General features: G+C 36.3%; 1 protein-coding gene across 2 annotated transcripts; it reads right to left on the reverse strand.

The window, feature by feature from the left end:
* Nucleotides 1-7,264: 7,264 nt before the first annotated feature.
* Nucleotides 7,265-34,258, reverse strand: LOC116165415 (rho guanine nucleotide exchange factor 17). Of its 2 annotated transcripts, none has more exons than XM_031479844.1 (12): nucleotides 33,901-34,258; nucleotides 31,885-33,832; nucleotides 31,242-31,319; nucleotides 31,111-31,188; nucleotides 30,950-31,054; nucleotides 30,781-30,897; nucleotides 30,000-30,724; nucleotides 29,859-29,950; nucleotides 21,545-22,118; nucleotides 21,431-21,498; nucleotides 21,055-21,378; nucleotides 7,265-8,112 (listed from the first exon to the last, which is right to left on the reverse strand). In XM_031479844.1, exons 1-12 carry the CDS (start codon nucleotides 34,017-34,019, stop codon nucleotides 7,691-7,693), a joined length of 4,650 nt encoding a protein of 1,549 aa, XP_031335704.1. In that variant the 5' UTR covers nucleotides 34,020-34,258; the 3' UTR covers nucleotides 7,265-7,690. The 2 variants fall into 2 exon arrangements, with proteins under 2 accessions (XP_031335704.1, XP_031335705.1); XM_031479845.1 differs by having other exon boundaries at nucleotides 7,265-8,100; nucleotides 33,901-34,245.
* Between the last annotated feature and the right edge of the window lie 37,831 nt (nucleotides 34,259-72,089).

The following is a 72,089-nucleotide window of genomic DNA, read 5'->3' on the forward strand; positions in this document are numbered from 1 at the left end:
GTTCACATATCTAATCGTCAAGTTTACACCTTTGTATATTTGATCGGTCAATTCTGGGCGCAGTTTTTTATACGTTCTCGTTGGGCTGGGATTTGATCAGCTGCAATCCCTGAAAAGTAATATTTGAAGAAAATTTGCTCTTGCTTCGCAGATATCTACTGCAACTTTTGTGGTACTTATGTGATTGAAAAGAAAATCTTGAGGAGGTAGGTACCTAATGAAATTCCATCGGAAGTGGGTACCTAACCGGGGTCTGAAGCTACAATTTTCAACAAAAATTGGCAATTGGCATTGATATTAATTTAAGAGAGGGTTGTACCGTACCTTTAACCTTCCCATAATCAGTTTGAAAAATTTGACTGAGCATGTTTCGTGTGTGATTATCTAGAAAATTATTCTTTCGCTAAGCGCACTACATCTGACCCCTTATTCTTCGGGAGTTTGACAAGATTCTTTTATTTATAACTAACTTGGATGTCTCCAACCGTTCATTTGTAAGAATCACAGTTGGGCAGTTAATTATGTTAAGCGTTTCCTGACGTCCGTAAGTCTATTGTTATTTATGATTCTATAATTTTTCGTTTAAGATTTATCTTTAGTTCTTTTAAGAGAAACGACAGAGATTAGTTACATTTAAAATTATTCCCAAATTATTCCAATTACTTTTCATTCAATTCTTTTCTAATAGCTTGATGAAGACTTGACGACCAGAAAGCTCTGCTGTACGGTCCGCGACGACTACGATTTATGTAGGGACCGGGTAACCTCTACAGATCATTAAAACCGCCTCCAATGAATTGTATTTCTAGTCGATATGATCTTATAATAAGTAACAAAACTGCGATGTGGTGTATCCACCTACGCGACTTATACAGTTCATTTGTTCGAAAATGATGATTGTGTTCAGTTGTATTGTTCCATGATTAATTAATTGAAATCAATACTCTCACTCACGTGATACTTCGATTAAAATAGGGAGAAATTGGAAAGACAATTTGCAAATAAGTTTTGCTTGGAGAGCTGGGCAGAATACTTTCGAAAAGTATTTGAATACTAAATACTTTTACGTCCAGCACAAGCGAATACTAGATACAGATTTACATTGAAAAGTATTCAAATCTTTAAAAAATAAGTATTCGAATACTATAAAAAGTATTCGAATACTTTGAAAAGTATTTCATTAACTTACATTGAAAAGTATTCGAATACAGTAAAAAGTATTCAAATACTTGTCACTCAAATACATTAAAAATTTAAAATAGTATACTAGATAAAAGGCTTAATACTACTTAAAAAATCAAGTTATACTTTGTATGGGGTTACCTTTTTTTATATTTCTATTGTTATAGGTATACAAATTTAAGGGGAGTAAAAGCGTATTATTATTTTATATTATTATATAGGAGGCACCTACCAGGACCTTTCTTATACCAGTTATATCCTTAAGAATACGTGTACAAGTTTTCAAAGCGATCGTATACGTCGTGCACATGATACGTACGCCTTTCTGAAATTAATCCTAGCGATTTTGGAATATCCATTTTTGACCATCCGGTTGTCCGTGTGCATGATAACTTGTTTAGAAACGTGCGATCGCTTTGAAAATTGGTACACATGGTCTTAAGGATATAAGAAAGGTCCCTATTGTTTTTAAGTTACGTAGACTATCGAGTCAAAAAGTTTCACTCCAGGATCGTTCGGTATTTAGTTGTATCGGATTTTTATATTTGATTTTGTGACAATGGAAACTTTCCCTAAACATTTCTAAATTGTTCTCAAATATTTGAATAACTTAAAAGTACTGCCATTCTTTGAGGCCGGAAAGATAAATTGTCTGAGATCGACCGAGAAAACATGTTCTTATAGAATCTGGCCCGTAGAATCCATAATTTCAAACAGTTTGAAGATTGGGCCACTAGATCAAAAGTTACAGCCCTTTGAATTTTTTTCGAAATTGGTTTCTAGTCCATAACTTTTGATTGAGAAGTCTAATCGAAAAAGTACGAATTGTTTTGGATTCTACGCACCAAAATTAATAAGAAAAAGTGTTTTCCCGAGAAATTTTGGTGCAGTCGATTTTTGGTAAAAAAGGAAGGTTATACACTGCCTTTTTTTGAGGCCCGAAAAAAAAATTGTCTCAGATCGACCCGGAAAAAAATTTTCTTATAGAATGTGGCCTGTAGAATCCATAATTTCAAACAGTTCCAAGATTGGGCTACTAGTTCAAAAGTTACAGCCCTTTGAATTTTCTTTCGAAATTGGTTTCTAGTCTATAACTTTTGATTGAGAAGTCTGATCGAAAAAGTACGAATTGTTTTGGATTCTACGCACCAAAATTAATAAGAAAAAGTGTTTTCCCGAGAAATTTTGGTGCAGTCGATTTTTGGTAAAAAAGGAAGGTTATACACTGCCTTTTTTTGAGCCCCGAAAAAAAAATTGTCTCAGATCGACCCGGAAAAAAATTTTCTTATAGAATGTGGCCTGTAGAATCCATAATTTCAAACAGTTCCAAGATTGGGCTACTAGTTCAAAAGTTACAGCCCTTTGAATTTTTTTTCGAAATTGGTTTCTAGTCTATAACTTTTGATTGAGAAGTCTGATCGAAAAAGTACGAATTGTTTTGGATTCTACGCACCAAAATTAATAAGAAAAAGTGTTTTCCCGAGAAATTTTGGTGCAGTCGATTTTTGGTAAAAAAGGAAGGTTATACACTGCCTTTTTTTGAGCCCCGAAAAAAAAATTGTCTCAGATCGACCGGAAAAAAAATTTTCTTATAGAATGTGGCCTGTAGAATCCATAATTTCAAACAGTTCCAAGATTGGGCTACTAGTTCAAAAGTTACAGCCCTTTGAATTTTTTTCGAAATTGGTTTCTAGTCTATAACTTTTGATTGAGAAGTCTGATCGAAAAAGTACGAATTGTTTTGGATTCTACGCACCAAAATTAATAAGAAAAAGTGTTTTCCCGAGAAATTTTGGTGCAGTCGATTTTTGGTAAAAAAGGAAGGTTATACACTGCCTTTTTTTGAGCCCCGAAAAAAAATTGTCTCAGATCGACCCGGAAAAAAAAATTTTCTTATAGAATGTGGCCTGTAGAATCCATAATTTCAAACAGTTCCAAGATTGGGCTACTAGTTCAAAAGTTACAGCCCTTTGAATTTTCTTTCGAAATTGGTTTCTAGTCTATAACTTTTGATTGAGAAGTCTGATCGAAAAAGTACGAATTGTTTTGGATTCTACGCACCAAAATTAATAAGAAAAAGTGTTTTCCCGAGAAATTTTGGTGCAGTCGATTTTTGGTAAAAAAGGAAGGTTATACACTGCCTTTTTTTGAGGCCCGAAGAAAAAATTGTCTCAGATCGACCCGGAAAAAAAATTTTCTTATAGAATGTGGCCTGTAGAATCCATAATTTCAAACAGTTCCAAGATTGGGCTACTAGATCAAAAAGTACAGCCCCTTTAATTTTCTTTCGAAATTGGTTTCTAGTCCATAACTTTTCATAACTATTCAAATACCTTGCGAAGTATTCGAATACTTTACGAAGTATCCAAATACTTTGCGAAGTATTCGAATACTAAATATTTGTGAAAGTATTTGAGTTACAAATAGAAATACTGCTTCTATAAAAGTATTTAATTACAAAGTATTTGAATACTGGCTGGGGAATTTGATGCAAATTACACATACCTAGTATCAAGAGCAACTGCCAAAGTGCTTAATATTATGCCACGAAATTGATACCACGTGTAGATGATGAACTGATTTATAGCATGATATAGTTGCATTATGACTTTGATGAGTAATAAGCACGTAATAAATTGCCAAAATACTGCAATTTTTCAGGGAAGAAATGCTTTCTTGTGAGGTGATATATTGCTTGCATCAACTTCAAATTACCGTCATACAGTACATAAGGGTTGATATTAATGATTTGCCAACATATAGGCATATAAGGCTTCAAATAAGAGAGCTGTCCTTCACACTAGTTTACCCTATCATTGCTTATGAGAATAAAAATGTAAAGTGTGCTTAAGACGGAAATTCCCTGCCCTTTTAAAGGATGTGAATACTAAAAAGTATTTACAAAATCGAATACTGCCCAGCTCTGCTTGGAATAAAGTGGGATAAAAACATTTACTCCATGCTATTTAATATGACTTTACTATACTTATGTAGTTCCTTTCCAACCAGCTGCCATTATTAAAAGCTATTAATTTAAGACCACCTTAAAATATTTACCGAAGGTGGTACAATAAATTTAAAGGTGATTGTGTAGAAGTACTAGTATATTTATTAGTTGTGTATTTTTGTAACAGGATCTATAGTCGGTATCCTGTCAGAATTATTTATGAACAACGTTTGGGATAAGGGTTGCAAGGGCTAGTTAAGAGGTTTCTTTAGTTTACACCCTTTCTAACACGCCGCTCTGTAGGGGTAAGTCATAAAATTTAACTACCTAAACAAAGTCGCATGTATCTTCATTTGTATTCGTTTGACACGTGTAAATAAACAATCCATTTTTTTCGGCTTGATATTGTTTACGTACCCAAAAAAAACGGAACAAGCGGTTGCAATTTTGATAACATTGGGTTATCGTGCAAAATATAAGCCAGTTTCTTATCAGGGTCAGTGCACTTTCGGATTGTTCTATAAATTTACGTACGTACGTCACGGAAAAAGTATACAACCTGGTTGACGGTGCCTCATTAAAAAAAGTAAGAAGCGCACACCCACCATAAATCCCAATCCAATTTAGCTAAAAATATAAATAATCCGGCCCTGCTTTAACATGTTTGTATTCTAGTTATCTGTAATTTCGCTATTCTTCCCAGTAAATGCGTACAGATGTATTATCAAAGATGGTGTTGGGGTCTACATTATTCAAACGCCAGAATCAATAGCGTTGCCATGTGTAACTACATAAGAATATTTTGGTCCAGAAACGCAAAGAAACAGATTTTGCATTCTCATTTGAAGTAGGTAGGCGATGGTTACGTTTTTTTGTAACTGGCTGTAGACACTTTGTCAGAAAAACGCGTACGCCTTTCTGCTCTTTCTTTCTAATTCCTTTTCCATCAATCTGAGTAATACATATATACGCAGTCGATTGTTACCGACCCTGTTCTGAAACCCATTTGTGTTTCTTCCGACATCTTAATTTCCTTATAATTTCCCATAAAAACTTTGTTCCCTCTTTTGAAGATCGGCCCATAATTACCCCTTTCTACAACTCTTCGGGTAAACCGTTTCTCTCTGCCGCTTTCCCTTTCTGAGTTTCTTTAGTCTTTTTAATTGCAGCTCGATCTCCTCTCTTGTCATCTCAGCTCCTTCCCCCTCCACCCTTCCTACCTCATAAATAGCCTCCTCTTTCTCCTGCTTTCCTTGTAGTAACCATTCCTCTAATATTGTATTTCTCTCCCACTGTATAACTTTCCAAAAATCCTTTTCTGTTTTTATTTCTCGGATATGCTCTTCGGTTTCCGCATCTTCGTTTCTTTTGTACTTTTTGTGTTCTCTCATCTTTTTCTCCTCTATTTCTCCGTTTCTTTCTCTCTCCATCATTTCTTTATATCTATTTCTCTTTCCTGTAGCCTCATTTGTTCCACCACTCCTTTTTTCTCTCCTCTCTCCTTCAGTTATTTGTTTCCACGTTATGGCTTGTTTAATACTCTCCTTTATATTATTCCATTCCTTCTCTGTATTCCCTCCATTTTCTTTTCCTTGTTGCTTTAGTTTCGCTCTATACATCTTTACCGTGTCTCTGGGCCATAACCGTAACTCCTTTCGTCTTTGCGTCATTTCATCTCTTGATCTTCTTATCTTCCCTTTTAGGTTCAGTTCCATCGATTTGTGATCCGATTCTATCCTTGTTCCTATCTTAAATTCTATTTCTTCCAGTATTTTTTTATTTACTATTACGTAATCAATTACCGGCCTCCCTCTTCCCCCAATGTATATTAATTGCCCGTCCCTGTCCCCGTCCATATTTCCGTTTAAAATTCTCCTTTCTGATAATTTCAGTAACACTTCTCCCTCTTGTTGCACTCTTTATCCCTTGATTAAAATCCCTTCCTCTTCTCTTTCATCTACCATATTTTCTATTTTATAAGTAATTATAATCAAGTCCTTCATTCCTTCTCTGTTGTACATCGTTATCGCCATCATTTTCTTTCCTTCTATACCATCTACTCCCCCAGAATATCATTTTCATGTTGCCCTTCATTTTTATTTGGGTTTTCTGATTTTTTCTGTTGTTTGTGTTTGTAACCCGTTCCTCCTCCACTCTATATTCTCGTTTGCTATTAGTCTCTCTCTCCAAATCCAGCCTTTCCTCTCCCGTGCCGATGGCCACTTAATGTCTGAACCTGAATATCTTCCATTTGTGCATTGCGAATTTAGTTACAACTGATTACAGCATGTTTGTGTTCATTATGGGAAACATCCCCCCCTTCCCCCACAACTTCGATCGCAATGCAAAACTGAATTAATTAAAGCACAAAAATGAACAGCAGACCTACAACGGCAAGACATTCCATCCTTAAAATTGAACTCCATCGAAAAGACGCTAATTAGGTAATCTCAAAAAGGATCTTCAAATTAAAGGCTTTGGTATAATTTGCCCGCGTGTTGTGGTAAACCCCTTATGATATCTTCTTTTTTGTTAGCCAGGAGTAGATTTTTCCGTTCACTCATAACATCGAATAGTCTTGGAAATAAGAATTGTTGATGAGGAATGCTTATACAGTTGAATTGAAGCAAATTATTATTGACTAGAGAGGAACAAATTCCACATTTTATGAACCTTCACAGCTTTCTACAATGAGTAACAGTGAAGTAAAGAAGTAGCTAATTTCGAGTTGAGATCTACTAATTATTTGTAGCAAGGATATTTTAGGCAATAGAGATCTTTAATGCCGACGCAATTGGCAGACGCAGTTAGTTGGGTTTGGTAAAACAGGAAGCTTTATTAATAAAATTTTTTAAAGACATTTTGAAAAAGAACTTGAGCCTAAACCGATCTCAAAAATATCAATGTGTTAAGGGTTGATTAGTAGGTACATCTTTAAACTTTTCTGAGTATGCACTATTACTGTCATTTAATTTACCTGAAAATTATTCAAATAACATAAATAAACAGCATTGATCGAACAATTACTAGAAACCAATGTGAACAAAGGCGCAGAAATCGCATTCTTGTTTAAATAAATATATATTTCCATGACTGTTACGATAATTGCTCTGACAATACAATAAAATTTTTCAATTGAGCAAATTCAATAAATTTTAATGTAAACGGTAAATTCACATTCGTAAAAAGTTTCTGTTTATAAGAAATTAAAAAAATATTCACTATGAAACAAATAAAAATAACGCTTAAACTGCATAATAAAAATACAACTATAAAAAACTTAACTTATTTAGATTTTACTTGCGCTTTTATCATTATGCAATAATATAATTACAAATAGACAAAATTTACAATCGGGGTACCTTGAAAGGCAATACGTAACGAAATTCTCCCACTAGGAACATAAATTGGTACCATATTAGGCCGCTCCCGAACAAAATTATCACCACAGTAACTCAAACAAGCCTAACATTACTATCACACGTTTTACAAAAATGCAGGTATCACGCGCACATATAGGTAGGTGGTATTGTAAACGATTCATTACTAAAACGACGTCTTTCAAATATTCCATAAAAGTAAATGGTTTGTTGAATCTTCGCGGCCCGCAACTTCGGAAATGTTGGAACTGCGAAAGTCCTCATATCCGTCGCCTCCAGATATTACCAACAGTTTCGAATTTGTTCTTTGATCAGGTTTGCCTTTATAGGAATACCGTTGATGAGTATTTTCTGAATTTGCAGTTGGATACTCCACATTGGTCAAGAATCTTACGTGACCAGTGTGACCATAGGATACGCCTACCACGCTTGGGGTACTGTTCATCTTTGTAGTGGTTGGGGTAATGTGTGGTAGTGGCATTGTTAGTAGCACCCCTGCAGATGTTCCAATCCATAGCAGATCTTTACATGCTAAGAGAGAAGTAACTCGCAAGCATGCCGCTTTGTGTTGCCGAATGATGTCATCGCAGCCTAGAAAAAATTCTTATTTAACTATGACAATTTTCCTTTAAAGCATTAAGTAAGGGCAGGTCTTTCATGGTTAAACCTATCTGATGGAGAATGAAAATTAACTGTGTCAGATGGATTTAACGGCAAAATGAACGATCGGTCCTTAGTGTGATAAAAATTGTGCGAAGCTCCTAAAGGACTACCGCGGTATATTTTTTTTTATTATTTTTGGCATGGCAGATCAGTTTAGTAGCTAAATCGCAAAACGTGCTAAATTCAAAAATATATCATGCTCGCCTCTTTTTTCGCATTTTTTTCACGAAAACGTTCAACTCATGATTAGTATATTCCGAATCTATTTTTTGATTTTTCCTGTCGTCGATTTGCTCTTGCAGCACAAGATAAGAAGTTTACAAGCAAGAATCGAGACATGAGGTGAAGTAAAAGAAAGATTGTCAAGATTTTTGTATTGAAAAAATGGCGAACCAACGACATATAGCGCTATTTCGTATAAATGTGTATGGAGATAACTATTAAAGAAGGAATTTTAAAATGTTTATTGTTACTACCAATATGTCGAAAATATTTTTTTGGTACAATAGCACGTTTAAAATCATATTGAATTTTGTTATTGTTAAAAATGAGCAAATGTATTATTCAATGATTTTTTTAATGTTGCATAACGACTTAACAAAAACGATCTCTAAACCGAAGAAATTATACGCAAATTTCACACAAATTCGAAGAGGAAACAGAGATAGACATCGATTGTTAGATCGACATCATAAATAGCAGAAATAGCAAAACAATTAAAACGTCAAAGATAGAAAACAGGAATTCGTCAATTTTATATTGGTTTTGTTTTATTTATGGCCTTAAGTCCGGTGCGATATTGTAATTTTTAAGCCGCAGTAGTTGAGGATAGGTATTTTTACCTAAACCCCCTTTGCTACTAAATCTGCGCAATGATTTCCTAGCTATCAAGTACAAACGCCACTTATATTTTCCGGCTGAAAGGATGTTAAGATGTTTTAAAAGGACGATGCTAGTGTGGAATCACTATTCGAGTTAAGTCTTTGAATATAAAATTTTATATTCAAAGGTTAGGTGTAGATGCATTTCAACTGAAATACCCGTACCTAAGGTGGATTCAGCGAAAAAGTTAACATTTCTCATTAACGCTTAGGGGAGTTTCCAATGTTATTGCGATAAATGATATTATTGAATTTGAATCTTAAATGTAAGGGAAAAACCGCAGTCTTACGGTCGAAAGTTGTTCAATACAATCCTTACGGATTGTTTAAATGAATAGAACAATAGATACCAATCACACTATTCATTTAAACAATCCACTATATTACAACATTCTTCGCATTACAGGTTACAGTACCATTGCCATTGTAGTGCCAGTTTTGCGGATTACTAGGAGCACTGTTCAGAAACTAAAACCACGCATGTTCAATGTTGCTATTTAAAAAAACAGTTCGAAGCCTTTGCGGCGCTTCAAAATTTTTTTCAAAAATCTGGCCCAGTATTTTTCGTTTCCGTATGACTAATATACATATCCAAAATTTGAACAAAGCCGACGTACGTACATACATACAGACGGAAAAATTGTATTCTTTAAAAGTTGCTTCATTCAAATATCGACATTTGATGAAATTTTGACATGTCTAAAAAACGGTGGTCGTAATAGCCACCTAGCTCAAGAAGCTAAAAATTGCATTCTGGAAACTTAATCGTTTTGTGATTAATTACTAAATGAATTAATCAGACATAAAATAGTGAACGTGTTATCCAAAGTCGTCTTTTATGGTGTCAATGAGAAGCAATTCTTAAAAGCTTTCCAAAGATGTGCTGCAATTGCAACTTCCCAATTAAACCGAAGTTTAAAAATATTTACTTTAGGCGCTTCGTCGTCAAAATGTCTATCAATCAGCAACCACAATGTATCAAAGATGTGACTAACGCATTTGCCTAGAAATAACTACTTACGGATTCATAAATTCCATACTAATTTTTCTCGTTTCTGGTGATAAACATACACTTGCGTTTGGAACTTCTCCAATAAAGGAATTCACTCATAACAAAATTATTTTAAATATTATTTCTAAAAGAGTACCTAATAACATATACATTATAGGCGTGCCCAAAAGATTTCCCTTACGCTAATAATGTAAAAAAGTATAGGTGCGCATAGCTTGTTTGTGAAACTCAGCTGTAATCACAAGTAAAAAACCAAAAACGATGAATTTCTTACTAATTCTAGTAATATGAGAGCTGGAAATTGATCAACTATGAACGCAACAGGGTACTAAGCACCGACGACGCACACCCATTTTCAAAAACCGTACCAGTGCCCACTTGCACTTTTTTTCTCTATCCTACTTCGACCGAGGAAATTCTCAAATACTTTGAAGACTAGGGTGTCATCATATCTAAAAGATAATGATTTGCTAAACCCTAGTCAGTACGGCTTCAGGAAAAACCGCTCCACTACCAAGGCAGTGCTCAAATTGATGCAACAACTGGTGAACAATTTGGACGATGGAAAAATCTCTCAAATCACACTATTTGATTTATCGAAAGCCTTCGATTGTGTCCCGCATAGTGATGTGGATTGTAAAATAACGATTTGTAAGTTACATAAAAAACGGTTATATTACGCGTAACTTACAAGAGGTCGGTTTTTTAATGTAATTTATGTCTTTTATCAAATTTACGTAACTTACGTTTTTTATTTAAAAAAACCGTAATTTTTGTAAGTTACATCAATGTAATACCTATTTGATACATTTTGATCGGTACTACCACAGACCATCAACGGTACTACCAACGTAAACGATTCACCGTTGAATCTAGTATGGTTTAATGATGATGATACAGCATCTAATTCGCGATCTGGAACTTCTTCTTCCAAATGACGCGTGATGGCGAAATACCTACTGCTCGGGTATTTTATTTAATACACCAAAATATATAATTTAACAAGTGTTTTTGTTTTCAAACACTCACAAAATTCAAAAAGGTTTATGGAATATTAAAAAAAACATAAAAAACATAAATGACAGGTAATTTTACAAAAATATTTGTAAATTACGTAAAAAACATAAATTACTGGTAATTTTACTGTAAAATTACGGTTTTTTTTAAAAAATGGTAAGTTACATAAATTACATAAAATACATAAAAAACATAAACAATTGGTAATTTTACACGTAATATTACACACTTTAAAAAAAACGTGTAATTTAACATCACTAGTCCCGCATGATATCCTTGTAGCGAAATTGGAGTATTATGGATTAAGTGGCACTTCGCTAAAGCTCTTTAAGTCATATCTCGAATAGCGTGTGTATTAAAGGCGTCTATTCAAACTGCAGTACAATAAAGGCGGGGGTGCCGCAGGGCTCAGTGCTTGGGCCAATCTTGTTCATCACCTTCATTAATGACTACAATATATTACCTAATACTTGCGTTTTATTTGCCGATGGCACAACATTGCTATCATCAGCTCATAAAAACAGTGAACTATAACATAAAACCTACGAGTGTGAGAAATTGGCCGAAAACTGGTTGACCAATAATCGCCTCATATTAAATAGTAATAAGACTCAACAGTTAATTGTAACCTCCAACACTTTATTACTGAAGGGTGACAATGTTACGCTACTTGGAATTAAAATTGACTAGTCGCTAAATTGGTCAGCACGTGTCGAATCTCTTACCAAGAAGCTACAAAAAAGGGTGATTCGCATTATAGCTCGCAAACCTTGAATAACGCACTGCCGTCCATTGTTTATTTCATTACCAGTGTACTACGAACATTCACGACTACAACACGAGAGCCAGAGGGACGTTGCGAGTTGCGACTACCCCGACATCGCATCAAGATGTCTGATATGAATGGAGTGAACTTGAAACTTTACCTGATAATGTCAAAGCACTCGACAATAGACAATTTAAAATCAAAGTAACCAGTAAAGCATATATTCAGTCAATGAATTTTTAAGCATACAAATATCACCGACAGACATATTATAAACTCATAGATGGTACCTACAATAGACTTATTTTGTACGTCTACTTATGCGACGTTTATATGTATGTACCTACCTAAAATATTATTTATGTAGGTACGTATATGTTAAATGTAAAATCATTGTATCGTATAATGTATATTTATGTCGTATATGTTACTTTGTATGTTACGTTTTATATGTTATGCTTGACGTGTCACAAACACATTTACCAGATATGCAACGTGGTAAATAATAAATGAAATGAAAATGAAAAGTGATTTCTCAAAACCCTTCGGTAGTGTTGTTCCCAAGTTAAAAGGAGTGTAGACAGCAAATTACGTGCCCATTGTAGTTGTCCGGCAAAGAATTGCAGTTTGGATTCTTTAATTTTTTGAAAAATTCACACAGACGAAATTTTGTTGAGATTAGAATTTATATTCGAGGGGTATCTCACGGGGCGGTTTTTCGTACAGACGAAAGGAGGTACATGGGCGATCCAGGGAGGTGCAGGGTGATCTGGGGTGATCCAAGGCAGTCCGGGGTTATCCGGGGCGACCTCGCGGCGATCCCAAAGCGATATCGGGGAGATCTGGGGCGATCCGGGATAATTCAATAATAAATCAAATTAGATCTCCTAATGTTTGTTCAGAGCCCCAGTGTCATGTAATTGGAATTATTATTCTGTATGGTTTCTGGTTAAACAAATAAATAAATAAATAAAGAAATAAATACCGAGTTCAGTTCGTGATAATTCGAGTAAGTTCGTCACTGTTAGCTACTAGCGACTAGCGAGCATATTATACTCTGGAAAATTCTCGAGAAAATTGCGCAGCCATCTAACGTTGACGAGGTCGGTTGTTTTACGTACCTACTTACTGGTGATTACTTAATTTCGAGCTTAATTTTGCTCAAATTGTGTGAATCGAGGTATGAATCGATCTGATTGATGCGAGGATTGATGTGAACGAGGATATAAACCCGTAAGTGTGTATTCATTTTGCGTGATTATAATTAGAATACAGTAGAAGAAACTTTTCTATTCGTAATTAATAAATATTACGCTGTGTATTACGACACATGTTTGTACATTAGATGTGTGCTCTACCCTAGAAAATCCAGAAATGGTCAAGCTGTCGAATTCAAGATGAAATTTTTGAAGGAAAGGAGGGGGGGACTATTCCTGGTCGAAGGTTGACGACGTGGATAATGTGGATCCTATTCACATTTTTTAATGACTCAATTAAAATGGTAGGACCAGACTCGGGATCAGAAGCAATGAAGCTTTCTAGGGCTGATCTAGTCAGAATCACAAAAAAATACAAAGACTTAAAAAAGAGCCAATGCAAATAGTACATCAACCCAACTTAAAACTAGACCGAAGGCGATCCGACATTTCTTCATCACTTCTTTTATGATAAATATGTAATAACTTTTGATGTTTGCTCGGGTATTTGTTCCTTGGCATAAGTATTTATTTCTTGTTATCTATGTTTTTGAATAAACCTAAGTTGATGTGAAATTTATACGCATTTTTTAATAAAACGCCTTAGTAAAAACAGATGATATTGAGGAGGTCCGGAATCTGCGATCTGGGGCGATCTTGGGCGATCTCGGGAAATTTGAGGCGGTATGTGGGCGATCCGAGGCGGTCATGGGAAGATTTGGGGCGGTATGGGGAGATACCGAGGAACTACGGGCGATCTTGACGAAAAAGGCGATCTTTCGTACAAAAATTCTTTGGTGAGATACCCCTCGTTTATATTTGCCCTCTCATTTAGAGATTTATTTTATTTTATTTTATCCCTCTCTTGTTTTGGGCCCTCAACAGGCATGCGCCCAATTACAGAGTGACCCGCATAATGCTATTTAGAGGTGCCTCTGCAGAAGGTCTTAAGTTGGTCTATACTACTCCGGCATTTACCTTACGAATGAGGAAAACCTAATTCGGAGTAGCCGGTAGAATGCTCGGAACTGGTCTAAGGTAATTTCCATCTCCGCCACAGATGAAAAATTCACCTCAACCCAGGTTCGAACACCCGACCTTCAGATTTATAACCCAATGCTCTACCACTGAGCCATAAATCCGATCGATGCCCATCTAAAGAAAGAATTTTGAGATAATCGTAAAAAATGTACTCTAAAACCTAGGGAAAAAAATATTTTGGTTGAGGCGAGGGCAAGTATTCACATTTAGAACTCAAGCAGTCCGTATTATTAATGAGTATTTAAAAAATCATGAGTTGTCCAAGCCTCTAAGCCGATTCTGAAGTTGATTACTTGCTACGCGCCCCCACAGACAAAACTTTAGGTTTTTGGACTACTTGACTATTTATTTTAAGTTAACACTGCCCCGCATGTCAATTACACAGTTTTTCGTGTCACCACAAAGAAATAATGAATCAAAAACTTTTTACAAAAAAATCCAATTGTAATTCTTGCCCCCCTCAATGATCTCTATTTCACATTTTTGCTGTTTAAACTATGGACAAAATCATCGAACAGTGGAGGTATATGTTGTAGTCTTTTAGTGAAATCTGTCAATTCACGAAAAGCCTAGTCCGAGGTCTACTCATTTAGTGAAACGCGGAAAATTTGTACGTGTGGGGTAGTTTCCCTTCCCCTTCTAGATCGATAAGGGATACCATTTATCGATCTCGAATGGGAAGGGAATGACTAGGAGTTTCATTAAATTTCATTAAAAGACTACGGCATATATACAATTTTTTGAGAATTCAAGTATTGTATTTTATGAATAGGTCAGGAGGTCAGGAGTTTTTATGTTAGACTTAGAGAATAGAAGCAATTTTACAGATCGGAAAGAGCTTACCCTGAAACCTAAGTAAATACGTTTGTTTCTATGCATTATGGTTAGATACTGAAAATAAAGAATCGTAAATTTTGGCACTTTGTTTTTTTTTGACACACTTCTAGCTGTTTAACTAACAGCGGATATATAGTAGAAACGCATGTTTCGCAAGATTTTACAGTATAAGGAATACCAGTAATATGGAATTATTGAAGCTAAATTTAAGCATTGTTACCCGATAGGTATAACAAAATTCAAGAGAAGAAGTGGAAGAAAATGTACGAAATAAAGATGACAAGGACAACACTGATGTATAAGCGTACCTATGAAGCTACACAGATTTAATATTTACGACCTTTACAGTTATGGCCAAATAACCTTTCAAGATGGAAAGTAGAAGATTAATGTTATAAAATGCTATACATTTTAACGTGTGGCTCCAAAGCTTATACATGCTAATAATTTTTTTCTCGGTACGATGATTTTAAAATATGTTTCAATAATTGCATCTACAATTTATTTAAATTCAGTTTATTGTGACAAAAGAGGATTCACTATTTGTGAATACTTTAACCTCTTATTAAATTGATATTGCTTCAAATTTAATTTAATGATTTATTTGCCCAAGAGATACAAACGCATCCAATTACAGGACAAAATGTCTAATCAACGCACAACATTCGGATTTCCTATATAATGATATAATAATTAGTAAAGGCACTAAGAAATTCATTATAATAAGCGACTTAAAAACTTCACTTTGTGTAACTCATTTATTTTTATTTATTTATTTATTTATTTATTGTGGCTCTTGTTCTAGACCCTCAACAGGCCTACGCCCAATTACAGAGTGAACCACATAATGCTTTTTATAGGTACCCCTGCAGAAGGTCTTAAGTTGTTCTATATACTACTCCGGTATTTACCTTACGAATTAGGAAAACTGCAGGAAAACCTAATTCGGAGTAGCCGGCAGAATGCTCGAAACTGATCATGAGTGAATCCCATGAAAGAAATAAAATATCGTAAGTTTGGGTCCGAGTAGTTAGCAGAACTTTGGCGGCACAAATCTCGGAAGTGGATTGGTTAGTGCTACGTTTCTGCCGCAAAAAGTTTGTCGGAAAAATATATCGTTTACAAATTATTTGGATTTTTAGATGTTCTGCTAACTTCGAACACTTTTGCCGGCACAAATTTCGGGACTATAGGTAGATTGGTGCTACGTTTGTGACCGTTTGTGCCGTAAAAAGTAGTCCCCTTGCCGATTATCGCAATTGTTAGGTGCTCTGGAAACCTTGTACACTGTGTTGAAACTAACGTGCATTGTCAGTCAGTATCGCGCATGGGTTAATGCTACCTCTGTGCCGGCATGTATAGTAAAAAGTTTGCCCCAAAAAGGAACTGTCTGAAAACTATTGCATTTCGAATTATTCGATGTCACTATCTTGAGTACTATCCTACTATCATGACTTTGTCTTCCATTTGTAGGTACCATTGTCATTCGATACTCTTAGCACGATTTTAATGTTATAGCGATTAGATTTCACACAAGTGTAAAATGCGGTATTGTATGTTGTACCTAATGCAAGTTAAAATTAACATCTCTTTCTAGGTTCGCCATGCATTTGGACTAATGAGCTAAAACATTACCTTATTTGCTTCCAATGATTTAAAGTGTAAATGCGACTGTAGTACGTGATCTTTTGTTTCAGTTTCCATCGTCAGAAATAGATAAAAATCCCTACCTCTGAAGATAGGCTTCAAAGTTAATTAACAGTTTTATTTTGTTTCAAAGTTTCTATCATTTTTTAATTTTTACTTTCTTGTGCCAACTATCCCTTCTACTCTTGGTCTGTTAAAATATATTGTGTAATGTTCTTCCAGCTACAATGTCACCATAGTGTCGTTTCTCAGAGATTAGCTTTTGCTTCATAGCCTACGGTGGTAGTGGTAGTGTGGAGTAATAAATAAAAGTCAATAAATCGCATAGAGAACCAATATCATCTATTTTTTTGGATTAAAATATACGGGGTGTTCCTGTACCATTACAAAAATTAAGTTAGGTTCGTTAACTTTTTTACCCGATCGGGAGCCCACATACTTATTCGGCATTTTATTTAACAATCCCTATAAAGACATTAAACTTTTGTATAAAACATTTTTCTACATCTTTTGTAACTAAGAAAATGTAAGGTCTTAAGCGAGCGACTAACTACAACTTTTGATTTTACCGAAATGAATGGAACGTTCACGTTTTGCGAATCGTCATTCATTCATTTTCTATAAACATTCTCATATGTGATATTACCATTTTAAGTTTCACTCAAAAAGAGCACATTACTCCTGTACTTTTTTATATAACCAACAATTATGGAGATACTCTATACTTAAAAGTGTACAACAGTCACAGTAGATAAAGGCGCAAATAACAACTATTAAACTTATGACCGTGGCTGACAACTGGATGATTCACCGGTCAACAAAAAAATATTTTTTTTTTTCGCATGGGTTTACATAATATATTCTGACTATAATAAGCAAAAATAAATACAAAATTGCAATTAGACATCGAAAATATTTGCTTTTACAAAAGTTATACGATTTGATTGAAAGCTTTCAGGGGCGAAAATTAAAGCTGGAATCTATGTTTTCCCTCAAATAAAAAGAAAAATGGAGGGTGATATTTTCCCGCGGTTACTTAGCAAAGAGGGAAAAAAATCCTGGAACAGTTTTAAGGCAATAGTCCATGGTTTCCCGTTCAGTGTTTCCTGGGAAACCATAGAGCTGAAAATTATGACGAGCTGACAGGTTTTGGTTTTGCATCATCGGGTATAAAATGTCTTTAAAGATGCACAGGTTACAGTCTCATTTAGACTAATTTAAGGATAACATGGGAACCTCTTCGGAATAACAAGGACAACCCTTTCATCAAGACATAATGGAATTTAGGCACGTTACCAAGGCCAGTAACCTGGAAGCATGATGGAAGATCATATTTGGAGGGTTGATGAGAAAAACTTCAGTTGAACATGACAAAAACAGCAAAACTGTTCCATTTTTAAACATTTAGACTCTAAGACAAACAAATTATAAATGTAGGAACGTTGCCTTATAATAAATCATGCCAATGTAAGTAAGATTTTATAGGTATTTTTACTTTTTGGTTTTTTTCATTTTTTTCGCACAAAAACAAATACATAACCTTTTTTTGTTCTAATTCTTATTTGTGGCTATACAAGCAATACAAATAAGGTATATATGTCCCATGCGCAAACATGCTGTAGACCGGTGATTAAAGTAGGTACCTACAGCGACGCGGTATAGCTAATAAGGGGATTTTTTATTGCGGGCAAAATTTTCAATGATTTAGGGACATGTTTAATTTTGCGATTAAAAATGCCTCGTATCAATGACAATTGCTTTATATTTTGGAAAAGATCATAATTAAATCACAGTAATGCTTACAATTTCATAAAAATCCGGAAAAATATAGTCTTTGTGATGCAAAGGTTGCAGAAGAATCTAAACAAGTATAAATTGTGCAGATAAAGCGCATTTTTTTAACCGAAATAGGGAGGGGGAACTTTATACATAAACATTTAAAGGCTGCCAGGCATAGGTACATTCAAAATCTAAGCTGTATAATACAAGAAAAATCAGATTATTCATTTCCCCTTTGTGAGTACTCTCCTCCGAAAATCTGCTCTTGAGATGTAATGAATTATAACCGATAAGGGATCGAGGAGGAGGGCTCTGGTTGGTAGAAATTAATTCCTTTCATTGAGACCTTTCATTAGAGTACCATGAAGGATAAAATGTGTCACCCCAACCCCCAATTTTGATAAGGGGGCAAGAAAGAAGGGCTTGATAAAAAGTTATTGCGTTACAAACCAGCACAAAATAACGAGTAATCGAGATATGAGCCGAAAAAGTGTGCGAACTGAGTAAACATCTAAAAACGGGATTAATAATTTCTAAACTGTATCTTTTGCTAGCAAACTTTTTACAGCATAAGGCCCGGTACAGATGATCGGAAAAGTAATCGGGACGCCGATCAAGATGGTCAGAAATACGTTGGGAATAATGTGGCAGGGTAACCGATATAGGTATCGGCGTCCCATCACTCCCATGTCCATTGCGCAGTTAGTCAACGCATTTCTGATTATCTTGATAGGGGTCCTGATTACTTTGCAGCTCATATCCGGGCCTAAACCAACACAAACGCGACAATAATCAACGCACCAGTCCTGAGACTTGTGTCGACAAACCTGTGCGAAGAGCAGGACATCTAAAAATCGGGATAAGTTCCACGTTTTGCTCAAAAAAGTTTTACGGCACAATCCGGCCTGGTCGCGGTATTGATTACCGACAAAAATGTGCGCAGTTGCTGCTCGATAGAGCATCTAAAAATGGAAGTTTTCACACAGTTCTGCTGTTCTGCTAACTTCACGGACCCTGTAACTCTCGGGATGTAAATGACAATTACTGCAAATGATGTAGAGCCGGCTACTTTTTTTAATAAGTTGGTTTTAGGCAACGATAAACAAAATGTATTTTCATCTCTGCATAGCCTCACGTGGTATCGAATAAGCCGCAATAAATCAGGAGAGAACATGTATTTAAATGAAAGGCTAGATTTTATGCGACGATGTTGAAGGGAGATCATAGTTCTTATTGATGATTTACAATTTCGCACTATATAGCCAAATAATTTGAAGACACTTGCGACAAGTTTATCAATGTGTATCTAATCTCATCAATAAATATAAAAAATAATAGAGGTCCCCTTGGGCCTTGGGAACTCCAGAAGAGGCATTTCAGAGCTGAAATTTTTGTAACTCGCAAATGGTATCAATGCATCATCAACACCATTTATATACGTAAGAATACATTATGATTAAATGCGGTGAAATGTTTTAGCCATGTCAGTATAAATGGCATCCACCTGTCTTTGTACATCAAGATATCTTGCAATGTAATGCAATTGTAAATTAGAGAACGTGGACCGGTTTTCCATGAATCCGCGCCGTGCATCAGAAGAAATGTATCTTTTAACATTTGGATAAATTTTAGAACATAAAAATGCAAAATTATAGAACTAGGCTCGCCACTTTTTAGCACAGGACAAACGAGAGCAGCAAAATATTAATTAGAGGTTTTTTGTTATATAACTCAAGCAAATATCAGTTTTACGTCAATGAAAATTTGGCATAATTGGAACAAAAGTAAGAGGGAACTTGACATTGTATTCACGAGGAGAGGAACTGAAATAGATACACGTAGGAAGGAAATGTCATTGTGTCAGTATCAAATCAAGTGTGCTCTAAACAAGATATTACCTACTTGAAGTATGAATAGCAATTATTTCGGTAGCGAAATTGTATTTCGTTTCTTTGCTTTTATTAGAAGAGCCTAATGTCAAGATTTCAGTAAAATCATAAGGTAGGTAATTGGTCTGCGTATGCAAACTCTCGACTTGATATGTGCGTTATATTTTAAATACTTACTGTCAAAATTTATGAAATTATTACGGCGCTATATTGGACAATTAAGTAAGATTAGTATATAAGAGAAAATGTAATCTGCATTCTCAGCTCGTCTTTTTGCATGAAAATTATTTATTCTTTACAGATCATTCTTGAATTCTCGTTAAAAACCCTGGATTGGCTAGTAATGAGCGATCTTCGATAGAACTTACTGCAAAATCAACCCAAATGATATTGTTTTCACTAGTGTAAATGTACTTTGACGTAAGACCCTAGTCCAGAAGGGTGGATTAGCCGAGTATTAGACCCTAGGTTATGATGATTTGTGTGCCGCTTCCTACACCACTACCACGTGTGCATTTCTTAATACCTCTGATATTTTATTATTATATTAACACAACGCATCATTGAGAAACAACAAATTATCTTCATGTTCCTCGAAACTCTCAATTTTCTGTACATAATTAATCAAAGCGACTGTTCTTCTAAACTTTCATGACAGCCACTTATCCTTGAAGTAAACTAACATTATGATTCTCCTCCCCCCCTCCCCCTCCTTTGGACCCTGGCTGCGCCAGTGCAAAAAATCTACTGATCCGAGTGAACGGATGGTCGTAATAAAAAAAAGACGAGCATAGTGATACAAAATACCAAAACTTACTAGTAAGCATCTTCGTGACTGCTGGGGCGATATTCACTTCGCATAATAATTCAAAAGAGATCGTATGGAAACATTTTATAATCGCCGATGTTTGTAGGGAAAGCCAAAGGCCGTTACCGGATAACATAATGCAAGTGATGGGCTTATTTGCGTCATTATTAACGGTCATACTATTCTCAGTGGCCAATGTTTCCGTGTTGAAGACTTTCACCGTATTGCCACAACCACACCATATCTTTCCAACACCCGGAAGCATTTTAGACACTGGCATTGTGGTCGATCCTACTGAGACGGTAGTTGGAGAACTGGTATTCCAACATCCAGCTACAAAGATTACCGTTACATGAGGTATTATCCACATTTAGAAACTACTTACAGCTCTCTCTGTCGTAAATAATGATATCACCGTTTCCTAAAGCTATATATACTTTATTATCCATGTATCTGTAATGGGGACTAGTTAAGCGATGTCTATTACTTAGCTACTTACATTATAGATAAAACTGCTGACCCGTGTTGCAGTTTAATTTTATTTTTCTTAATGCGAATATTGTCACTTGAATTATATACATGTATGCATCCATCTTCCGTACCTAACCACATGGTGGATTGTTGATTATCGGTTTCATCCGAGTCCGTACTTGACACTTCAACCAGTTTAATTGGCGCGGACGCTCTGTTAATATCACCACTTTCTTCACCGTCACTTCTATCCTCATCTTCGCTTGAAGAGCTGCTGTCAAATTGAATCGTCGAATGTTCGTCATTGAGTTCGGTGCCATTATTCTGTCTACTTTGAGGAATTCCGCTATTAACACCAGGTATCGACGCGATGCATAAAATTCTGGCGTTACACACGCCATTACAGGAAGTAACGTTGGGCTCTGGTTGTAAACTTAAAACACACACTTGTCCAACATAGCCATCGCTATTACAAACCCATACATCTTTTCGATTTTCCCCAATAATTGGAGCCGCGCATGTAAATTGCAAGCCCGCCCTTGTTTTTCGGATGGGAACGGCGGCAATTAACTCAGGACTCGGTCTCCTATCTCCAGTCGTTGCTAAAATTTACAAACACGTTACGCTAGTAAATCAAAGAGGATTATTTCGGTTATTCAGCAAATCTCGAATATATCTTGTAAAACATTAAGTACGTTGTAAACGACAACATTTGGGATCATAACATATAATTTGGCCAAAAGAATTCGTAGGAATGTCAAGAATTTAGAGCATTTCAGTAATCGTCTCCTCAGAAACTAGCCATTCGCTAACACTTTTCTCATTGATGCTGAGTATTGCATGAATTTGAAATTGATTTTTCCAAAATATTTACAATAAAAATGCAGTAATCTGCTCTATAATTACTCTTGAAAACTTGGAATGTATGTAGCTTAATTATTCCTTAATCTTACTTCAGATCATTATAATTTATATCAAAATGCTTCACATTAAAAATTTTAACATATACATACCGACCGTAAATTTGTTTAAGCCTGAAGGCACACGCATCTACCTACCAGTTTGTCTTAAGTGCAACCCCATATCAAAGGGTACTCCTACGAGTAAAGTGATTTATTTTATCTTAAGGTGTCAAGTAGAAGGTCCATAATATTTAACGATTTGCTTAAACTTTACCAACGAGTGGGGTGAGTTTTGAAGACTGTGGCCAATGTACAAATTGAATCTTTTGAATGAATCAAATTGCATCTTATCGATGATTACAATTTCTTTCTTAGTGATATCTTCGTTGTAATTGTCTAATAAAATGTTTATAGTGCATGTTCTTCCTTCATACGACATATATCGTTATCTAAAGCAATTACGGAGACTTGCTTATATTGTAAAAAGGGAGCGCATTATAACATCAGGTGTGGATAACAAAATTTCCCATTTTCGTAATAATTGTGATATTATTAACCTTCACAATGAAATGATTCTCGATCAAATTTACAAAAGCAATAAAGGAAAATATTTGGAAAATATTGAGAACATATGCGAAGACTATTTATATCGAAACGAAAATTCGTGAATCGTTAAAAATGATAATTTATATAAATTTGGATTTATGCATAGCATAAATGTTTACATATGCGTGGCTTTCTACGACTTGTTTGGAGTAATAAATTATGTTTATGCAACACATGGAATGAAATCGGAAAACGTGGTGGAAACCTATACAATGAAAATGTTGAGTGGTATGTATGTACTTTATTGTTTTGTGGCAAGAATTGGTGCACCCCATTTATCCAACAAAAAATCTGTCACTAAGGAACGCGAAAAAACGTAATAATTTTTCCGGTTATAACTACTTAACTAAACTATGCATAATGCATTTCCTTCAATATTTACTGTTCAAATATTAAATTTCCAAAACGGTAAAACGATTGATTTTAATGTATATAAAAAACTGTCTATGAGAAATACCGTATTAAAAATACCTTATTTGATAAAAAATGAGGTTTCCAGCCCATTTTTATTTCTATATGAAGGCTGTTATAATTTAATTGGCGTTAGCGCTGCTGCTTGTTAATATTTTTATGATAAATGCATAGAGAGGGTTCAAACCTAACATTAAAAATTGCTTTGGAAAAATTATTAAAACTAAGTTGTTTTTAAATAGAAACCCCTCTATTTACCGAAACTTATTTAGCTCAAAAAAGTTACTTTGTATAAAGTAGTATATTCCATAAATTTTAAATTTTCGAAATATTGATTGTTTAATATTTTTAAAAGATGTCAAAAAAGGCTAAATTTGAGTATGGGATATTACGCATGAAATATATGTAGAACTTTACGTAGATATAAGGGCGTTTCATTTAAAATAACCAAGATGCCATCAATTTCCGATATAACATATTATGCATGACATTAGTATATTGTCAAATTTTCAAAATATTCCGAGGTCTCCTTTTTGAGTTATAGATAGCAACACCAACAAGAAAAACTTCATCTTGTCCAAATGAAACAGACTATTCAAAATGCAAACTTGACAAAGCTTTTATAGTCAAAGCATTATACGCGATAGAAAAAAAAATGACTTCGCAGTCTCGATGTATTTTTTTTTTTTTTAGATAAATTCGATGTTGAAAACCAAACTGACCTGCCGTCCTTTATTATGAAACAATCATTACAAAGAAATTTTGCAATAAACGCATTTAGCTCTTTCTTTTGTCTAAGAATATGTGTACCAAATTTGGTTCCAATCGGTTCAGCCGTTTAGCGGGAAATCAGAGTACAGACATCGTAGAAATTTTATTCGATTCGGTTTCCTGGTGGTTCCGTTGCGTGTATTTCCGTCAAAAAGTTAGCGGTCATTTTTTACCCCAATGCAATAGGTATACCAATAGATATACCAACGTGCGGGTGGCAAAAAGAAATGCAACTTTTGCCCATAACTCAAAAAAAAGACTGTAGGCCAGTTTGGTTTTCAACATCGAGTTTGAAAATGTTTTCAAAATTTTTATATGATCAAAATGAAGCTTTTTATTGAAAAAATGCGAGCTATATCAGCTATATGCAACAGTTGCAGTGTTTGGTTGTTCGAATACTGTTAATGAAAGGAAGAAAAATGAATAGGTACCTATAGCACGTGGTATTTGCGTGGGACACGGCAAATTATTATTTCGCCCGCCCGCTCTGTAGATTTATTGGCCCGCTCTTAGTAATCAATCTGGCTACGGCCCTGAATGCGGCCCCAAAAGCATTAATATTCTGTCATGTAAAACATCAGAAATCAGCTTTGTAAGAAATGCCTGCGGAAATGGTCAAAATCTTCAAGAGAATGTGCATAACGAAAAATATATGATAATGAAGGTAACAAATTCTTTATTAATCGGATCACATTTTTTGAGTAAATTGGTAAAATTAAGACAGAAACATGTGTTCACTTCAAAAAGTGAAGGGAATTTGATGCTATCAAACGCGAGGAGGGTACGTGTACCTACCGGGACCATGTAATTAGGGACGGAGCTACATGATGTGGGGTCGGCGACATCTGACCGCCATCACCGAGCATAGGTTTACTAACGTGGTGAGTTTTTCCCTATCTTCTTCTACAGTTTTGCTCCGATTCTTTTCAAATTGGTGTCGTCGGACAGATCATGTAAATGCGCACTGCCTGACGGATTTTTTTCCTAGGGGCGAAATTAACCATCGAGGGGTATTTCACTGGGCAAAATCGATGTCCTCCCCCTGTTCTGTCAGTAATTCTGTGTACCTACTGCCCGGCCCTGCATGTGTACTGCCAGGTACTACCAGCTCCACGAAACAAAAACCCATCGACATTTTTTTTATGAATGCCATTTTGCAATGAACAATAAGTTATTTACTTAACTTAAAAGGTACTATATAATTAACGGAACATCTAATCGCCTTGTAGGTAGGTATTTGTTAATAAATGTATGTTATATATATACCAGGTGATTCATTTATTTTGAGAAGATCATATTTTTTGGATTCATACAAAAGTTCTATAATTCTAAGGGGGCTAATCGGTGGTCACCTTGAGGATGACCTTGATCTCGAGCTTTAAGGCTACTCCAATTTCCAAATTTTGAATGAGACCCGCCTACGAGGGTAGGGATAATCAGATATGCCCCTATATACATGCTTTAGACCCCTCAAACATGTCACACGTAAAATTTCCAACCCCTACGACCACGTACCTATAAGGGTAGTGAGAGTGGGGGGTTACAAATTGTTGTTTCATTTTGTACAATTGTGTGCAAATTAATGTAAAAAATTATGAAGTCGCCCTCTTTTGTAAATGTATATACGTAGTCATAGGAGGTTGACATGTTTGGGGGGGGTATAAAGCGTGAATATACATTTTGGGATATATCTGATCATCCCTACCATCGTAGATACAAGATCACCTGGTATGTTATACAGTGTGTCCGAGATAATAGGGACACCTTAATATCTCTTTTATTTAGTGAGATTTAAAAAATTGTCAAATATAATTTTGTATACATCACGATCTATCCGATGGCATATTCAAATTTCCGGTATCAGTTCCGGTTAAACCGAAAATCAATTTGGTTTTTTTCAGATCTTTGAAAAGAGCAATCAATTTATTGTACAACATCGTGTATGCATATAGTTGATATACAAAAAATGGAGAAATTCGTGATATTACCTACACGGGGAGATCGTATGGCGAAAAAGTAAATATGCAAAACGGAACATTGAACAAGTTGATGTAGGTCTTTTCTGTGTAACAGCATGCTAGATTTTCTAAATGTTGAGTTACAATTTTTTCCATTTTTGTTGTATATTAACCATATGCATATTTTGTCTTGTCGTACAGTAAATTGATTGCTCTTTTCAAAGATCTTAAAAAACATACGCGTTGCATTTGAAAAACAAAAGTTGCCTCCGATTCCAGTAAAACCGAAAGTGATAGCGGAAGTTTCAATATGCGCTAGGATAGATCGTAATGTCACATATAAAATTATATTTGACAAATTTTTCGTATCTCGCCAAATAAAAGAGGTATTGAGGTGACCCGCTTATCTCGAACACAGTGTATATGAAGATATAACTGAGCACTAAACACAATCACACCATAAAACTGTTTTTGTACCTACTACACAGGATCTTTACATTTTACAACTGTCATACTAAACACGAATACAACCTAGTCCTAGCAGTGTACTTCTAGGTCTTCCCAATGTGATTTATGGTACTGCCAGTGTACTACAAGCTCCTGTAAATGTACTACATGGTACTGTCCGTGCTGCCAGTGTACGACCCGGTCCTGCGTGTCTACTGCCTAAAATTCCTACACGTACTGCCAGCAGTGAAATACCCCTCATTAACCACATTTTGCACGGCGCGCGCCTTCGAGGGGTAGTCGACTCGAGCGCCTATAAGTTTCTTAAAGCTCGAATCGCGGTCTCTCTTTCTCGCGTCTCGAGCTGTGAGAAGTGCCTCAAAAATTGAGTATTATTTTGCGGAGGGTTTTTAGCTCGATTTTTAGCGAAGTCTACCAAAATGCCAATTGCGGGTGAAAGGCACGTCGGAAGTGGGTACCGACAAAGGGAATGTAGTAGTCCCCCACAAAATCTTATTGATGGTCCCTTCCATCGCACACGAGACCTTTTATAATGTTTTCTTATAAGTTAACACAAGGTTTTGTAAGTACGCAAAAGTTCAGTGATCTACAATAACAATTTCAAAATTATACCGAATAGAACACGAAATTACATTAAAAAACCAAATATTAATCATTATTGACATATATATTTATATACAGTGTGTAAAGCGATTTATTCTTCATGATATTTTTTGCTTGCTTTGAAAGTACCAATAACATTTCGATTGTTTGTGGTTTGATAACAATACGCTATCTTGATTATAATGTAGAATGATAACTTTCAATAAAAAAAATTAATTTTATTATTTTTCCAGATTTCTATAAATAAATTTTAGATTATCGAAACGTTATTGGTACTTTCAAAGCACAAGCAAAAAATATCATGAAGAATAATTTTTTTCATAAATCAATATTTTAAAAAAATTCCCTCTTGTATACCCCAACGCTTTACACACTGTATATCATATGGATTGGATGGTGTGTCCCCGGATTGAGTAAATTATGCGTGTGATTGATCAAAAATTTTTGAATCTCGTGTGTGAGTATGAGCCACGGATTCTTATTTACTTAAAAACGCATTTACCTTTTCGTAATTTACGAGGGGACAAGCTATCCGAAACGCTTATATTGCCATTTTTTGTTTTATGGTTAAATCCATAAAAATTGTTGAAAAATTCTAGGGATCACGATCGACCTCGAGAAATTTTGTAATGCGCGCGTGTATATGGGGAACGTATGAAGGAAGCGAGACGTTTTTTGATCCGAAATATAGTGCCAGTATATGACTCTTCAATTTAAAAAAAAAGGTTTTTGAAAATTCTACATAATATTTTTAAACAAATGAGTAAGTAGAAAATTCGTGACTGATAGACGTGGACAACAAATATCAGTGGATTATTTCGCAGGCAAACTTAATTAATTAGCAACATCCAAATTTTGTGTCTTCGGCAAAATAAACAACAACCACAATAACCATCGTATTAAAAGGCGTGTTATAAGAATAACATTAAATTAATTAAATTCTGTTCACTTCCCAAAAAGCTCGTTTAGAATAAAATCAGTCGCATAATCTCTTTGTGCCATTTCTAAAATTTGTCTTGAATTTTTTTCACATTTTTGAGAGCAATTTTGTTACTTTCTGCGACGAAAGAAGTTTTAAATTGAAGGAAAACGTGTGCATTTTTGTGATCGCGCCGTTTTGCCCTCGGTTTTACCTTTTCTCTCCCTAGCATTTAATGGCTCTTGTGACCTATAATTACACAATTTTGAGTTTTATCTAACTCGCACTGCTTTAACGTTGCGAATCGTCAAAGTTTTGTACGGTGGAACTACCAAATTTTTAAAAGATTATTACAAGGTTTTTCACATACCAAAAAAACAGATTTCTACCCCGCAACCTTACTGTGCTGCCTTAACAACACAATTTCATTAAATTACCTTATGTGGTATTTATTGGGGGTAGTTCATTTTGATGAAGATCTCGAGGATCGTTCGGTATTCATTTGTATCGGATTTTTTCAAGAGAATTTTTGCCTGATCAAGTGATATGCATAAAACCTATTGTATTAAATGGTTACGTGATTTCACCGCATAAATTAAAATTATTGATTTTCGGTTACATTATATTAATCCGATGTCTTTTTAACCATTTTCTGTCTTTCAGAAAAACGCATTTTTATTGTTGTGTGCTGTATTTGAGCGTACTTCTCAAACGCCGATTATTTGGTTTGCTGTATTTCGCGTAACGAAGAACTGTGACTCTTGGAAGGTACCGCTGTTTTATTTTGAAGATATCCATATTTTAAAAGTCATACTATTTTGTTCAAAAAACGGCCATTTACGAAAAGTTGATAGTTCCCGAGAAAAATTAAGGCTGCCACAATGTGCATTTTACCGAAATTTCATTATCAAAACCCCGCAAATTACACAATAAAGGAAATCAAAACTACCCCACTTTCACTGGATTATTTAGTTGTAAGAAAACGTTAAGGATTTTTTCGCCGAAACGTGGTTATGGCAAAATGAACAGCAATAGTTGTATTAAAGGGGTGCGTCGTAACACTATATTGGTTTTCAGTTATATTGCATATGGCATTCGTACTGTAAAGCGGTATGTTCTAGGGTATGTTTATACTAATTTTATTATCACATTTTAAACATTTGTGAGGAATTGCAGTTAAGTTAAAGCAGTGCAAAAGTACTCTTTCATCGTGATCAAAAATGAAAATATACCTAAGTTATCACCATTTATAGTAATATACCGGATATGCTAAAAAGTATTAAATTTGTCTGAATCTGTGAAAGGTTACCAAGTTTTGTTCATTTTGGGATCATAAGTTTATGACCCAAAGTTCCCACAACAAACTCGTTTTGAATAAATTTGATCTCGATTTTTATCACCACAAATCATTATGCAATATATTTTTTACAGCGCAATTTAGAAACATTGGTAGAAACTCCTATACGAGATGGTCATGTTGAGAATCCGCAAATTGTGGTTATTTGTCGTGAGTTCTCAAAGTAAACAAAAAGTTTTTTCATTATAATAGGCACTAAAACTAGTATTTTGAAAGGCAGCCCTTTGATCTACCTAGATTCAAAATACGATGATAAAGTGAACGAGTTTTAATTATTGGGAAAACGTGTTAGTTCGAAAATGGCTACAGACAATAGATATTTTCATTTGTTACAATCAAACGCTCACCTAATTTATGCTTAGCTTCATTAAAGGATTCTTCCCACGACGCTCTTTTTTCTGGTTTGGAAAATACAATTGACATGGTCTCCAATCCATTTCTGTAAGTAAGAAAATTGTACTAATGTCATAAACTAGTTGGACACTTACGAAGTGCTTAATGTTAAATCTAAACAAGACAATTGCGAATCCGAGTTTTGTTGTTCAACAAGTTGCTTATTCAATTTTTCAAACATATCCTTAATTACTTCATCCAAAGCATTATGGGTACAATGCAAAGTCCAAGTTAATTCATTAATTTGGTTCAATACTGATACGTCCTCCGTTAAATTTTCAATTTCGACCATCATTTGCTTCAGACTCTCATCTTTCGCCTTAACGATGTCTAAATCATCCAACGATATTTTCATCAATAACTTATATTTATTGGCATCTAAACTACTGGTAACGCTGCCTTGACCCGGACTAGCCTTTCGAATTGTGCCGCTTTTTCGTTTCATACTGGTAACCAATAACAAATCGGAAAATAAAAATAAAGCTCTCTCCTTACGTGTTCCGCCACCAGCTGCCATACTAACTAAGTCGTGCCTTAGGTATTGACGATCTGTCACCACTAATTCTATTAGACCATCTATCAACGCTTCTATTTCCCTGAGTTGTTCCAATTCTAGAGCTTCCCTTTCAGTACAGTTAATCCGAAGCAATTGATCATGAACTTCGCGTTGCGCTGATAATAATAGGCTGTGATCTGGATGAGCCACATCAGTATGTTTAATTAATCGTTGTAGTAGCAACTCATACTTGGGAAACTTTTGAATGGGTTTGATTAATAGGGAATCTAAAGCCAGTTTGCCTTTATGTTCTCTGGCAGTGTTCTAAAACGTGCAATAATTTATTTTAAATGAACACAATCCAATGTTAAATCTCGTACCTCTAAAAACTTCGCGAAGGCCGGTTTTGATTGTTGGGCATTTTTAATTATATCCCTCGCCCTTTTCCAATTATTTACATAATTTGTATAGCTCTCTATTACAGCCGGCTTAGAGAACTAAAAACGAAATAAAAATATCGTTTTATACGCCAAAGACAAATTGCCTTACTGTTTCTAAAAAGACGTCCCCAACTTTTTGCTTTATATCCCAGTGATCCAGACGTTTCTTTAGTTCTTCTAAAAACACTTCGTGGTGGCTTAGCAAAGATGGAATCTACAACAACCTTCAATAAATAATTTCAGCAGTTACACAGGTTTTATAAGTTATACCTGAAAAAAAATTTCATCGACAAGGTTTGCGTCTAGCAAGCTTGCGTTTTCCGTACTTTTGAGAGGTTCCAAATATTTCTAAAACGTTCCTTGGATACATTTACAACTATCGGCATGCAGATGATTCTTACCGAAATTAAAATTTGAAGTGATTCCACATATGATCGTTCTGTATCGTAAAGCTCTACAACCACGTGCGTACGCGTATCCTGAAATATAACCATTCAATTGTAAATAAGTAGAAAAAAGGAAAACATGGAAATGGAAGGTTGTTTACCGAGAACGAAAGGGAATTCGCAAAAATTATGGAAGACACCTGATGTTCATCCTCACTATCCTCCCCAGCCGAACATCGATCTAAACGTAATCGCAATTCGCATCTTGAACTAGGACCGCTCATTTTTAGAAGCAACGCATCTTGGCTATGCCACACCTTACGATCATTTCGTTTGTACTGGATAAAAACCGCGTACGCGCCGACGCGAGACGTCGCGACGCTACCGACACATCTCCGAGAGACGCGTGCAAAATGAAATAGTCAACGAACTATACCTACAACACGCAACGGAATCTATTTTGCATTTACTACATAAAAAAGTAAATCTGACCGAAAGCCCTTCCATCCCAAGCTATTTTCATTTCGGCTCACCTAAAATTGCGCCTTCTGACAAGCATAAACAAAAATAAACATCGGACTATTATGACATAAAATAGAAATAATCTGTAGCCTCCGTGTCTAACTCGCCCTTATAATAATAATATGCAATAACTTACGTTGCTCCTTTGTAGATTTTCGGTTGTGGCAACTTGCTCCGAACTACCCTTCAATAGGTGTTCCAGAAGCTTGGCGGAAGGCTCCGTCGAGATCGTCCCTTCGAGTTTCGAAGGGCTCGACGTCGTTCTTTGATGACTTATCACCAATGTTGGCTCGGAATCGTTTCGATTAGTTTGAGGGACAACGGAATCAATACTAATTTTTCGTTTGGTTAAGGGCTGCAAAGGTCCAACGGAACTTAAGCAATTTTTCAATTGACTGTCGTCTAGGGAATGATTCGACGATCCTCTTATTCTGTTTACATATTTAGGTTTCGGATCACCAGAACCAACCGAACTACTACACGACAATGAAACTGCACTAGGTCCCGTAATGTCTTCTAGAAATTGTAATTCGTTAGTGTAATAGTGTTTACGTCCCGCTTCCGGCTTTTTCATTTCCGCTTCGAGCATTTGACCGTAGGGCCCTCTTAGGGGACGTTTCGAATATCGTCGTGGGACGTGGTGATTTAAAATGTGTTCATTGTTGTTTGTAGGTCGGACTTCGCAATCAGAAAGGTCGGATGCGATGATACTTTGTTGATCGCACCTGCTGTGGTCAGTTTCACCTTCCGATAGCGAATCTGCGCGCAGAAGACTACCTTTTTTAATTCCGGAATCCTTTTCCTCGGAGGTTTGGGTTGATAGTGGAGGTCTGGCTCGATTTATTTGGGCCGTTAGCCATTCCGTTTCGGAACCGTCTTCCGGACTTTGGGGCTTATCTTCGGAGTTCGTGGACGATTCATTGCTCGTTTCGCAGCACACCTTCAATCTGGGCAACGCCGTCGAAAAGTTTTCCTCTGTAAATTCCCTGTCTTGCGACAGTTGCGGTAAGATGTCTTCATTATCCTTGTAGGAATTGGGCCACTGGGAGATGTATATTCCTTTTCTTCGTCGAGATTTATCGCGCTTCTTTTCTGTCCTATTATTATCCACTTCACTGTTTCTCACTATAATGTCATTAGCAACTATCTGTTTATTGTCGGGCTCGTGCCCAACGGCATCCACCGATGTAATTTTGTTTAGGGAGTCTACGATATTTTCTTCTCTGCATCCCTCATATATCATTTCACATAATTCGGTTACATTTTTATCGTTTTCTTCGGGAGAAGTTGTTATTGTTGTGGTTGGATTGGGGTAAACTACAGGTCGGTGGTTAGAGTTCTTTGAACGCGGTAAGGTGATTACACCTCGTCCACGCGAGCCTTCCCCAAGGTGTGATTCTTCTAAAGGACAACGTCTTCGAACGTATTTTTTGCTGTCGGCAGAGTAATCAACTTGAGAAAACGATGCACTTCTTAATGGCACATTGCGCGTACAACTGTCTTCGTTGTCATTTGAGGGCGATGGGGGCGGCGAATTGACAATTTTGTGTGGCACGTGTCGCGTGCGAGGTGGTGGTATTGGTCTTCTTTTTAATCTGTCTGTCAACTCCCGCAATCGCACTTCACTTGTTCTTTTGTCACGATCTCTTTCCTTGCCGGTGCTGCTATTGCGGTTACCGCCGAAGCGGAATCTTGGGAGACGATCCAGGGTGTTAAAGATGTCAGCCCCGTCCCCGTCCCCGCGCTCACACAGACGTGCATATACTTGCGGTTTAACTAATGTACGTCGACTCAGCTGGTTCTTTAACAGCGACTTGGTGCAGTGCAGTACTTGATTGCGTACTTTTACTTGCTCGGGCAGCGCTGACGTAGCATCTTCCTCCATCCTCATTCTATTTACGCAGCTAAATATATCGTGATTATTAATAGCCGGAGTAGCGAGCAACGGGATCTGGGAGACGAGACCGGGGCTAGAGTTGGAAGGCCAGCAACACTGAGAGCGGTAACGCGGTCCAGCTCCTGGTGGTGGCGGAGATACGGCACCCAGACGCACACCATATCGTACCGAGCCAACAGTAAGAAATCTGTCAATAAACGTCCGGCTTATTATTAATATAAAACGTGAGCTATAAGCGTTTAAATGTTAAGTTACCTTTTGGGAAGTACGTTACTGGTTTCTTCGTTGATATTGTTCAAGCGCAAACAAGAAGCACAATCGCCGCAGCGGCCGAAACATTCTTCGTGCCACCTGGAATATTCGTAGCCCGTCATTATTGCACGTTATCCCGCTACCACCTGTCATCCTTTAATCTTAAGTGCACCAGTTGCACCTCATCAAGACGCAACTTCCGCATTCAACAAGTTGTATTGTGGGAATTCATGGTTCACTTGTACTAAACAGCCGTAACAAGAACAGGTAAACGAATTTGCCAACAGGATTGTATAACGGCGCTTAACTGGACTAAGTGGACTAGTCACCACGTCTAACGAATCGCGATCCGCGGTACGACACTATTTACGCCGGTGGGGGACGCCACACTTATTAGATATTTAAGAATAATACAACAAAATAAAATAAAGTTGAAATGCTCTTCTTACAAACCGGACGTAGGTAGGTAGGTAGGTACATCGAGAACCTACTCTTTGTGTGCCATCTCTTGATTTCTAACTACCTGTTTGCACCTCCACAGGTATGCATACCAGCAACTTCGGTGACTCAGCTGTGGTAGGGGTTGTACAAAACTGCACTTTTTCCATCATATTCATAAGACATCATCGCACGTACCGCCGTAACCAAATTTTGCACACGAACTAATTAGTACAATTGTCTATCCTTCGCGAAAAATAAAAAAGTTGACCTCCACCATATTTATTAATGCGGCCCTCTTATTAATACCGTTTTTATTTATAGCAACATATTTTGAAGTCATGCACCTATAACAATCATACGTAAAACAGCTGGCACGTATTATAAGCTGTTTATTATGCCGCGCAAGAATTAAAAAAGTGTTACTCACGAATGCGTTTTCTAAAAAGCTACAATCCAGTATATTGTTTAGAACTAACAATCCAATAAACTAAGTGATATTTATAGAGATGTTTAATTTAGTGTAAGTGGCTACGACAAACATCAACATTTATTGTTTTATTGTTTATCGTGCCATTCAATTAGTGCATTAAAAAGGTGTATCAAATAGTTAAATGTGTATTTCAGCAAATTTTTTAATACTATGAATTGCGATTAAAAAAACTGCAAGTTGCATATGTAATTACGCCGAATAAACGGAACAATTACTCTATCGCAGGAAACTCCTTCCAATTTTTCTGGAATGGATTTTATCTAACGTACCTACAAGCGGAGACCGGCTTCTTTCTGATCATTAATTTCCATTCATTTTGACTGTTCCTTCCTACCCCATGGCGCCCGTGAAACTGGTCCTTATACACGACAACCCCTAAGAAGGCAAAATTGTCTATGTATAGTATTCATCCCGTGATGTAGGCATCAGTAGACAGCACCCACCAATCAGGTCATAGCAAATTGAATGCTCTCTTTTTCCTAAATAAATAGGAAGTCGTACATAACATATCCTTGGGAGTAGATCATAATATGTAATCGTTTTACTTTAGACCTGCCCCGCAGTATCTGTTGCAGGAGCTGGCGGATCGACTCCTCCAGCCCCTAAATAAGAAATCTGAAGCTCCTACAATCTATTACACAAACACAACAAAAAGCCGTGTTTTGTGTTTCCTTAGTAACTCTTTTACTTTGTTTGCCGGAGTATTTATTGAAATGGCGCTGGATTCTCTTATTTGTAAATGACATTGACAAAGCTAACGCTCTGGTTTGAAGCGGTGACATGTCATAGCACACATTAACACCAAACGTAAAGAAATTGAGAGACGCAGTGCATGACAGTTGACTCAGGAAGTCGCGATTCCTAATTTTATAAGAAACGATTTCAAATAGATGGCTTCCATTGTTGAATTGTCCCAAAGAACATACGGCAGAACTTATGTCGGGTCTGGTGCAAGTTGACAAGTAAGTTAAACTATACCTACCAGTTCTTGTATCAGGCTTACAGCCCTTTGAATTTTTTTTCGAAATTGGTTTCTAGTCTATAACTTTTGATTGAGAAGTCTAATCGAAAAAGTACGAATTGTTTTGGATTCTAGGCACCAAAATTAGTAAGAAAAAGTGTTTTCCCGAGAAATTTTGGTGCAGTCGATTTTTGGTAAAAAAGGAAGGTTATACACTGCCTTGTTTTGAGCCACGAAAAAAAAATTGTCTCTTTTTGGTAAAAAAGGAAGGTTATACGCTGTCTTTTTTTGAGCCACGAAAAAAAATTGTCTCAGATCGACCCGGAAAAAAAATGTTCTTATAGAATGTGGCCTGTACAATCCATAATTTCAAACAGTTCCAAGATTGGGCTACTAGTTCAAAAGTTACAGCCCTTTGAATTTTCTTTCGAAATTGGTTTCTAGTCTATAACTTTTGATTGAGAAGTCTGATCGAAAAAGTACGAATTGATTTGGATTCTACGCGCCCAAATTAATAAGAAAAAGTGTTCTCGTATGGTATCCACTATACAACGTATATAAAAACGACATTAAAAATATTCAACGAAGATTTTTAAAATACATTGCTTTTAAAAGTGATGGCGATCATCCGCAACGTGGTTTTCCTCAGGACACGCTGTTGGTACGTTTTGACGTTCATTCAATGGAACGAAAGACGAGTAGCTAATAGCATTAAGTTTTTTGTACAAACTTATTAACAGTACTTTAGATTGTCCTTATTTACTTGATACGACACAATGATAGGAACGGTTCAATAGAGAAAATCTGACACGGGACATCCAACGTATGCAATTCTTGAGTGGTATCCTGGCATCTCACTGGTTTTATTCTGACTTGAAGTACAGCTTCCGAATTCAGGTTATTTTCTACGAAACAAGTAGTCAGGATCGATTCCGTCGAAACCTAATTGCTGGACTAGGTTGACTATTGCTAGTGGAAGTTTTTGATTATTTACATAATGGATTACGTACATGTCTATATGTAGATGCAATGAATCATACTCGTAACATCTTCCCGGAAAACAATAACTTTGGTCTGTATGGATAAGTTTGCTTGTTACAAAGGGAAGACGCATAGAGAGTGCCCTCGTTAAAATTTTATAATATCTTTAATTAAAAGATTTACAATGCGTTTTCTCATTGGCCTAACCATTCGTCCATCCCTTAGACCAGTACGTGTAACTTTATTGCATAAAGGTCCGATTTTGTTTCAAAACGCTTCTTCTATTTAGAGACGAAGGCTTTTTGTAATCCATGATATTAAATGGAGTCTCTAATAAGTTTTTAAATAATGTGGAGTCTTTGTTTACTTTTTGATTTCGCCCCATTTATTTCATTTCAATATCTTTTTTACTATGGAGCACGTCCTCGTGTATCTCACGCACCCCTTGTGGTCTTCAGTGACAACGGTACGTTTATCATAATGGCGTGTGGAAAATAGGTTTTAAAATGGTAAATAGCATTTTAATTGACCACATACAGGAAAAGTGAATGATTTCCGACAGATTTGCGCTTTAAACCGATTTCCCCTATTACTAGCTGAATGTGTGTTTTAAAGTTCCGCTAACCACTTGTTTTTAAAAGCGTCTTTTCGCGACCTCATGCAATAGTGAAATACCGTCCAAAACAAATAAACACAAAAATATCCATTAATACCTCGTGTCAATCACAATATATTTAGAGCCACCAAAAGCACGTCTTTACTCACTCGAAAAAGTTGAAAAAACTTTAATTACATATACAACTCTACTCACTTTTTCATTATAAAAAAAACTCTAACAATAGAAAATCTTTAACTTTTCCTTTAAAGGTGCATTTTTAAAATTGTTGAAGGCGAGTTATCGTATAGTTCACTCTACTTCGTATCATTAGCGCACATGAACAGTTTACTAATCACAGCATTTCTTAATTTACTCGTAGGCAGTGTTTTTAAATTCGAGGGTACTTTGTTATAAAACTTTATGCAATATTATTTGTTACAATTTTTACTAGTAGTAAGGCGTATCCGTTTTAAAGCAATATCACCTCGCAGTCTGGTAGAGTATTGATGGATATCACGTCCTGTCTGGTATATATAGTAATCCTCGATTGCGGGGGTTGTAATTTTTGTAGTACAGTAAATATTTGTATTCTGTCAATCGATTATGTATAAATGATCCATAAGCAATCCTTCAATTGCTCCTTAAAGTTATAGTTCCTGTTATTCTTAAAATTATGAATTTTATTAGAAAATTCAGACTCATATGCATATGCAGATTTCGGGGGTTGTAATTTTTGTAGTACATCAATCATTTATATTTCGTTAATCGATTATGTATAAATGATCCATAAACAACCCTTCAATTGCTCTTTAAAGTCAAAGTTCCTTTTGGTTGTGTAATTAAGAATTTTATTAGAAAATTCAGACTTATATGAATAGTAATCCTCGATTGCGGGGGTTGTAATTTTTGTAGTACACCAAATATTTGTATTCCGTTATTTGATTGTGTATAAATGATCCATATGCAACCCTTCAATTGCTCTTTAAAGTTATAGATCCTTTTATTCTTAAAATTATGAATTTTATTAGAAAATTCAGACTCATATGCATAGTAATCCTTGATTTCGGGGGTTGTAATTTTTGTAGTACATCAAACATTTGTATTTCGTTAATCGATTATGTATAAATGATCCATAAGCAACCCTTCAATTGCTCTTTAAAGTTAAAGTTCCTTTTGGTTTTATAATTACGAATTTTATTAGAATTCGGACTCTTACGTGTAGTAATCCTCGATTGCGGGGGTTGGAATTTTTGTAGTACACCAAATATTTGTATTTCGTTATTCGGTTATATATAAATGATTCTTAAGCAACCCTTCAATTGCTTTTTAAGTTCAAAGTTCCATTTGGTTTTAAAATTATGAATTTTATTAGAATTCGGACTCTTACGTGTAGTAATCCTCGATTACGGGGTTGTAATGTCTGTGTTACACCAAATATTTGTATTTCGTTATTCGGTTATGTATAAATAATCCATAAGCAACCCTTCAATTGCTCTTTAAAGTTATAGTTCCTTTTTGTTTTAAAATTACGTATTTTATTAGGAAATTCAGACTCATATGTACAGTATCCCTCAATTTCGGGGGTTGTAATTTTTGTAGTACATCAATCATTTATATTTCGTTAATCGATTATGTATAAATGATCCATAAGCAACCCTTCAATTGCTCTTTAAAGTCAAAGTTTCTTTTGGTTTTCTAATTAAGAATTTTATTATAAAATTCAGACTTATATGAATAGTAATCCACGATTGCGGGGGTTGTAATTTTTGTAGTACACCAAATATTTGTATTTTGTTGTTCGGTTATGTATAAATGATCCATTAGCAACCCTTCAATTGCTCTTTAAAGTCAAAGTTCCTTTTGGTTTTATAATAACGAATTTTATTAGAATTCGGACTCTTATACGTGTAGTAATCCTCGATTGCGGGGGTTGTAATTTTTGTAGTACACCAAATATTTGTATTTTGTTGTTCGGATTATGTATAAATGATCCATAAGCAACCCTTCAATTGCTCTCTAAGGTTAAAGTGCCTTTTGGTTTTAAAATTATGAATTTTATTAGAAAATTGGACTCATAGTATAGTAGGTAATTCTCGGTTGCGAGGGTTGTAATTTTTGTAGTACACCAAATATTTATAATTCGTTAATCGATTATGTATAAATGATCCATAAGCAACCCTTCAATTGCTCTTTAAAGTCAAAGTTCTTTTGGTTTTAAAATTACGAATTTTATTAAGAAATTCAGACTTATATGCACAGTAATCCTCAATTGCGGGGGTTGTAATTTTTGTAGTACGTCAAATATTTAAATGTCGTTATTCGATTATGTTTAAATGATCCATAAGCAACCCTTCAATTGCTCTTTAAAATCAAAGTTCCTTTTGGTTCTAAAATTACGAATTTTATTAAGAAATTCAGACTCATATGCACAGTAATCCTCGATTGCGGGGGTTGTAATTTTTGTAGTACGTCAAATATTTAAATGTCGTTATTCGATTATGTTTAAATGATCCATAAGCAACCCTTCAATTGCTCTTTAAAGTCAAAGTTCCTTTTGGTTTTAAAATTACGAATTTTATTAGGAAATTCAGACTTATATGCACAGTAATCCTCAATTGCGGGGGTTGTAATTTTTGTAGTACGTCAAATATTTAAATGTCGTTATTCGATTATGTTTAAATGATCCATAAGCAACCCTTCAATTGCTCTTTAAAGTCAAAGTTCCTTTTGGTTTTAAAATTACGAATTTTATTAAGAAATTCAGACTTATATGCACAGTAATCCTCGATTGCGGGGGTTGTAATTTTTGTAGTACGTCAAATATTTAAATGTCGTTATTCGATTATGTTTAAATGATCCATAAGCAACCCTTCAATTGCTCTTTAAAGTCAAAGTTCCTTTTGGTTTTAAAATTACGAATTTTATTAAGAAATTCAGACTCATATGCACAGTAATCCTCGATTGCGGGGGTTGTAATTTTTGTAGTACGTCAAATATTTAAATGTCGTTATTCGATTATGTTTAAATGATCCATAAGCAACCCTTCAATTGCTCTTTAAAGTCAAAGTTCCTTTTGGTTTTAAAATTACGAATTTTATTAAGAAATTCAGACTCATATGCACAGTAATCCTCGATTGCGGGGGTTGTAATTTTTGTAGTACGTCAAATATTTAAATTCGTTATTCGATTATGTTTAAATGATCCATAAGCAACCCTTCAATTGCTCTCTAAGGTTAAAGTGCCTTTTGGTTTTAAAATTACGAATTTTATTAGAAAATTGGACTCATAGTATAGTAGGTAATTCTCGGTTGCGAGGGTTGTAATTTTTGTAGTACACCAAATATTTATAATTCGTTAATCGATTATGTATAAATGATCCATAAGCAACCCTTCAATTGCTCTCTAAGGTTAAAGTGCCTTTTGGTTTTAAAATTACGAATTTTATTAGAAAATTGGACTCATAGTATAGTAGGTAATTCTCGGTTGCGAGGGTTGTAATTTTTGTAGTACACCAAATATTTATAATTCGTTAATCGATTATGTATAAATGACCCATAAGCAACCCTTCAATTGCTCTTTAAAGTCAAAGTTCTTTTGGTTTTAAAATTACGAATTTTATAATTTATTCATAGTGCGACAAACTTATAATGCTGTCTAATACAGTACATACTTATAAATTCCTTGATTGTTGATTACCGCCAGACACTCGTGGGTGGTGTCATGCAATCTTCTTATGGCGTCTGCCTATTCTTGTTCAATTTTGCGAAAATGTAGAAGTTTATCAATTGGTTTTCCCACTATTAGCCTTTCGTTATTGTAACGCCTTTTGAGGATTCTCCACTCTATACCGTAGTTTCTTTCTACTATTTGGAGATGGTGGATCAACTTTGCTGCTTCTCCCGTGACTTGACCATTCAGATATTGCATCTTTTCCGTTACTGATAGTGCCTTGTTGGTGTTTATTACCTTTAAAAATATATCTGGGAATGTCATCCAATGCTCGTACCCACCATTGGTTATTTCATCTCAGGTAATTGTATGCTGCACGTTTTGGTCTCTTGATTCATCTAATTTATTGCCGAGTCCGAGCTTTGATTTTCGTACTCAGTTCAGTTCCAATTTCAACGCCAAAGTAGTAGTAGTAGTAGCATATATGTGAGTAATAAATAATACTTGAACTGTTATAAATCAATTCTTTTCATGAGTTATAAAATTATTGTTAATTGGTTGTACTTAAATAAAGCCCGTAATTAAATTTACGTTACACACTGGTGTCAAGTGTCGGGATATTTTTAAGTGAAAAATTACAGTTTATGCCAGTTGTAATCAGACTATATCTGATCACAACGTAAAAATGGAGCAACTTCTGCAACTAATGCAAGAAATGAAAGCTGGTCCAGTTAAAATCGAAGCCGGGTCAACAAACCATGAAAGCTCAAATGGGAGCAGGCCAGAAAGAAATAAGAGATATAGTCAAGATGAGATACAGAGTGTCGAAGATAAAAATACGTACGCCAGAAAATAAAATGAACACTGAAACTACAAAAAACGATTTATGTTATTGATTGAGGAACGCGAAAAAAGTGATGTGTCGTCCACAAGATCTACTGACTGTTCCCGCAAAGAAGCCCCCGAAACGTGTGAAAATATTGATACGTCCAAAATTCGAGTTAAGTCACCGACATTCGATGGAAAAATCGCCGTGGTCCACCTACTTGAGACAGTTTGAGGCCGCTGCTGGTACAAATAAGTGGACTGTGGAATAGAAGGTAACTTTTCTGATTGTTGCGTTAGGTGGAGATGCGTTGGATGTGTGGCATGCGATTCCAGAACACCAGCAAAATTATTTTGGACAAATTGTATCATGGTTGGAGGCTCAATATGGAGATAGACATTTACAGAAGTGTATTAGGCCCAATTAAAGAACCAAACGCAAAGATAGCCCGAAACTTTGCAAGAACTCGAAGCCGATAGATTGACTCCAGAAAATCTAGAAGAAATAGTAAAAAGGAGCAGCTTGGGACAAAAAGACGAGGGCTGCGATGAGAGGGGCCGTGGTGAAAACCGGGACAGAATAAGAAATTGTCCCGACTGTACAGTGATCAATAGCCAGGGAAAACTAGGGCGAGATGATGGTTGGACACCGAAAGAACTTGCTCAAGAAGCTGACCGTCATTTACGTTCAGTGATAAACTGGAAAATGCAAGAGAAAATGGAAGAGAAAAGGCCAAGCTGGGAATGGGTAGTACTTTCGTAGATTCCAATGAAAGTGGGGCTCGTGGTTAGGTTTTATATACTACTTACATTCTTTTAACCCTTGTTTTTTGAACTTTGTGGATCAATTTATTATATAAATACAGTAACAATAAAAAAATCCGCGGGGGCGGGAGCACACCACTTTTACGGGATCAATGTATGTTCGTCTCTCCGACCTTCTGAAGGTTTCTAACAACTTTGGCCTTCTGTCCTGCCGTTATATAAACATAACAGCTTGTACAATAAATAAATAAATCATCCAAATACGTTTTCAATTAAAAAAAGTTCTGGCAGTGAAACTCTTACAGTTAATAGAGTTATATAAATTATAAGGCAAAAGCTAATAAATTATAAACTTCAACGGTGAAATTGTGCAACAAGAAGAGTTTCCCATAAAAATTTATAATCTCACAGTCTATAGGAAACTGACAGGTTTAAAATAGAGCAGCACCACGTAAAACGCGCCAAAAAAAATCTGAAAGACTAAACAACCACAATTCATTAAACTGGTTTAACACACTCATAAAATAATTAACTTTTTCACGCGTTTCTCGACAATACTATTACCGAATGCGAAACGATCAATTATATCCTACACCCACAATTTTTATCTATACCTACCTACTGCGTAATATTTAAATTAGGGAGCGTCTCCCTCCATATCCATACCTTTACAGAACGGGAAATGTTCTTTAAATTTCCTACCAAAACAGTCTGCAGCAAGTCGAGCGACTCTTAACTACAGGTAATAAAAGGTGAGCGGCGATAAAATACGTGCTGTGCATTGTGAATTAATATAAACAAATAATACGGGCGATACTTTTCGAATTATGCAATAGATTTTTTTAAATTCATTAAATACTTGTAGTGAATTCTTTTAAATGGATACCTATATAATGTAGGTAAGAATTTTGTTATTGCATGATCCCTTTACAATAGATACAGGAGTTCTCGAGCACAAGGGTCGTGGCAAAGGTTTACACGATCATTTATTTTATGGAATCAAACAATATTTTAATTATGAATTGAATGGTATATCTAAAAGGGAATATTGTACGTTTTTAAAAAATTTGTACACACGGGAAAATTTGTTTGATATTGGATTGCACCCCGTTCAAAATTTGATGTTTTTCGAATTTTTCGATACCTGCTTCAAAAGTTTTTGACATCTTACTGAAATCCAATAAATTGAAATGGGAGAAGTGCAGCTTATTGACAATGACAAAAAAATAAAATGAAGCAAATATTTGTCATTTGTCTTTTTATCATGATTGATTCTGAATTAGATGAAGAAGGACGCTCTTATCGTTTGTTATTTTTAGTTTGATTTCTTGTGTAATAATAAAAGAAAATCAGGAGTAAGAAGCTTACTTGCATTACAATTGATTATAATATACAATTTCCTTAGATATTACTGTTTGATACGAGCTCCAAAGTTTCTTAAACCAACAGAAGAAGAAGTATTTTTGATCGTTTTTTCGATATTGAGATATTTATAATCTTTTGGATTTAATTAAAGTTTTGTGCTTTTTTTAAAAATAGCCGTCTAACAGAACTAAAAATATTCGATGTTAAAAAAATTGCAAGGAACCTATCCGAAATTTTTTTAGCAATTTCACGAATTCCAAGAAAAATTACGAAATAAGCACTATATAGGCATTACGGCTTTGAAATGTATCTAATTTGTACCTCAAATTATACACAGCGCACCCAAATTCTTTCTTTCTTTTGTGTCGTTTTGCAATAGCGAAATTTTAGTAATTGTGTCCTCGCATTAAGTGTCCGCTTTGGTTTACTTGCGTTACATGTATTTTTTATTCTTTATGTTCATGAAAAATGCCTTGCTTGGTAGAATACTCGTACAACCATCCGTTTACTTCAAATCATAAATGAAACGACTCCACCTTAGACCTTACAAAACCTTGTGGGGAGATTTTTACAAATCATCTGAAATAACGGAAATGTTTTTCGTGTTTTAAGTAATGTAACAAGAAAGTGGCTTGTATGCTGTAGTTTTGGAGGAGCACCTTATGAAGCAATGTCACCTATTATCCAATTCAAAGTATCATCATAATTTAAGGACGCGTTTGCAGATTTTATTTGAAACTGCTTCTTTGGAGCGCTAACATTTTCAACTCGATTTTTTTGCAAAAGATTTTATTTGGCGGAATTAACAATTTTACATTTTTAAGAAAGAATTCAACAGATAAGTCGAAATCTTTCTATAAACGATTTTGCAAGGATTTTAAAGAGAGTTTAAATTATACAGAATAATAACGCATGCAATTCCATGTTTTCCCAATTAAAACAATTATTTAAGAATTTTTGTAGGGAATTTCAAGAAAGATTTATGTATATTGTGATACTGTTTGATATGCTCCTTCCAATTGCAAAAAGCCATACCTACGTAAGTGAGAAAGTTCTTTTTCGCAACGACTTTCCAAAAAGGTAACAAATAGTTTTCTGTAATGAAATAATTAACACCTCGGCTAGCTCAGTAATGAATAAATTATCGATGATTTCTTACCTTTATCTTTATCCCCACTCCAATAAATACGGTGTGGTAATCTAACGCAAAAACAAAATTAAACGGTCCGGATGATACGATATTACTTCACTATACTAATGCCAAATAAATATAAATACCTTACGGTTGCAAAAGCAAATTTACGACAAAGCTCAAACTTTTGGTACTTACAAAACGTAGCGGCGAAGATGCAAAAGCAAAAAGATCCAATTTCATAGTACGTTCTTTTATTTATCGAAACGTCATAACTGGAATTCCGATTTCGTACGCGTATACCTTCGATGCGTCCAACTAAATTAAACTGTTTCTAATTAATGTTCCCCGATATCGGAAAAATATGGGACCTATGTGAAACTTCAAATTTTTTAAGAGCGCGTCTTTTGAGATAAGGCCCAGGTCAATTGGACGGGTTCTTCTGTAACTCATTTAAATGTCAATGCTGTTGGAATGAAATTTCCAAATTCGGTATCCCAATTACCACCCATTGTTAATTAGAATTCGCAGCTCAAACGACTAAATCATCGATACCACCTGGCATTTACGAAAGCTTCACGACGTTGCCGTTCCAATGCTCGCTTTAAATTTACCATAGAAAACAAACCCGGCTAATAATGGCTTATCATGTCTGAAATTCTAAAATATTAATTCGCTCTGGTCTTCTCTGTCAAGAGAGCTTTCGGCGGCTGTAAAATCAATTTAAATATTCCTACAGAGATGTAAAACTGATAAATTCACTACTTAACTTAAATGCGTTATCGGCGGTAAAACAAACAATTAAACAAACCACTTAGTAACAAAGCGGCCAACTTAAAACGCTTCTAGATACTGGGTGTTTAGAAAAGTTGGTCTACTTCACAAATATACGCTGTGGTTATAATTTCGGGTATGAACTTTTAAGGCGGAAAACGGGTGCTTTGTTACACATGATTTATAAGGTATTCAAGCATTATCGTAAATCATACAAAATAAATAATTTAAAGTTCAGTTGGAGGAAAAATTCCAAAATTTTCTTAAGCAAGGAACCCAAACAATGAGAGTTGTGGAATACCATGAAAGATAACATTAATTTCTACCCCCTCCCTCCTTTTCCCCTGGCCACCTACTGCTCTCGGAAAGAAGTCGCGCAGGAAAGTTATAGTTTGCACCTAGGTTTGCACAAACCAATTCATTTCGGTGGGACCTTCTATTAGAATACTATGAAGGGTAAAAACGTGTGTTTACCCCTCCCCCCCCATTTTAAAAAATTGTATTGGGCACCACTAAAGGCATGCGTATGCAAAATCTGAGACCAATTAGTTGTCGTATGTAAAAGTTATGCACGTTTTACATTCAAAAATAGCATCTCAAGAAATAATTCAGGGGGGGGGGCACCTTGAGAGAGCGAAATTTGATGGCCGTCTGGCACACCTTCAAGGCAAAAAATTCCAGGACTCTAGGACCATTCCCCCAAAAAGTAGTTCAAAACCGCAGAAGTGGGTCCGGACAGACGGGCGGACGGACAAAACGCAAACATTTTGTTTAATTCTTAAAAAATTCGCTAAAAACCATAGGCATTGCATTTAAAAAACAAAAGTTGCATCGATTTCCTGTAAACCGAAAGTTTCAATATGCGATCGGTTAGATAATGTCACATAAAATTGAGGTGACCCTCTTATCTCGAACGCACTGTATAGTGATCAACTTTTTCAAGCAATTGAAACCCATCCGTGGATATTGCCAGTGCCCTCGCGCGAGTGCCTAAATGCTTTACACTACCCATAAGATAGAATAAGTTTAACCAAACCAAATGATATGCCTTGTAGCAACCTTTTTCTCCTTGTGAGAACCCTTTTAGGAGATTGCAGTTGCATTTCAAGTTTTTAATCCACCGACAACACATCTCGTTCTCCTTCAACTGTACCCTTATGAGACATTTTAGGTAGTTTAGACTTTTGTCTGGAGGGATGACTACGATAAAAGGACAATAAAATTTAGTTCCCTCCTGTCGACACAGCTGTTTTCCTATTTTCTCAAAGAAATTGGTGTGGCACTCATTGTCGTTTCGCTTTGGACCAATTTTATAGGCACGTATGAATGTGATTTTTCGATGTTAAACCATTGCTACGAATTTTTAACTGCTGCAGGGGTTGAATTGATACCGTGATTCCGATTGCAAGTCGATAAGATTAATAGATGTTTAACTCAGGTTTAGTCAAATCACAAATTGTCCATTAAAAGTCTCCGTGTCACATTTTCTGCCCACATGAGCAGTAAATTGTATAATTTGCGTAAAAAACTCACGGAAACATTCTATATTAGATAGTTAGATAGACCGCAGGAATGAAACCTGAAAAGGTATCTCCATTTAAATTACCTTGAAATTCATAGTCATACACGATATTTTATGGCATTTTATCTAAACTTTTAAAATAAATGGAGCTACTAATAGTAGGTAACATAAGTACCTGAATATTATTTATGGAATACCCACTCAAGATATTTACCTATTTCAATTTAGTGTACTATAGAAGGCAGTAAACAACGCGATTTAGTTTATAATCGAATTTTAAATCATATTCCCTATAAAATGGGATTAACATATAAATAACGTACTTTTCTATTAGTCCATATCAGCTAAACTACAAGTTATTGTTACATTGTCACCTTGTGATTCGTTGAATGGTCAAAACAAATTACATAGGTAGCGAAAATCCCTCAATTTAGTGGACCTGCTTCTTAAATTTCAATTGACTTCGACCATGATGAGCCCGTCCTGCTTCTAAGGAAGTATATTTAATCTTATGGGAAGCAGAAGCTATCCGAGTTAAAAATATTCCGGACAAACGGCCATTTCAACATTTCTCGGATCATTCATAGTCTATTGGACAATTTATCCGCTTTATATCTTACTTTCACTGCTTAATTGAAACAAATTTCAATTAAAGCTTTTTCTTATCACTGAAGTTCTCTCTGCGGTATCCACATGTTCGTTAATTTCACTGGAGAGTTTTTTTTAATTAAAAGCCGACATGTTTTGTAACCGATTCTTACACATCTGTTTTTTTCTTCAATTGAAACGGCAACCCACTCCCAATTTAATTGATTCTATCAATAAAAATTCACTTTTAACGACGATAAGTTCATGACTAGCAAAAGTTAATTAACTTATAGTAATAGGCATCACAGTTGCTTTTTATTTTAAAAACCTTGCCACTAATTGCCATTATTATCGCCTTTATGCAATTAAACATTGTAATTGAATTACCTCCAATTCACCTGTCTGCACATTTTGTAATTAATTTAGAATGCAAATGGAGTCCGGATTGGTGGAGAAATTTTAAATTGATTTCGAATACCAATTTATCGGGTATTTAAACCTCATAAACGTTTATAGCCATTTGGTGTAATTTGCATTTTAGCATTTATGCAGCGCAGGTAGATTTTTGTATGGCAACCGTCCGGTGGTTGTGCTCGCCATTTAATTTCATTGTCATAAGAGGTCACGTTCGTAAAGGCAGGGCCGACGAGAGCAGACGAGAGTCCTAGGGCTATGCATTTTCGGACCCCTTTCTGGTCTGACTTGTGAAAATTGAAGCATAAGTTCGATTATTTTATTTTGTAACAGTAAAAGTGGCCTTAATTTAAGGAATTAACAAAAATGCATTCGCAAGATCAAGATTCGCACGAAGAAATTGACTAATTACCAAGTTATCGTTTTGAAACGGAGGCCGAAAATACGATACCCTTCCGCCTTCCCCCCTAACGGCTTTGAAAATTCGAGACAATGAAGAGGACCTACGATCCTCGCGAGGCACAGGGTGCTCAAAGATTCTGAGTACCTCGAGATGATTTTTTTGAGCGTAATTAATTTCAAAGAACCCAAAAACTACCGTCTCATGAGAATCAAAGGACTTTACCAAGATACCAAGACAATATGTGAACATTCGGATCGGATTCGGATCATTAGACCGTAAAGGAATGTTTCCCATTACTTCAGCGTGAGTCCTTTTGATGGACGAGTAACTTTTCCCCCAAAATATTCGTCCGAACTGAACTAAAGAGGAATATTCACCCGCGCAAAATTTATCACTGCAGGAGTATCTTTTTCCTGGCAACTGAACCCAAGTGAAAATCCAAATTCAGAAAAGATCCACCCCAGAAGAATAAGTCCTCGGGGAAATTTGCTCTGCTATGTGCTCTATTGTGTTCATTTGTATTTTTTTGAAGTGAAACTTCTTTAGGCTCGGTAGTCGGCTAGGTAGGGTAAGTCGAATGCTACTCCTCATACCCGCACGGTGGAAGTCGGACACGGCCGGGGCAACACATGAAACGCTGGGAGGGGAATCTTTTTCAGACAATGCGCCGCCTTGTGAGTAATTGACCTACATTTATATGAGATTCGATTACATTTCAAACTAGGGAAGTTTCACTTGAATATTGGTGAGAGTGTATAGAATAATTCTAATTTCTATTCCATATTTTCCGGGAAGGAAATTCTCACATTGCATGTCCTTAAGGAGGGGAACATCGCCCATCAAGTTCATGGAATCACCCAAAAACTTTTCCTTTCATTTCGGTTTTTCTTTGATTAACTTTTTTTAACTCCCCATTCCGTTATATCGATTCGTAAATAACCTGAATATTACCCTACACAATCCCTGGTTAAGAAATAACAAATTATACCCCAATCTAAGCACTAGAATTTTCTGAACCCAACTACAGGATATTCACTGTTTGAAAATTGGCAAAAGAGAATTTCAAAACACTTCTAGGTGAGTCCAAATTAAAATATAAACACAATTTAACAAAAATCTCTTTTCTACTGTTTAAAATGATGACAGTTTAATACTTTATTACCCTTAAAGGCACGGTAATTAATTGAACATACAAATATAAGAAACATGCAATTACCTTACTGCACAGTATTACGGATATCGAAATTCCTTGTGCATTCGGATAGATTACGAGTCGTATTTCCAAAAGGTCGCTACTTGGTTTTCTCTCGAAAATTTGCATGCAACAATTGACGCAAATCAATGGACCCAAACTTGACAATGGAAGTACATTTGTAAGCAAACGTGTGGATTCTGCACTCTTTCTAAATATAGTCCACGTTCCTATTTTTAGAAAGCACGAGTCAAATATTGCTGTTACAATTTGCGCTGTTGGTAATTTGCGATTTATTTCCTGTAGCGCCCTTTATCTACAACTGAAAAAATTTATTTTATTTATTTACATAATTAACATTTACTCAAATAGTTTCAAATAGCGCGATATGTGTGTTACTTGATTCGACAAATGCAAAAATTACCAACCCGCTATATAATTTTGCTGGCGGTAGATTTATTAAGGCTTTCTGATTTTGCACTGTGTTGCACGGTTTAACGTGATTTTCTTTATTTTGGTTATTAACGCGATTTTTTGTTTGGTTCGATGCGCAGTAATTTCGCGGCAGACTGGCGCTACCACTTTTCTCACGTGATTAACTGGATAGTGCCGTATCTGGAAAGAGCCACAAAATCTTGGAGAAACTCGCCCTATAAAGAGAACTACCCTATATATCATGTGCTACTCAATACTAATAATCGCGCAGCCTTAAAAAATTGAACTCCAACCCTTTACCGGGATGAAAATCATCAGGATATTAGCAACAGAATATTCCGTACAAGTTTGTTCATCCCCCTTCTATATTACCCCAAGAATATTCGCCCAGAAAGAAAAGCGCCCCTGAAAACTCGGTCACGGCGTAAGCTCGTTCTTGGAGTATTGGCGTCCAAGGGAACTTGTGGTCGCTCCCAAATAAAATTAGTCACCGTGAAAATTTCATCTATGAAAATTCGCCCCTTCAAGGCGGCTATTTTCGTTGAGATTGAAATTTTTTGGTTGGAAAGCGGAATCTGGGCGAATTTTTTAGGGAAATATATTCTGAATGCCAGTATATTCGTCTCAGGCTCGCCTAGCTCAGGGAGGTAAATTAAAGAGGGTTTGTGATTCTTCACAGCGGTTGATTCGGTTGGGCACAAAATCAATAACTTACCAGAAAGTTGAGCCCCACTCAGTTTATAACTTAACTCTCCATGTAGGAGAGTGAGAAGATGCGAAGGGAATAATAATAAAATTGGCTAAGGAAATGCTGATTTATTTTTGCACCAAAAATTAAATCAAAATTTACGTCCATAAATTCAAATCAAATTTCCCCACATAATACAAAAAACATACAGCACCGTCCAAATATAAACCCCTAATAAATTCAAAAATTCCCTTAGTCCAATCGGCTAAATGAATTGGAAAAATGACATTCATTTCCAATAATAATTACAATGATTACGAACGAATACTGGAAGCACGAGTATACGTTCAAAATCGACAATACATCAACAGTTGTTACAAAAGTTTTCGTTATAATTTCCTTTAAGAGGAATTATCCCAAATAGTTGCTACTTAATTTCTCGCCCCCATTGGAGGTATGGATATGAACCTGATGTCATGCGTAATTTGCGTTGATATAAGGGTAACTGGAGACTGGAACGTAGCTTAAAAGTTGAACTTGAGCGTGAACTTTGGACCCTCTAAAAATAAGAGGGCTTTTAACAAATCAATGAAACCAGCGTTACGATTAATCGAGTTCGTTTCGAATTTCCAGTGACAGAGCAGAATAAATGCAATATTCGCAAAATTGGGGACAAGCTCGCTTCCAAACAATAACGGAACTAAAAGCACCACGATATGGTCAATTGCTAAGACACTATTCAATAATTTATGCAATTAGACCTACAACATTATTAAAACACCCCGCTCAACGCGCTTGTCGAAAAAGAGAGAATGCCGGAAAAGAAAGTAACTAAGAGATGGCGTCAGTGACAATTTAGGTATGCTAGCGACTCTCAACCAATTAATGCAGTGACCGTAAACCCGAAACAACTAATACGTACTTATGAAAATAAACAGTTCCAATTTGGAGAGCGGAAAATTCAGCATTGCAAGCGATAATTTGTTACCGCAATAAAATTACAGTAAAAAATTGTTTCTTACAATTCACCCCAAAAATATTCACCCCTACATATTGACTCCAGAAAGTAACCGCATCGGACTGAAATCGCTTCCAAGCTATTCTTCTAGAAAAATCCGCTTCTGACTATTCTGTTTCGGAATATTACTCATAGAGTATGAAAGTAATTGAAAACGGAAAATTACCCCAGGGAAACTTGTCCTTGGAATAACTGTCGACTTCTGAGTTTCCTACACACCCATTCACACGGCCAATTTTTCTGAATGAAATTAACTAAATTTTCATTAAAATTGCTTGAGAAAAATGTACTCGTATTTATCAATAGATCCCTAAGTACATACGTGCACATAAATACGGAATACTTCCAATATCAAATACACACAAATTTGTTCCATTTAAATATACGCAAAAATTCTAATTACCAAATTACATTAATGAAAACTTTCCTCTTACGATTTACATTTTTAAATGGGGCCAACCCAAACTTTTACAATGAGGATTTGAAAATTCAACGGTACCTTTGTAAGCAATGTTTCTTGCAGTTTTCCGGCGGATAGAAAAATGGAAAAATGGTTTCTTCTGTACAATGGATACAGCTTTAATTACCCTGGATTGAAAAGTGGACCTCAGATGTTCTCGAAAATTGAATCGGCATAGAATTTTTCCGGATAACGACTCGTTGGGGGTTTCGTAGCTTCGGAGTTTATCCTTAAATAACAAAAACCGTTCCGCCATTATTGTAATGATTATATTTTATATTTTTATCAAGAACTGAGTAATTGTTTTTAGAGTGCGCACCAATAACACAAGAACGTTTGCAACGCGTCTGGTTTTTACGTGAAACTTCCTTTCCGCCGGTTAAGTTCCTTATTTCATTCGCGCTTTCTGAAATTCGTCACTCTCGATGTGGTTTTTATTTTTACTAAACGTTTACGCACAATGGTAGTATGGTTATCTTAGGCGCATTTTCACAAAGAAGGAAACTAATTTTTTCTACAAGCATTAAACTCCTGTAATTCCAGTTTTACTTATCTTTTCAAATGGATCCTAACTGGTCGCTTCAGTGGCGACGTGAAAACAAAAGGAACCACGAAACTGTTGCAACGGCGGTCTCTTTACCAATTCCGTTCGGGATCTTTCAGAATGGCCGCTCCCCTTTTTCTACGTGGTTAATTACAACCTACAAAAATGACCGATTGTATTTAGATGCGAACGACTTTCGGGATAGGATCGTGTCAATGTGAACAAAAAATCGTTCGCCTACTTTCGTATTGGGCTTCATCAATATAAACCACTTACGTTGACTTTTCATGCAACATTGACACGATTCTATCCTGGAAGTCGCTCGCATCTTAATAACTCTGGCTGTGCAAGCCTCCGCTCTGACATGGCGGATTGAAATCCCGCTTTAAGAATCAAATTAGTTAGGGCGATAAATAATTTTTCCAAATATCCAAATGTAACCCAATAGGACACATTGAAAAGATGAAATACGATAGAAACTCCAGACTTATGGCTCTACCGGTCTCCGAGAGCAATTAAGATACATAGCCTCATAAAAAAGAAACAACGCAAAAATAAATGCGCGTCTCTTGTACTGCAGTTCATCAATTTATTATTTCACTTTCTACCAGGACCACTATTTATTTGTGAGAACCGCTAAATTTCAATGATACGCAATGGTTAAATTACTCTAACCCCAAAAATGTCTAAAATTCCCATTTTACCTATGTCTGCGAAAATGTAAAAAATTTGAATGTAAATTAAAAGCTACCAGCTATTACAAGATTTTACGGTGAGAAATTTCCAGGGTCACAGCTCCACCTTTCAACCCTACCCTCGGGTCAGGGTATGAAACCTAATCATCCAAACAGTAAAGAAACAATCAACGTATCTTCTACTTTTGAAAAATAGCAACATTCCCTGAGTTGCACCAATTAAGATAGCGAGCAGGGCCATATCTCACACTGGTAACTACCGAGATTTATTGACGATACAAAATTAAAGAGGGCCCATTGAAAAGCGTCCGTTATTGTATTGCGCTACCTTTCATAGTTTTTGCACGACCAGCACGACTTGTACCAAATACACTTTGAATGGTGACCCTGAAGGGAATTTCGGGCAATAACGCTTAATGTTGCGAGGAGTAGAAGAATTTTTCCCCAAGGAGTACAAAAAAATCAAAAAAACGGTACTTTAAACGTGTAGGTGTGATGAGCAAAAATATCTGCGTCTGAAACCCTTTCGGCGTAGCGATTAATGACAGCTTGCCAAGAAGTACGTGAAGAATTGAGGAAAACGTTTCCAAACAGCCTCCGATGCGGGTGTAATTTGTAGTCACCTAATTTACCAGAGGCTTCAATCGCGAAACCAATAATTGAGTGCGGATGGATTTCATAACGCACTGTTATTTCGCTTTCGATCAACTTTTACCGGAAAATGGTGATTCGGTGCGACATTCTGCATTTCCTCAATGTCAGTCGGGTTACAGGTAGATGAGATTTAATATTAAGCAGAACCTTGATAGGGTCGATAACCGTACAGTTTGTGAAGATCGTGTGAACTGGCAGTTCACAGTTCATGCCGCCTATGGGGATAAAGCAGGGCCGCTAGATTATATCATCCTTGATTGTGCTTTGTGTTAAAATACTGAAGACCTCCTGCAAGAATCCAACTAATTAAGAAAGTATTTTGTATCGTTTTAATTTATTTCTTGTGGCCGCAGTTACAAATACCTACACCGTAACGTCGTGATTGCGCTTACGTTCGGTGTGAAAACTGGAGGCTACGTTGCTAAATGTAATGGTAATAACAACCTTCATTGTCAAATATTTGGCGTGCTATTGTTAAAGAACAAGCGCTTTGTTAGATAATTCTTTTACAGTTAGGCTTCACTTTAATGTTGCCTTTTTTACGTATTGTTATGTTTCTGTGACACTTCAACAATGGAGGAAAACCAAGTCAACTTTTTCGCACATTTTTTTAATTAAAAATTATGTACATGTCTTCAGCGTAATCAAAATTCACGTTTTAATTACTTTGGGGTACAGTACAGCAGCTTATTTCTTTGTTAAAACCGTTAAAACAACGCTTTGGAAATTTTCTTGCAAAACCACAAGGGGATAAACTTAAAGAATACAAGATTTGTATATTGGTGCCTTCTACTTTCCAGGCAAATCTTTTTTCTATCCGATCAGCGGAACCCTTATGTGCGGGTTTTTAATCGCGACTAAAGTTTGGATCTGAATTATGTGCATTCTGCTCCATGTCCCACAAGGGCACCAATATTATCGAAGATAGGTAATTTTTAGACGGGGTGTTACAACTTAGTGCTAAGAAAGAACTTTTCAGTATTAACTCCCCGCAGACCCCGCATTTTGTGGGTAAATATGAAACGAAGGAACGGAATACTTAGTCAGGGGGTTAGAATCTAGTGCTAAGAACAATTAGTGTTCGCATCTCACTTCTACTCGTTTTATAGATTCGTCAGTCCCACTCCTCTAATATTCGCCCCAAATATTGCGATTTAAAAAAAACCGCCCCCGGAATTTTCGCACCCATGAAATTCACCTCCGGAGTATTTGCTCAAAGAACATTCATTGGCTGAAAATTTCCCGGTAGTATATCCGCTCGCAAAAAATTTGCTTCTGGGATCTTCCCCCTCTTATTATAACTGTAATGATTTACTTAACTGACCCACTCTGGTCAGAAATAGGGGTGAAAATTCTTTATTTTTAAAACGAGCAGGAACGAATTTATGTTTTTTGGGTTTTAAAAAACGCGGGCTTTCCGGAAGTCTGCTTTGCATTTAAATTTTTACCAACTTTTACATGAGTAAAATTGGATCTATACCATTTTGTACGCATATTAGGCGCGGGTCAAATTATTAACGATAAACGTCCTCATCTAGAGCGCTAGGGTGGCAGTGAACACTCCTATTTCGGTAGCCCGAAGACAAAATTGAAGTGTATTCAAAAGATGCTGATCTACCATTGGTTTAAAAGGGACGCCGATCAGGGCGATTACGTTGATTCTGTTTTAGGATTAATATAAATAGCGAAGCGAGATAGAGGGAGGTATACCAGCGGGTTCAGCTAGCGCCGCTTTGCCTCAAACCAGCCGCATAAACGGTCAGATATCGCAAGGTTGTAAATTAAAGAGGCTTGAAAACAAGATAAGAGGGAGGTATTAATACAATTGAGTAAACACGGTCACCGAGGAGAGCTCTTCCCAAAGCGATTCGGAATCTGGGACAAAATAAGATTATTAATTATTAACCAGTTAATGCCTGAAGGGCCAGTGCCTATTACTTGTGGCCGAAAGTTCAGTATGGAGTAGGATCTGAAGGATATCTACGCGCAGGGAAAAAATAAAACTACCGCGTTCGAATCGACTATGCATTAGTAACAACATGACGTTAATATATCGAATCAAATTGAAATACGTGAAGAGAACGTGTTATCGAAATATAAATATTATTTATTATTATATTAATAGTGACTTATGTTCATATGCGTGACCAAATTTTAAAAATCTTCTACCCAAAAGATAAAAGTTGTAAGCGATTAGCTGTTATTCTCCCACAAAATGGCCACTATATTGTATGTTGGCTGTACCACTACACTACATACACTATAACCATCTCAAGAAGTTGAATCATTCGTGCGTTTTCGCTTGTATTCGCGCGAACGTCAATTCGAGCGAATAAGCTTGCACTGTAACCACAGCCTTAGATGTTACAGGGGTTCTCCGACAAATAAAAGCAACGTGAAACAACAATAATGAGTTCTACGTAATTGAGAAAATAAATTGTTACAGAAAGTACCATGAAAGTCTATGTCTCATCCGCGCGTTTTTAATAGTTGCTAAAGGAGAATTAGTTTAAAGAGAGAATAATTAACGGTCGAGTGAACAATATTAACTTTGGATAAGCGATTTAATTGTGAAACGTGCAGGTTTATTTTCAATGTTCAAATGATAAATAATCCGCGACGTGGAAATTAATCGCTTAACAAAAGGCATGTTAATTTACGAGGAGCCAGCAGACGTAATTCAAATGTTTTCTGAGGGGAGATACGGAAGAAACTGATGTCAGCGAAGTGCGCCTAATTCGTATTTCCAATTATCGAACTCTAACGAAAGAAACAAGTATAAATTGTGCACAACTCTTGACTCTTGTCCAGATAAAGCGCATTTTTTTAACCGAAATAGCTTTTGTTTTGACATCACCAATGGATATTTCTTGCAGACGTCTCAATCGCCCTTTGTTAGTACCCTCTTCCGACAATCCGTTCTTGAGGTATAAGGGAATATACTCGATCACGATAAGAGGGCGAGGAGGAGGGCTATGGTTGGTAGAAATTAATTATTTTCGTTGAGACCTTGCATTAGAGTACCATGAAGGATCTAACTAGTTCCACTCCCCCTCCCCCTCCACCCCGTACTTTGACATCCCCCCCCCTTATGCCCCATCGCTCTCTGATCTCGAGACAGAGTCACACGGGAAAGTTATAGTTTGTGCGACGAACTTCCCCCTTAGCTCGTGCACGAACGGTATTCTGAATAAAGGAAAGCACAATTATTTCAAGTTCATTTAATTGTCGAACAATAATATAATTGTACAGTTCAATTATTACACCGGGGACGGTCGGTCGGTCACTCGGGCGCCACCAAGACTTAATCTGCACCCCCTAAGTCTTGGGAAAAGGGGCGGTTCGGTCTTCGCGGACGGGGTGGAAGCCTCCGGGTATCCTCAATTGGAGAACGGAAAAACCAGGGATCGGTCAGAGTTCACCACAAAATGGCGGCGGTCACTTCCGGATAATCTAAAACAAATTATGGCCAACGGCCCGGACGGTAAATTTCCTAAAGGGAATAAAACAATAAATCGATTAGCGGTGTCTAGGGGAAATAAAAGCGGAAAAGCAAGGAGAACAGAATATACTTCCCCCCCTTTAATCAACGTAATTGAAAATTAAGCGCTTACCTTGGTTAAGTAACCGTGATTTAAGCGGTGGTAACACTATCGATAGAAAATACGGTAAGCTTAAGGCGGTAATGAAACTTAGCGGAACGGGGTAAAAGTTACGGTAGTGCAAAAAAGGTAAACTCAAAACGGTAGTTAAACGGAAAGGATAACGGATTGACTTACGGTCGCTCAAACGGTAAAACAAAAGGGTTTCGGTGGATTCGGAATGATACGGTTTCGCAAATTAAAGAAATCAAAAGGCGTACTTACAACTCGAAAGTATGAAGCAGAAAAGATCCCTCCCAAAATGAGCATTTTCCTTTTAAAGGAAACCAATTTTGGTGGAAGTGGAACAGGGAATTTCCAAAGCCTCGCTGCATTCGCACCGAGCGGTGTAGAAAATAATTCGGTTTTTAATTAATTGCGGCTCCTGTGATTATCTTAAAAATCTGGGACAACTTGCAAACAATTAGAAAAATTACAGCGCCTCTGTGGACACCTCTCTCGACGGTTTCTGACACGGTTTACTACTGCCCATTAACATGGCATTAATTAACAGCGCTTACCTAATTAAGCGTAATCAAACCTAAGTACTCATCAATCCAATCTGCAACTAGCTCCCTTGGACTTTTTCTTCTCAAACGGCGCTATCGCTTTAACACTCTTATCGCAACATGCAGGCATACGGACGGGACTGCAAAACTTGTAAACAACTCGATTTGAACTCGTTCTATCCTTGATTTTACTTATTATGGGAATCTAAAACATCTTATAAATAATTAACGGCGCTGAAACCAAAGAATATTAATTGTCCCTCATCTTCGCCAGGACAACATCCTTCGGTGGTTACAAAAATATCGCGGTCTTCTTGCGTAACGAAGCCCAAACCAATCGTTACTATACCGGGTGTTCTTTGTAAACGGCAAACTAAATGGAGAAATTCCGGGTGCTTCGTTACATTTGTACAAACCAATTCATTTCGATGAGACCTTTCATTAGAATACCATGAAGGGTAGAACAGGGTAGAACATGTGTTCCTCCCCCCCCCACACATTTCCTGAAGTTTAACTTGGTACCACTAAAGGCATACGTATGCAAAATCTGAGACCAATTGGTTGTCGTATGTAAAAGTTATACACGTTTTACTTTCAAAAATTCGTGGGAGGGGGGGGGGCTTTTATACAGCGAAATTTGATGGCCGTCTGGCACACCTTCAAGGTATAGGCTACCTAAAAAATTCCAGGACTCTAGGACCATTCCCCTAGAAGTAGTTCAAAACGGTAGAAGTGGGTTCGGACGGACGGATGGACGGACAAAACGCAAACAATAGCACATTTTTTTTAATTCTTAAAAAATGCGCTAAAAACAATTAAATTATGTGGTTATCATAGCAACCAGGTAACAAGAGAAAATGAAAGTGTGTTTTGCGTCGAAGAATGGATATTGGTAAAGTGCGGAATTAAAGGCGTTAAGATGATCGAGTAAAATGGGCTTGTGGTACCCATTTACCTATAAACTTTCATTAGCATTGTGGGTACGAACATATCGACCCAAATCTTTGATCTGGCGAAGCTTACGATCATTACATGTATGAACCTGTTTAATCTGGGCACGAGTAGCATTTTTCTACTATCAATACTGTTGGTGTTTGTCCATTATCACGAGAAGGAGCTGCAATTACCATTGAACGCGGACCTTGCCTTGGGTAATGTATTCATTTTCCTATTTGCACTCAATTACAACCTGCCGCAGTTATTGCGACAATCGTTGCTATGAACTTTAAACGTTGGTGGCAAACGGCCATTTCGTTTTGATCGATTATACCGAAAGTGCGTTTTCTCTTTGGATGGAATTGGAGCGAGTGTCTTTAGGGGCCAACTCTGGCATGAAGAATTTTGGTGAGTGAATTTACCAAAAAGAATTAACCTGCATTTTAAAGGGGAAGTTTCTGGGGGCGGGGGGGGGGATAATCTGTTCACAATATAATTTCTGTATACTGTCAACCTACTCGCATCTTTTTAATGAACGCAACAATGCGAGACACAATAGGCATAGCAGCTGTTTCGAAAACGAGTTTTCATAACGGCAATTCGTTGAGGTTGTAATTTTCATGAATGTGAATTTTGCGGGGGAGAAAGTGAGGCGTTGTAGTGTTGTAGGATTAGAGAGAATCAACTTTCGTGCAATGTATTCTGTTAATTGGAGTGGGTTCATAATAGTAATATGCAGAACTGCATGGGAAGTATACAGAACACAGTTACTACTTCAAGGTCAGAGCAATGACAATACTCAAACTACAACTACCGTTCAAAGTCCATTCCTCACCGTTCCAAATCCAAAGGTTGTAGGTCGTTCAAAGTTTACACAGTTTGCTCCCGTTCAAAGTTCAAAGGTAGCTCACCGTTCAAAGGTTGCCCGTCATTTAAATTCAAGGTCAAACCAACCAACCTACCGTTTCAAGTCTAAAGGTTGCCGGCCGTTCAAAGGTCAAAGGTTGGTTGTTATTTTCAGTATCATATGGCGTGCAATCTTTGAACTGGTGGTATTTCGATAGTTGTCCCGCCATCTTGGATGCCATTTTGGATCCACGTAATGGATGATTGCTTTTTTTATTAGCTTTCGAACTTACGATACCTAAAATAGAAGGATAGCGCGTAACCAGTTGAGCTACGAAGACTTTAACAATTTTATAGTTAAATGTTGAAGTCAATAAAAAAAGTAAGACTGCGTACTTTGAACTTTAGTCTTTTTGAAAACTGTACAAAACGGCATGTACATATTTCTAGGAATTTTATATAAGCTATAAATAGAATCGATCAATCTCATCTTGCAACGGAATGTGCGATATTTTAACGTCTGAACTGCCGAATACTCAACGTTCAGTACACCAACTTTTAAAAAAATGTAAGTCCTATACCAAATTACGTTTCTAGATTTCTCGGGAATTTTATATGAGCTATAAATAGACTTTCGGCAAAATTATGGAATAAGCGAAAACCATTTACAAATTTATTCAACAACACGTCTTCCACCAAAAAAGAGACACGATGAACATCCGGGTCGCTTAATTCAAACATTTTCCCTTTCCATTTACTTCTTTCTTCCTTTCTTTCATCTGCACCTGTGTTAAACTTCGGCGTGCTTGCTTGAAACGAATTAGCTTACGAGGTGATAAGAAAACTTCTTATCTACGACCGAAGAAACACGAGATTAACGTTCATAAATACTGTGCATATAATTGCTAACTGAATAAATCTAGCCTTTTAATACGTAATTTAAATTTACAATTACCAGAACAAAATAAACAAAATCAAACGTCAAATGATAAATGCTTGTTTGGTTGTGCTATAGATAAGGCAGAAAAGCGCCTTTCTGAGCTAAAAAGGCCGTTACAATCAGAGTTCAATGGTTTTTTTCTTAAATTTGTGTCTACTCCTTAATATAACGTTTGATTACATACTGGTTTTTAATTCATTCGCATTTTGTTTGACAGTCATTTAAAACTTATAGCTCTGTTGTTATTAACAGTGTCCTATTTGTAATATTTTGAGATCATTTATTAAATTACCCTCGATTGTGACATCAATTCTTGTTTATATTCTACTCGGTTTTATTTCTTTAGCTTATCAAGACTCCTTTGGGTGAGTATTCTCTTTTCTCTTTTGATTACTAAAGACTAAGTGGCGCGCATCCGGTTTACTATCACTACATTTCCTTTTTGCTTCGTTTTTGCCGGAGTACGAGAAACCCGTTATTCACCCCGACCCCCCTCTACTTTGCCTGAGCTTACCGTGTGCTAATATTGTGGTAATTTTGTTACGTTTGCTCAAATTTAAGGATACATTTAACGTACATGATACAACATCCATATTCAATTCCAGATTGCAAAAGAATATTAAGTTATTTGTACTGTTTATAGCTTTGAATATATTTACGTTATAATCAAATGTTTATAGGAAGAAACGGATTGTTTGCAAGGTTTCGGAATTCTGACATTCCTTTGTATTTTCGGTTCAGGTCAGGATTCTGACACTTTCAGGATTCGTGTTTATAATTCTATGATTTAAGTATTATCTGCACTAAATTCCATTGCTCATTTAGCAATTGATTTACTTAATAGTATCTATTTTAACCGGTACTTACAGCTACATACCTATCTTGATTGGAAAGTAAAAATATATTTGAGAGTAAGTGTGACAACCAAAGGCAACTGTATGTTGAAGATAAACAATATCACTGAATTTTTAATTGTATAAACAAATTAGGTAAATGAGTGATCATGAAAAATTTAAAAATTCATAAAATATTTGATCTTTTTTAATAAACATATGATTGCGAACTTCCTACTCTTTCAAAATAAACTGAAATATTAAAAATCTATCACAACAATTTTGCTCTTATCATTCGTTAAATTAAGTAGATTGAAGATGACGAACTTCCCGTTGTTCAGTTTCCCACGTCCTTCTAATGAAAATTGTCGCGACGCTTACCGCTTCCCATTAATACCGTCTACATCAGGTAGAGAAAATTAACATCGCACATAACCAAACGATACCTACTAGTTACAAAAATTGGCCTCTGTCCACTAGCCGCTCATAAAGTTAACGAAACGTTACTTCCGTTAATTAAGACACCTGGTTTGTCAGTAAAAGTAACATCGTCGGTTCTAGTCTGTAAATTTTCATACTTGTTACAGAATACAATATCTCGTTTTAAATTATTTAATAAACTTGTTTCAGACTATGTAATGTAATCGTTAACATTAAGACAGGCCGGAAGCAAGATTGAGGTAAATCGATAATTAAGTGCATGTCTCGTAGGTAAGTGTTTGTTGTTATTTGTAATTTACTAGTTAGAGGAGGACTGTACACCTTTTTTTTAAAGGTGAGGTGATGCATCGTTATGTACGGAAGCATGAGTCAGGTGATGTATGCAATTATAGTGGATAGTGGATACAGTGGGTGACTCTAAAACACTCGAAAAGTTATTAACCGCGAAATTGGACATTTATTATGATATGTAAGTTACATCACTGTACAATTTATCCTGGATTATTATATGTATTTGTACTGAACGTTATATTGAGTTCGTGTATAGTCCATCTGACACTACTATCCCATCAGGTTTTTAGTTTCGACGAGATATAAAAAGGTATGTCTATGTACTACATGCATGCAAATGTGTTTCATTTAAATGTTACGTATGGAAAATCGGTAATACATGTTCAATATTAGGATTAAAATTAGATCGAGTTTGAAAAATTTGGATTGAAGTGTAGTTAATGTTGGGAAGTTGTGGGTGGACCCCAAAGTTTTTCAAACCTCAAAAGCTCATAAAATGTTTTGGTTATCGATACACCGTCAGCAGATCTAAATTCCAGGAGAAGAACCTGATATACAATCTGTAAAAAATCAAAATTCAGAAATACCGTTTTTTAGGTTATTTGCGTTGCCAATAGCAGATAGAAAATTGACAGTATCACTATTCGTTTTCCCCGCACCGGGACGTATGGTCTTTTATAATGTTATTTCACCACACTTGTCTCCCAAAAAATTGAGATGCATTTTGGCATACTTTTTTAGACTGCATCCTCGGCTGCATCTAAATATTTAGATACCAAGATTGCCTGAAGAAAATGGACCTAAGACTCGCAGAATACAGCTTCTTTCAAATTATTAAAACATAATTACAGATTCGGTATTTTAATGTTGATCCTTCTTGATACGTCTGGCTTCTCGAGAACAAAAATTAAATCTCTTTTGAAGTTAGCTCGCAAATGAAACAATCTTTGCGACTGTCGGTTTATTTGATTAAAAAGTTTGATTCCGCCCCTTTATCGCCATCGTTTTTGGCACAACTCAAATTTAACCCTTTGTATATATTTTTTTAAATAATAGAATTAATTTTATTTAAACAAATGAAAAATTAAAAATTTGTAAAGATTCAACATTCATAATAAGAAATAAATTTCTTCCATGGGGATCGCAGTTGGAAGCGTCCTCATTACACTTGCCACGTTGTATAGCAATACAGAGCTGGGCAGTATTCGATTTTGTAAATACTTTTTAGTATTCAAATCCTTTAAAGTATTCAAATACTTTGTAATTAAATACTTTTATGGAAGCAGTATTTGTATTTGCAACTCAAATACTTTCACAAATATTTAGTATTCGAATACTTCGCATAGTATTTGAATACTTAACCTNTCGTTGGGGGTTTCGTAGCTTCGGAGTTTATCCTTAAATAACAAAAACCGTTCCGCCATTATTGTAATGATTATATTTTATATTTTTATCAAGAACTGAGTAATTGTTTTTAGAGTGCGCACCAATAACACAAGAACGTTTGCAACGCGTCTGGTTTTTACGTGAAACTTCCTTTCCGCCGGTTAAGTTCCTTATTTCATTCGCGCTTTCTGAAATTCGTCACTCTCGATGTGGTTTTTATTTTTACTAAACGTTTACGCACAATGGTAGTATGGTTATCTTAGGCGCATTTTCACAAAGAAGGAAACTAATTTTTTCTACAAGCATTAAACTCCTGTAATTCCAGTTTTACTTATCTTTTCAAATGGATCCTAACTGGTCGCTTCAGTGGCGACGTGAAAACAAAAGGAACCACGAAACTGTTGCAACGGCGGTCTCTTTACCAATTCCGTTCGGGATCTTTCAGAATGGCCGCTCCCCTTTTTCTACGTGGTTAATTACAACCTACAAAAATGACCGATTGTATTTAGATGCGAACGACTTTCGGGATAGGATCGTGTCAATGTGAACAAAAAATCGTTCGCCTACTTTCGTATTGGGCTTCATCAATATAAACCACTTACGTTGACTTTTCATGCAACATTGACACGATTCTATCCTGGAAGTCGCTCGCATCTTAATAACTCTGGCTGTGCAAGCCTCCGCTCTGACATGGCGGATTGAAATCCCGCTTTAAGAATCAAATTAGTTAGGGCGATAAATAATTTTTCCAAATATCCAAATGTAACCCAATAGGACACATTGAAAAGATGAAATACGATAGAAACTCCAGACTTATGGCTCTACCGGTCTCCGAGAGCAATTAAGATACATAGCCTCATAAAAAAGAAACAACGCAAAAATAAATGCGCGTCTCTTGTACTGCAGTTCATCAATTTATTATTTCACTTTCTACCAGGACCACTATTTATTTGTGAGAACCGCTAAATTTCAATGATACGCAATGGTTAAATTACTCTAACCCCAAAAATGTCTAAAATTCCCATTTTACCTATGTCTGCGAAAATGTAAAAAATTTGAATGTAAATTAAAAGCTACCAGCTATTACAAGATTTTACGGTGAGAAATTTCCAGGGTCACAGCTCCACCTTTCAACCCTACCCTCGGGTCAGGGTATGAAACCTAATCATCCAAACAGTAAAGAAACAATCAACGTATCTTCTACTTTTGAAAAATAGCAACATTCCCTGAGTTGCACCAATTAAGATAGCGAGCAGGGCCATATCTCACACTGGTAACTACCGAGATTTATTGACGATACAAAATTAAAGAGGGCCCATTGAAAAGCGTCCGTTATTGTATTGCGCTACCTTTCATAGTTTTTGCACGACCAGCACGACTTGTACCAAATACACTTTGAATGGTGACCCTGAAGGGAATTTCGGGCAATAACGCTTAATGTTGCGAGGAGTAGAAGAATTTTTCCCCAAGGAGTACAAAAAAATCAAAAAAACGGTACTTTAAACGTGTAGGTGTGATGAGCAAAAATATCTGCGTCTGAAACCCTTTCGGCGTAGCGATTAATGACAGCTTGCCAAGAAGTACGTGAAGAATTGAGGAAAACGTTTCCAAACAGCCTCCGATGCGGGTGTAATTTGTAGTCACCTAATTTACCAGAGGCTTCAATCGCGAAACCAATAATTGAGTGCGGATGGATTTCATAACGCACTGTTATTTCGCTTTCGATCAACTTTTACCGGAAAATGGTGATTCGGTGCGACATTCTGCATTTCCTCAATGTCAGTCGGGTTACAGGTAGATGAGATTTAATATTAAGCAGAACCTTGATAGGGTCGATAACCGTACAGTTTGTGAAGATCGTGTGAACTGGCAGTTCACAGTTCATGCCGCCTATGGGGATAAAGCAGGGCCGCTAGATTATATCATCCTTGATTGTGCTTTGTGTTAAAATACTGAAGACCTCCTGCAAGAATCCAACTAATTAAGAAAGTATTTTGTATCGTTTTAATTTATTTCTTGTGGCCGCAGTTACAAATACCTACACCGTAACGTCGTGATTGCGCTTACGTTCGGTGTGAAAACTGGAGGCTACGTTGCTAAATGTAATGGTAATAACAACCTTCATTGTCAAATATTTGGCGTGCTATTGTTAAAGAACAAGCGCTTTGTTAGATAATTCTTTTACAGTTAGGCTTCACTTTAATGTTGCCTTTTTTACGTATTGTTATGTTTCTGTGACACTTCAACAATGGAGGAAAACCAAGTCAACTTTTTCGCACATTTTTTTAATTAAAAATTATGTACATGTCTTCAGCGTAATCAAAATTCACGTTTTAATTACTTTGGGGTACAGTACAGCAGCTTATTTCTTTGTTAAAACCGTTAAAACAACGCTTTGGAAATTTTCTTGCAAAACCACAAGGGGATAAACTTAAAGAATACAAGATTTGTATATTGGTGCCTTCTACTTTCCAGGCAAATCTTTTTTCTATCCGATCAGCGGAACCCTTATGTGCGGGTTTTTAATCGCGACTAAAGTTTGGATCTGAATTATGTGCATTCTGCTCCATGTCCCACAAGGGCACCAATATTATCGAAGATAGGTAATTTTTAGACGGGGTGTTACAACTTAGTGCTAAGAAAGAACTTTTCAGTATTAACTCCCCGCAGACCCCGCATTTTGTGGGTAAATATGAAACGAAGGAACGGAATACTTAGTCAGGGGGTTAGAATCTAGTGCTAAGAACAATTAGTGTTCGCATCTCACTTCTACTCGTTTTATAGATTCGTCAGTCCCACTCCTCTAATATTCGCCCCAAATATTGCGATTTAAAAAAAACCGCCCCCGGAATTTTCGCACCCATGAAATTCACCTCCGGAGTATTTGCTCAAAGAACATTCATTGGCTGAAAATTTCCCGGTAGTATATCCGCTCGCAAAAAATTTGCTTCTGGGATCTTCCCCCTCTTATTATAACTGTAATGATTTACTTAACTGACCCACTCTGGTCAGAAATAGGGGTGAAAATTCTTTATTTTTAAAACGAGCAGGAACGAATTTATGTTTTTTGGGTTTTAAAAAACGCGGGCTTTCCGGAAGTCTGCTTTGCATTTAAATTTTTACCAACTTTTACATGAGTAAAATTGGATCTATACCATTTTGTACGCATATTAGGCGCGGGTCAAATTATTAACGATAAACGTCCTCATCTAGAGCGCTAGGGTGGCAGTGAACACTCCTATTTCGGTAGCCCGAAGACAAAATTGAAGTGTATTCAAAAGATGCTGATCTACCATTGGTTTAAAAGGGACGCCGATCAGGGCGATTACGTTGATTCTGTTTTAGGATTAATATAAATAGCGAAGCGAGATAGAGGGAGGTATACCAGCGGGTTCAGCTAGCGCCGCTTTGCCTCAAACCAGCCGCATAAACGGTCAGATATCGCAAGGTTGTAAATTAAAGAGGCTTGAAAACAAGATAAGAGGGAGGTATTAATACAATTGAGTAAACACGGTCACCGAGGAGAGCTCTTCCCAAAGCGATTCGGAATCTGGGACAAAATAAGATTATTAATTATTAACCAGTTAATGCCTGAAGGGCCAGTGCCTATTACTTGTGGCCGAAAGTTCAGTATGGAGTAGGATCTGAAGGATATCTACGCGCAGGGAAAAAATAAAACTACCGCGTTCGAATCGACTATGCATTAGTAACAACATGACGTTAATATATCGAATCAAATTGAAATACGTGAAGAGAACGTGTTATCGAAATATAAATATTATTTATTATTATATTAATAGTGACTTATGTTCATATGCGTGACCAAATTTTAAAAATCTTCTACCCAAAAGATAAAAGTTGTAAGCGATTAGCTGTTATTCTCCCACAAAATGGCCACTATATTGTATGTTGGCTGTACCACTACACTACATACACTATAACCATCTCAAGAAGTTGAATCATTCGTGCGTTTTCGCTTGTATTCGCGCGAACGTCAATTCGAGCGAATAAGCTTGCACTGTAACCACAGCCTTAGATGTTACAGGGGTTCTCCGACAAATAAAAGCAACGTGAAACAACAATAATGAGTTCTACGTAATTGAGAAAATAAATTGTTACAGAAAGTACCATGAAAGTCTATGTCTCATCCGCGCGTTTTTAATAGTTGCTAAAGGAGAATTAGTTTAAAGAGAGAATAATTAACGGTCGAGTGAACAATATTAACTTTGGATAAGCGATTTAATTGTGAAACGTGCAGGTTTATTTTCAATGTTCAAATGATAAATAATCCGCGACGTGGAAATTAATCGCTTAACAAAAGGCATGTTAATTTACGAGGAGCCAGCAGACGTAATTCAAATGTTTTCTGAGGGGAGATACGGAAGAAACTGATGTCAGCGAAGTGCGCCTAATTCGTATTTCCAATTATCGAACTCTAACGAAAGAAACAAGTATAAATTGTGCACAACTCTTGACTCTTGTCCAGATAAAGCGCATTTTTTTAACCGAAATAGCTTTTGTTTTGACATCACCAATGGATATTTCTTGCAGACGTCTCAATCGCCCTTTGTTAGTACCCTCTTCCGACAATCCGTTCTTGAGGTATAAGGGAATATACTCGATCACGATAAGAGGGCGAGGAGGAGGGCTATGGTTGGTAGAAATTAATTATTTTCGTTGAGACCTTGCATTAGAGTACCATGAAGGATCTAACTAGTTCCACTCCCCCTCCCCCTCCACCCCGTACTTTGACACCCCCCCTTATGCCCCCATCGCTCTCTTGATCTCGAGACTAGAGTCACACGGGAAAAGTTATAGTTGTACAAACCAATTCATTTCGATGAGACCTTTCATTAGAATACCATGAAGGGTAGAACAGGGTAGAACATGTGTTCCTCCCCCCCCCACACATTTCCTGAAGTTTAACTTGGTACCACTAAAGGCATACGTATGCAAAATCTGAGACCAATTGGTTGTCGTATGTAAAAGTTATACACGTTTTACTTTCAAAAATTCGTGGGAGGGGGGGGGGCTTTTATACAGCGAAATTTGATGGCCGTCTGGCACACCTTCAAGGTATAGGCTACCTAAAAAATTCCAGGACTCTAGGACCATTCCCCTAGAAGTAGTTCAAAACGGTAGAAGTGGGTTCGGACGGACGGATGGACGGACAAAACGCAAACAATAGCACATTTTTTTTAATTCTTAAAAAATGCGCTAAAAACAATTAAATTATGTGGTTATCATAGCAACCAGGTAACAAGAGAAAATGAAAGTGTGTTTTGCGTCGAAGAATGGATATTGGTAAAGTGCGGAATTAAAGGCGTTAAGATGATCGAGTAAAATGGGCTTGTGGTACCCATTTACCTATAAACTTTCATTAGCATTGTGGGTACGAACATATCGACCCAAATCTTTGATCTGGCGAAGCTTACGATCATTACATGTATGAACCTGTTTAATCTGGGCACGAGTAGCATTTTTCTACTATCAATACTGTTGGTGTTTGTCCATTATCACGAGAAGGAGCTGCAATTACCATTGAACGCGGACCTTGCCTTGGGTAATGTATTCATTTTCCTATTTGCACTCAATTACAACCTGCCGCAGTTATTGCGACAATCGTTGCTATGAACTTTAAACGTTGGTGGCAAACGGCCATTTCGTTTTGATCGATTATACCGAAAGTGCGTTTTCTCTTTGGATGGAATTGGAGCGAGTGTCTTTAGGGGCCAACTCTGGCATGAAGAATTTTGGTGAGTGAATTTACCAAAAAGAATTAACCTGCATTTTAAAGGGGAAGTTTCTGGGGGCGGGGGGGGGGATAATCTGTTCACAATATAATTTCTGTATACTGTCAACCTACTCGCATCTTTTTAATGAACGCAACAATGCGAGACACAATAGGCATAGCAGCTGTTTCGAAAACGAGTTTTCATAACGGCAATTCGTTGAGGTTGTAATTTTCATGAATGTGAATTTTGCGGGGGAGAAAGTGAGGCGTTGTAGTGTTGTAGGATTAGAGAGAATCAACTTTCGTGCAATGTATTCTGTTAATTGGAGTGGGTTCATAATAGTAATATGCAGAACTGCATGGGAAGTATACAGAACACAGTTACTACTTCAAGGTCAGAGCAATGACAATACTCAAACTACAACTACCGTTCAAAGTCCATTCCTCACCGTTCCAAATCCAAAGGTTGTAGGTCGTTCAAAGTTTACACAGTTTGCTCCCGTTCAAAGTTCAAAGGTAGCTCACCGTTCAAAGGTTGCCCGTCATTTAAATTCAAGGTCAAACCAACCAACCTACCGTTTCAAGTCTAAAGGTTGCCGGCCGTTCAAAGGTCAAAGGTTGGTTGTTATTTTCAGTATCATATGGCGTGCAATCTTTGAACTGGTGGTATTTCGATAGTTGTCCCGCCATCTTGGATGCCATTTTGGATCCACGTAATGGATGATTGCTTTTTTTATTAGCTTTCGAACTTACGATACCTAAAATAGAAGGATAGCGCGTAACCAGTTGAGCTACGAAGACTTTAACAATTTTATAGTTAAATGTTGAAGTCAATAAAAAAAGTAAGACTGCGTACTTTGAACTTTAGTCTTTTTGAAAACTGTACAAAACGGCATGTACATATTTCTAGGAATTTTATATAAGCTATAAATAGAATCGATCAATCTCATCTTGCAACGGAATGTGCGATATTTTAACGTCTGAACTGCCGAATACTCAACGTTCAGTACACCAACTTTTAAAAAAATGTAAGTCCTATACCAAATTACGTTTCTAGATTTCTCGGGAATTTTATATGAGCTATAAATAGACTTTCGGCAAAATTATGGAATAAGCGAAAACCATTTACAAATTTATTCAACAACACGTCTTCCACCAAAAAAGAGACACGATGAACATCCGGGTCGCTTAATTCAAACATTTTCCCTTTCCATTTACTTCTTTCTTCCTTTCTTTCATCTGCACCTGTGTTAAACTTCGGCGTGCTTGCTTGAAACGAATTAGCTTACGAGGTGATAAGAAAACTTCTTATCTACGACCGAAGAAACACGAGATTAACGTTCATAAATACTGTGCATATAATTGCTAACTGAATAAATCTAGCCTTTTAATACGTAATTTAAATTTACAATTACCAGAACAAAATAAACAAAATCAAACGTCAAATGATAAATGCTTGTTTGGTTGTGCTATAGATAAGGCAGAAAAGCGCCTTTCTGAGCTAAAAAGGCCGTTACAATCAGAGTTCAATGGTTTTTTTCTTAAATTTGTGTCTACTCCTTAATATAACGTTTGATTACATACTGGTTTTTAATTCATTCGCATTTTGTTTGACAGTCATTTAAAACTTATAGCTCTGTTGTTATTAACAGTGTCCTATTTGTAATATTTTGAGATCATTTATTAAATTACCCTCGATTGTGACATCAATTCTTGTTTATATTCTACTCGGTTTTATTTCTTTAGCTTATCAAGACTCCTTTGGGTGAGTATTCTCTTTTCTCTTTTGATTACTAAAGACTAAGTGGCGCGCATCCGGTTTACTATCACTACATTTCCTTTTTGCTTCGTTTTTGCCGGAGTACGAGAAACCCGTTATTCACCCCGACCCCCCTCTACTTTGCCTGAGCTTACCGTGTGCTAATATTGTGGTAATTTTGTTACGTTTGCTCAAATTTAAGGATACATTTAACGTACATGATACAACATCCATATTCAATTCCAGATTGCAAAAGAATATT

The sequence above is a fragment of the Photinus pyralis genome, unplaced genomic scaffold (assembly GCF_008802855.1).
Source record: "Photinus pyralis isolate 1611_PpyrPB1 unplaced genomic scaffold, Ppyr1.3 Ppyr1.4_LG3a, whole genome shotgun sequence".
Classification (NCBI taxonomy): Eukaryota; Metazoa; Arthropoda; class Insecta; order Coleoptera; family Lampyridae; genus Photinus; species Photinus pyralis.

Coding starts and splice junctions, on each gene's coding strand:
- LOC116165415 (XM_031479844.1), bottom strand. CDS start 34,019: ATGACGGGCTACGAATATTCCAGGTGGCACGAAGAATGTTTCGGCCGC. Junction 33,833..33,900: donor AGTAACGTACTTCCCAAAAG/GTAACTTAACAT, acceptor GTTTATTGACAG/ATTTCTTACTGTTGGCTCGG. Junction 21,499..21,544: donor TCAGCAGTTTTATCTATAAT/GTAAGTAGCTAA, acceptor TCCCCATTACAG/ATACATGGATAATAAAGTAT.